This window comes from Copidosoma floridanum, unplaced genomic scaffold (genome assembly GCF_036245765.1).
Source record: "Copidosoma floridanum isolate Cflo_tuat_1 unplaced genomic scaffold, Cflo_Japanese_pri ptg000011l, whole genome shotgun sequence".
Taxonomy (NCBI): domain Eukaryota; kingdom Metazoa; phylum Arthropoda; class Insecta; order Hymenoptera; family Encyrtidae; genus Copidosoma; species Copidosoma floridanum.
This window is the reverse complement of record NW_028321888.1, coordinates 12,029,801-12,101,889: the sequence shown is the minus strand read 5'-3', so window position 1 is coordinate 12,101,889 and position 72,089 is coordinate 12,029,801. Positions and strand designations below refer to the sequence as shown.

The 72,089-nt window shown below is 33.9% G+C and overlaps 1 non-coding gene across 1 annotated transcript; it reads right to left on the bottom strand.

The window, feature by feature from the left end:
- Nucleotides 1-47,119: 47,119 nt before the first annotated feature.
- TRNAK-CUU (transfer RNA lysine (anticodon CUU)) lies at nucleotides 47,120-47,192 on the bottom strand. Its single transcript has one exon. It is a non-coding gene; the product is annotated as a tRNA-Lys (tRNA).
- Nucleotides 47,193-72,089: the final 24,897 nt, after the last annotated feature.

Here is a 72,089-nt window from a genome sequence, read left to right as displayed (position 1 = left end):
TGGTAGTCTCCAATCTAACGCACAGACTTTTTCAGATTATCATGAGGATTGTTATCGAAATACACGTTATAATATCCCCGTAAAAGTACCTTTTAACAAAACAAAAACGGTTAGGTAAGTTTAATGTGTTAAGTCAATATTTTGTAAGGAATCTCTGTTGTCTTTATACACTGGCAACAAATGGTATCCTTCCTAATAAATCCGTAGTCTTAAAAAGTTCTGAATCGAAAGTATAAGAACAGTCAAGTTTTTTTTTTCTTTTTTTTTTTTTTTTTTAATGACACTTGCAGTATTATACTGTCTAATACTCGTACTTAAACAAAATCAAACTATTTTATATTGATTTTCAAATATTATTGTACATAAACCTTTTATTTAATGGACTTAAACAATGTCCTAACATTCTTATATACTTTCGACATAGCAAGACATTAATGTATTTAATGTGAGGTTTGCATGAAAACCAGTCAAAAGTTAACATAACTTAGTACAATTTCGTTAAAGTAAGAGTACTCGACAGTATTATACTACGAATCTATGTTGTACCAAAAAAAAAATTTACCGTTTCTATGTTTAAATTTCAGAACTTTTCAAGGATACAGATTCATTACGAAGAAAATTATTTGTTGCCAGAGAATGAAGGCTTCAGAAATTCCTTACAAAGTATTAACTGAACACATCAAAATTACCTACCCTTTTTGTTTTATCAATAGGTACTTTTATGGGGATCTCATAACTTTTCAGAAAAATACTACCTTTTCAAAAAACTTAATAACAGAAGATATCGCTCATATTAGAAAGTACTGGATAAAAAAAGTCTGTACAACATAGCTACGGTGATTTATAACGGTCCTACTGAATTTCTACTTATTGTTGCTCGTATGAAGATATTTTGAATATATGAATGCGTGCAGAGATTAATGTATACAAATAGGTTATAAATTTACCAAACGAAATGAATATTCTTAAAAAATAAAGTTTCAAGAATTGTATCTATGATGCTTTTTTTTCTTTCTGTTATTAAACTATTTAATCGTACGATTATCTTCATCATATAATGTTTAGATATAACACGTAGTAATTAAATGCATCAAAAATCTCAAAAGTGTCATTTATTCAACTAGCTTTCATTCTTATGTCTTTTTTATGTATTGATGGAATCCAAACATTGCGATGGTACATTACGTCACTAGGGCACAAAGTACAAACCTGAGCGCCCAAAGAGCGCTGTTGTTGTATATTGGTACCCGAGTCGCGAATAATTTTTTTCTTACCGGAGGAGCCAAGTGCAATATTTTGCTCGTGGACACACTTTGCGCCCAATAAATTACTTTGGGCCCTCGGGCAGAAAAGTGCTTTGCGCCCAAAGAAAAGTTCTTTGCGGAAAAATATTGACAGGTCACACACCAACGTGTTAAATTTGAAGCCTTGAAATATATTTTTTACAAACATATCTCAGGCGTTGCATCCTAGGTGCCCTCGGTAATTCTGCTGGTGACATGAAGTTACAAAAACTTAAAGTTCTACGTTTGCTTTAAAAACTTTTTTGATCAAGAACTGTGTGGTTGGTAAAAAAAAAAATAGTAGTTTTCCTACGAGTTTGAAAAGTCTTTGTTTGCGAACCGAGAGGTTTTCGGCCCGAGCCGAAGGCGAGGGACGTAACGAGGTTCGTAAAGGAGACTTTTCGAACGAGTTCCGGAAAACTGCTTTTTCGCCCGAGGAAGTACCAGCCTCCCAAAACCACCCGAGGGTGGAAAAAAACATTTTCCTACCTTGAGCGTTTTGAGAGGCTGGTGTGCTCTCGGTAGGAAAAATGGTATTCGCCACATAAGCTCCATCCCTCCGGGGCAACCTTACGAACCCTCGGGCTTGCTTCGCAGGACCCTCGGGCCACAAAATAGCCCCAGAGGCGATGGCGCTTATCCGACGAAAACTACCATTATTTTTGTGATCTCGAATCATATGTGCATGTGACGTATAGTAAGTAAGTATGTACGCCTAGAAACCCCTGATTATTCTTTACGACCAAAAATGACGGAAGCTGTTTTAGATTATTCTCAGCTTTACTTCTTAATTGAGCTTGAAGTGTTTGAGGGAGGAGGGATTAGAAACATAAACAGTAGACTACATTTTCGTAGTAAAACTATGAATGTATATTCCAGCAATGTTAACCTTAAGGTATCTCATCATCCTTGTACTATCAGTTTGTGTGATATTAGTCTATCACACCTGAAAATATTGAGTATCAGGCTCAATAATAGATACGAATCCGCTTGCTTACGTACTCTTAAATTTTTGCGATTTCATTAGAAATAAGATTACTAAAACAACCTACTTCTAGTTTTTGAAGCATGTGGCTCGACTTTCAGCCTTAAAAAGCTGAAACTTTTGGTGAAATAATCGAAATCCTTCATAAGACCAATGCTAAAATTTCGAATTTTGAATGTATTTTTTTTTCGATTTTGATCGGCAACATGATCTAAAATTTGAACTGTACATCCGTTGAGTATTACTTTACTATGGATTTCAATTTGAGTGAAATGGCTAGACTTTCAAAAAGGTGATGAGCCACCTTAACTGTTTATTATTATTTTTTGTTATTTGTTATTATTTTTATCATATTTGGGTTTTCTGAAGCGTACGATCATCGTTTTTATCAATGGCGTGAGTTATAAACATACTTATTTTTATCTATTATTAAATTTATCTAGAAAAGACATTTTTGATGCTTGTATTTTGATTTCAAAACTTTGAAACACCATTAGCAAACTGTGATTAGCTTTTTAAATTATGTCTATGATGGACAATCGTAATTTGTATGCGCAATTTATTCAGATCCACAATTAAAAGGAAAGAACCGAGGCATTTCTTTATTAATTACACTTACGGACCTGTATCAGTTGCGTATCAGTCGTTCCGAAAGATCTAAACAGGTTTCATTTTGACCGTCCAAAATAGAAAAGTCCACAATAGCTCTGATTGACCCCTGTTTGTATTGCAAAGATTAATCACGCAACATAAAACTGTACCTAAGAGCCGTTCGCGTAGCTGCTACGTTAAGTGCCATAAATTTTGCAATTTTCTTTTAGAGTGGTATGGTAGGTTACAGAAATTATGATTCCAATTTAATGGTTATTTAGAAATTTGTCAAATACATTGAAATGATTTTTAATAATACAACCAATGAGTAAAAAAATTTCGGAAACCCGGAGCTTGTCTTAAAATAATAACTATTGTAGAATAATGGCTATGGCTTTTGTGGATTCATCTTAGAGTCATGTTTTTTATGTGCTATTTGAGAGAAATTCAACTATTTTTCAACAAAACATTGTAAAATTATATAATAAATATTTATGATTTTTCTCTCTACAGAAAAACGCGTGTCCTATAAAACGTAGAATAATAAAAATCTTTCATGACACACTTTTTTAAGATGTGGTTGGAAAACAATTTTTTTTTTTTTGCATTAAAGGTACTGAAAGTTTGAATTTTATGATAATACAGTGAAAAACCACGTATAGTCTAGTATATTTTACCAAAATTATTTTCATATACAATAATTATTTTTTATCATTACCTGTTCCAAAGCTTCCGCCGCAGTAGTTGGTAACTCGTCATAATTTTTTAAAAATGAGCTTATATTTTGAAGCATGTCGTTACTCAAACCCTAAAGAAATTGTTTTACATTACTTCTTGAATTTTCTTTCTACTCTTGAACAGGTGATTACAAAAGTTTAATTACCGGGAACAAGTTACTCAGTTTTGAGTTGTTACGAATTATTAGTTTGTACGTTCCATCCTTAAGGAAACCATGGATATCTTCAAAAGGTATTGTGGGTGAAAAAACTGTTGAAAAGCTGGTAAAACATCCCGAGTATACGGAGACGAAAATAAAAGAGGATAGTAATAGTGATAGTTGTGCTAATTTAAATGATGTGCAGTCTAGCTGTAAATCTGTAAATTTTATTAAAACAGAAAATATAGTCAACGAATTATTCATTACATTTTTTTTAACACAAAATTTATCATTAGATGATATATTATCATGGATATGAAGTTAAACCTTATAAAAGGTAGCAATTGAATAAAATACTTGAGGAAAAGTTTGTTAATTGCCGTTTCGTAAGCAGTGTTTTATAACTTTAATACTTTTTTTAGTTGTAACTGAGTAAAAAAATTATTCTTAATTTGTTTTAGTAAACCAAATTGAACTGTTTTACAGATAAAAATTTTTCTTATTTATTACTTAAAAAACGGAATGTAAGCGTGTAATTATTACTTTTTTTTTGGTTTGTTCGGTTTCTGAGTATTCATGTACATCAGTTGTCACATGTGCATCGTTTTTTGCTATGTACTAAACACTGTATACTATTCTTACATTATTACCCTTTATAAGCATAACTATGAAAAAAAGATAATCCCATAAACTAATTACCAGGATGTTCCTGATGAACCAGAATTCGCCAGACGTGCATATAACTGTCCAATAGCGACAATCTATAGTTATTTTCACGATTATGTACTATTGCCAGGATGGTGAAAAGCCATGGTACGACAAGGGCAAGAAAAATTAAGTAAGCCCAAATAGACTTGTTGAAAACCTGTTACAAAAAAAAAAACATAATAAATTACAAATAAAATATAACAACAATCCATAACGATTAATTACACTTTTTTTTACTTCAAAATATGCATTCCATGGAATTTCTGCATCGGGAATTTTATATACCAATACGTGTCTACGATCGATAGTTGTGACTGTTACATCAAAGGTTTCAAGAGTTTGATGAGACAGTTTTAAGCTATGAACAATATCAGAAGTTTCCCATGAACCATTATGTTTTTTTAAAACTATGTTCAAATATGATGCTGTCTCTTCAATGAGTACAGCATGTTCTTCATCCATTTTTGGCTTTTTTCCGGGCTACGAATAATTTTATAAAAGAAGCTTTTTAATTAGATTTAATTGGAATATTTTTAAGACAAAATAATGAGATACGCTCATTACCTTAAAAGTAACTGTAAGTGTAACCCCCGTAAGATTTTTTCTCCTTTGAAATAAGTTTTCCTCATTCATGACTTCTAATTTATTTCCCTCTCTCCACTCGAAGAATGATAGTATCTGCAATTCAGTCTTCGGTTCTACAGCGTACCATTCTCTTATAATTGGATCCTCACCACACTTTACCAGCACCTGACTTGCGTAGTTGATATTTAAATAATTCTCTTTTGGCCTATGACAGACATTCTGCGTATCCTCAGTCATAGCTGATGAGAACAATAAAAGCCACACGTGAGACGATAAGTCGTTCTCTTTTGCGAAGTCCACAAACTTTTCAAATTCATTATTGGTATTCAAAAGAACAGCAAATAATGTTTGTTGGTGGGCTTTTATTTTAGGGAATTCTTCTGGTAAATCTAATAAGTTTACTGCAACGGAGTAGTGTGAAATACGAGATAAATTCCTTGCCATTGCCATGACAGAGTTTTCATCTGTTGAATTTCAAGCGAGATTATTAATTGACAAAAATCACGATTTTTATAAATTCAGGCTATTAACTACTCACATTCGAAGCCATTGTAAATAATTGCTGTACTCTTGATACTGTAGAACTCTTCTAAGTCAATTATTAATTTAACGTGATTTTTTTCACTGCTTGTGGAATATTTTCCCAAAATAAATGAAAAAATGTATGAAATCAGAACCAAACAGGGAATCTTCATTTTTTCTGAGCTGAAGAAAAAACAGTTGAAAATTATTAGGACTTTATAATATAACTGCAAAGAGGATTATAATATATTCTTCATAATAGTCAGAGAAAACGAAAATAGTACTTACGAATAAATCTACTAAAATCACTTTTCGGTAGTCTGCCTTTAAAATGATTATAATGCGTTAAAAAATCTTCTGTTTGTTTTACAGCCTAAAACAAAAAAACAGCATAAATGAAAAAAAAAAAAAAAAAAATAGTTTTCCGCCCTCGGGTGGTTTTGGGAGGCTGGTACTTCCTCGGGCAAAAAAGCAGTTTTCCGAAACTCGTTCGAAAAGTCTCCTTTACGAACCTCGTTACGGACCTCGCCTTTGGCTCGGGCCGCAAACTTCTCGGTTCGCAAACAAAGACTTTTCAAACTCGTAGGAAAACTACTATTTCCTTTTTTAAAGAAAGTGAGGGCCAAAAGTACTTTCAGCGCCTTTTTTACGGGTACATTCCCGCCCGCAAATAAGAAAAATGAGTAAATTTTGTAATTGGTGCTGCACATTATAAATATGTAATATGTAACATCTTTCAAATGTCCTTCTTCGTTTATCTTTAAAACAAGACCTGATTATTGTATGAAATTGTATTACATACTTTAAATAAAATTTCTTACAAAAAAAATAAATATTTTAATGAGGGAGTACCTAGGGCCACATATCAGGCATCCAACTTTTAAGAGTCACGAGCAACTTGGAGTTTCAAAAAATTGGCTGCCTCAAATTATTTTTTCTAACTTTCATGTATAACTATATACATTTAATCATACATTTAGAAAGTAACTACCATTTTGTATAGTCCTATTGTATTTGGAGTTGGTCGTCTCGTAGGCCTTCTCGATCTTTCATCGATTTCGTATTCGTATTAATACGCCATACTGTACACTTATGCGGTTGCATGTTCCATGTACACTGTTTACATGTGTGTGTGTGTGTGTGTGTGTGTGTGTGTGTACAGTGTTTTTTGCTAGTTCTGATAAACTCATTATTTTAAACCAATATTTTATAGGTATATATTTTTTACCTTTTTTACAAAACTAGAATTTACGTATCATGACATTCATCAGTTGATGTTAGAGTATATATTCATACCAGTTGTGTCTATACTTCGTATATACTGATATACTTTACCCAAATAAATACTTTTTTAGCTGTATTCATTTTTTTCATTTTTTTAAACTTTATTAATTTTTTATTTTGTTATTATTAACTTTCTTTCAGCAAACAATGTATGCTTACATATTTGACATTAAATTGTAAGATATTTGTCCCAGGTATATATATATGTATATACATATATGTGTGTGTGTGTGGGTGTGTGTGTATGTAGGAATGTGTGGGTGGGTTAGTCTTTGGGTGCTCGCGTATGCTTTGGCATGTATATGCATGTGTGTATCTACAGTCATTATTGGTATAATTAATATCGGATAAGGCAAAATGGGGTATAGTGGGACAACGCTGAAATTGCAGGGTATAGTGGGACAGGAGGAGAAAATCATAACTGGTAAATTCATTTGTCAAAAAATATCCTTGAAAAAATTTCCTAATATTTCTTTTGTCTTTTAGCTAGGTAAGACTCCCAAAATTGATTGTGGTAAACGTTCAAGGGAGAGTAAGAAAAATATTTTATCAAGCTGTCTAAGCACTCGTTTGATGCATACGTCTTAAACGAGGTATTTCGCCCATTTTAGATGTGACACTTAAGTTGACTATTAAGATGATATACCGAAAATAAATTTTTTTTCGTACGTTCAAACTATTTATACGTTATAATATGACACTCAAGAACAAGTTTTATTAATTAGATCTTAAAAATAATTACTTCGTCATAAAATATGGCCTGTTCTAGTATACCCTTATTTTCTACAAACACCATGTAAAAGTGGGACGAGGCTTATCTTTGCTGTCCCACTACTGCATCCTTTTTTTTTTAAACTAAGTAGTAGTGGGTCAAGTACTTGACAAGACCAAATTCTATTTTTAACGACTGTGATTTCATGCTTTTTACTACAGTAATCGTGCGAGTGTCATCAGTCTAATCTTTAATAGTAAAATTAAACTCAAATATATTTGTAGGATTAGTAGTTAAGTGAATAAGAGCATTGTTACCTTGTAAATAGACATAATCTGAAACCTAACCTCAATGCAATCTGTGTTAATCCATCGTACCCAATGTAAAAAAATCAACTTTGCAGAAAATGATATACATTTTCAATAATTAATTTTCATCATACTAATACTGAAAACAAAACTGAACAAAATCAATACCTCTAAAAATTGTCAACATAAAAATACAGGTATTAGTTCACTCACATTATATTTTCATTTGGTATTTCAGCCTTTAAAACTTGCTTTTTATCTCCACAGAAGAATCAAATAATTCTCCTTTAAAAAATATATTTTCGGTAACCAATCTTAATTTTAAGATCAAGAAGGAAGCAGCTAAGGAAAACCTACCCGTGGCGGTTGTGAATAACTTGATACATTACAAAAAAAAAAAAAAAAAAAAAAAAAAACATTCAAAATGCAGTAGGTTTTAGTTAATAAATAAAAAAAAGAAGAAATAAAAACGCTAAAGAGTACGAAAAAAATTATACAAGAAGTTTCAAGAGAGTAAAAAAACTTTAAGGAACAAAAAAGAAATTAATTTGAAAATTAAAAATAAAAAAAAATTTTTTAAATAAAAATCTGGAATGCGAATAATGACTCAGTAATACAGGAAATAAAAAAATGTTTATTTAAACTAGACGACAATGAAAAAGCATTAAGTGCGCGTGAAGTTCATTGATTGCAGAGCAAAATAAAAAAAAAAGAAAAATTTTTAGACCTTAGGTACTAATATTTATTTTAAACTTGTGTTCACTATCAATTTCGTAGTTTGTATTATTAATAATTATATTATTTAGTTTATGTTGCATTAGACAATATTTTTTCCTTTATTATTAACGGATATAGTAAGTAGGGATTCTGTGATATCGTTGAAAAAAATATATATAAAAGAGAAATCCCGATTAATCTACTATTTTTAATATTAATTTACATTCAAAAGTGATAATTCACCTTTTATAAATAAAAAATTGTGTTCTTACATATGCAAATAACATTGTCATGTACTGTCCCACTGCTACCACTTACAGTGTCCTACTACTACGGTAATCCTCAAAGAACATGTCCCACTACTGCAGATAAAAAAAAAATTTAGGTAAATTAGCATTGGTGGAACTTTTAAATAAGAAATAAATGTTTTTTGCTCAAAAAAGTATCCCACTATACCCCATTTAACTTAATGTTTTGCTGCCACATATATGAGGCAGCTTCGATTTTGTCAAGGGTCTTAAAACCCCTCACGCTTAGTTTTTTTTAAACGGTCATTTAGTTTTTGGGAGGAGGGAGGGGGCTTTCCCCTGCACCCCACACAACTTAAGATGTGAACCTTTGTTTATTAAAAGTGAATTCTTACTTGTCAAAAAATTTTCTGCCTAACCGACAATGTCTTTAAATTTTCAGTACTTTGAAAAAAAGAAATTACACTTTAATTTAAATGAGTAATTCAAAATACATTTTTATAAATTAAATAGACGTTGAAAAAATATTTGTACATTTTTAATCCTGTAGTTACACTTTTATAAAATTAATCATTACTCACACAAATTACAATCTCACTTTGCACCCTTGAAGAGAAAAATAGGATATTTAACTCAATAACCCACCCTTGAGCGCACTTACTGCCCATCGAGCACTTTCGGCCCTTAGGTGTAAAGTACTTTTTAGCCCTGTGGACGGGAATATTCTTTCTGCCCTTGAGCCGAAAGTACTCAGTGGGTGAAAAATCCGCTGGGGCGGGAAGCGGTACTTTCCACCCTAGGGGCGTGATATACTATTTCGTACCTGCTAGTACATGCTATCAGGGTACGTATGGACTCCTTGTGCTTCATCTAGTTGAATGAGCACCAGGTGTGAATTTTATTTTTTCCACTGATGTCACAGTTTAAGTCCAGAAATAAAAATATTACGCTAAAAGTAAAAAAAATATTGTTTTGATAAAATACATTATTTTGCAGAGTAGATGGAAAAACATTTTTTCCGCCCTCGGGTGGTTTTGGGAGGCTGGTACTTACTTCCTCGGGCGAAAAAGCAGTTTTCCAGAACTCGTTCGAAAAGTCTCCTTTACGAACCTCGTTACGTCCCTCGCCTTCGGCTCGGGCCGCAAACCTCTCGGTTTGCAAACAGAGACTTTTCAAACTTGTAGGAAAACTACTATTACCGCTGATAAGAAATCAAGTGATTGTCATCATCAAGTTTCATGAAACGTATTTTGCATTTAGCTATTTTATAGCTATACCCCTGCAAAAATTTTGTATTTTCTGTGCTTGTACAACTTAACTTTATACAATGTTTATGTTCAGTGAAACACAACAGTGCACCTCAGCCGTAAAGTAAACTACAATCACTTGCGTGTCTTTAAGATACTTTTTCAGTTAATTTATTCTTAGAATCATATGGAATGAGAATATTTATTTTATGTTACCAACGCGAAACCTGGTCACAATTTTTTCAAACATTTTTTTTACGAAAAACTTTAGCTGCATTGTTTTTTTGAACTAAGTGAAAAAGTTTTATACTCTTGGGCACATTTGAAACAAAAAACTAATGGGTTGCATATAGCAAAACCCCAGTTTCTAGTAAAAAAATTCCTCATGTTGTGAAATCTGCGATTTTTGAAATTTTGAGAACCTTGGTAAAATATAAAAATAGCACATTTTTACAAGGCCCACCATGTAAGGTGATAACTTACATTAATATATTTATCCTTTTCTTTTCCTACAATATTCAAAGCAATGACGCGTAATTTTAGTCTTGAGAAAGAAACCGGATGACACTCGGTGTTTTAGTTTTAGTGGCCGTTTGGAAACTTTTTTTGTCATTGTGCCATAACTCCAAAATGGGAGGGATCGGAAATAGAGAGGGGTGTTAAAACGTGGAAAAATCGTTAAGTAACCGAATAAAAATGCAATAGCATTTTAGTACACCTACCAACTGATGTTTCAAAAAATCGTTATCTGAAATCTACGGGTGGTTGGAGCTTACCGATTCGAAGTTGGAACTTGATAAAAATTCTTTTTGTGTTTTTTTTTTTTTTTTTTTTAGATAACACAAAAAATACTGTCATTCGTTTCTGCTGGTCAGCTTATAAAAAATTTGAGCTTTAACAAAAATTTCAGCATGAGATTTGAACAAGAATGATAGCAACAGAGTGAAGTGTTTCGAAATATTCTGAATATTAACCCCATAAATAAAGGGCTGCATATAAAACTGAATTTTACGATTGCCCTCAAATATCTACTAATAGATGTAAACTGACAGTTCTAATCTAGCTTACCTATTTTCCTGTGATATTCAGCGTAATAGCGAGGTTGAAAGCGGTTCTGAAATAATACGGAAGGCGCTCAATTATGTCACGTCCTATAGGGGTTGAAAAAAGGGTTACCCCCTTTTTGTTTTGATAAAATATATTTTTTTGCAGAGTAGATGGAAAAACATTTCAACAAGGAGTCGATAGCGAGTGATAGGCTCGTACCTGATAGCTCACTGTCGTTACTTTACCAAAACCAAGCAAATATACTTGTGTCGCATAAGACTTGCTTTGTTTATCAATGTAAGAGATAAGTTCCTATGATATATTTTAAGATTAGTAAAGTTTGACACATTTAACTCTCATTTTGGAGCTCTTTTCTTTCATGTTTGCTTTTGGTACCTTTATATACATATGAATGTAGTAGAGACGACTTTTGGGCTCGTACCCTGAATTTCGTTTTTTGATCCATATGCTGCATACCTTTTTTTTACTTCTTTTTGCAGAAATCATGCAGGTCACTACCTTGTAATTAAGATAATCACCATCGAATCAACAAAAAGATAACAGTGAAAACAACTAGTCTCCGTGAAAAAGAATCGACTTGAAGAGCACAAGATAAGTACACCTTTCGTGGGTACCCAAAAACTTTTTCGAAATAGTTCACGTACGTGATGATAACGTCTGTAAATTTGACGAAATACTGTTATTCTTTCCTTAATTAAGCAAAAATGACAGTAATTTGGTACCCCAGATTTCCTGTTTTTACCACTACGCACGCTGGCGTCGACTCATCTATCCCCTCCCATCACTTGCACCTGGCCAATAGGCACGTTCTGCCCTACGGAGTAAATCAACGATTTCAGATTGGTGACCTTGTGAAAAAGTGTAACGAAAGTGGATTTTGCTTGATTCTCCCCCTTCACCCCGCCCCTCTTGACGTACTTCCGGTCCCCCTACACCACCCAACATTTAACATCATCATCGCACCACACTACACAACATAATCCCACCGCACCGCACCACATACTTTGAGTTTTACTTTTTTTTTCTTTTAAACAATTTCCGAAAAAAAAAAAAAAAAAAAAAACATTTTAAAAGTAGATCTGAACCTTCGTCCTCTTGCAAGCTATACAAGCCCTTTACCCACTCTGCTATGAGCAGACCCGACACTGTTGAAACCGATAACTTCATTTTATCTTACAGTTCGTGACTTATTTGCAACGTAAATTTTCATTTACTGTGGATTTATTTTTTTGGTTTTATTTTACATTAAATAAACAAGTTATTGAATGAAACATATTTTTTGGAACATGTTTTTTTCAAAAATTGGGAACATTTATTTATTTATGATAAATTTATTACTTTCAAAATAAATGAATTATTGTTTGTACAATTTTTGAACACTTTTCAGAACGTTTATAAATGAACAAAAACCATTTCCGTACTGTATAAATACAATAATTGATTTTTATAACGTTTTCTTCTTTCACAATTTTTCCTTCGTAATTGAGATCAAAATTCAGAGAGATGGGAGGAGGGCAAATATATGCTGCAACGTTGGAAATTATTTTTCTCATAAGGATGATTTGGCATACACGCTTTTACGAATACTTGGCCTTTCTTTTTGTGTTAATAAAAAGAAAAAAAAAAATTATAGATCTATTTGAAAATGAAACAATTTTATCTAATAATGATCTTTCATACAAACAAAAAAATGAGAGCTTTATATAAACCTTATAAGTCGAATTCAAAGTGATTTTTCCATAAGGTTACATGTTAGATTAAAAATTTTTTTAATTAAACATGTGAAAAAGGGTACAGTTAAAGGATCTGCTACTTTATATGGGTATTTCTTATTTTCTTCAGCAGTTTTTTGAAACCATCGGAAGATTGAATGAAAGAGTACAGTCTTGTACTAGCCAGATGCCATATTGTTTATATTGTATTGTGCCATGAAAGATTGTTTATAATTGTTCTGTTATTAGATATTTTAATATTTATTGAAACCACACCCAACTAACGTAGGTTTACTCATTCCAACGATAATAGCACTACCTAATATCGTTTCATACGAAGTATACTTATATTAATAATTATATTATTTGCCATATAATTTTATCGAAATATAACTTTTTACTTGAGTACCCAAGCATCCACTGTCCACTGGTTATAACCCTCACAGTAATCTCTTAAATCTTCCAGATTCTTAAATCTGAATTTTTAAATTTGTAGAATGATATGTATTTGTATTTTTGTGGCAATAAAAAATGTAGAGATTAAGTTCCAGGACTTTATTGTTCTCGTGATACAGTTGTGAGATAAGAGATAAATGTTTTTTTATTATGTATTTTTTGTGAGTTTTGAACCGTAAAAGATTTTAAAAATAGCTCTCTTCGTAGATGATTTGTAAGAAACTGCAAATCAACGGCCCTTTAAGGTCAAAAATTATTTTATTGCATATGGAGCGTACGGTACTTTTCAGCATAATTTTTTTATTTTTATTTTGACAGCTTTTTATTTGACCAAATGAACCATATGAATTCTGAACAAATATGTTTTTAATAAGAAAATTTTTGTTCCTTAGGCGAGAAACATCGGCCATGAAAGTCCGCGCAGTTTATTCAGCAAAAGTGACGTCCCTTAGAGGAATCCAAGTTTATTTTTATATTATACTGTCATTTTTAAAAACTGTGCCCAATAGGCTCTACATTGCTGTGTTATTTTTGTTATGTAATCAACCACTTACACAGCAATGGTGATCTTATTTTACGTAGCTTTTATATACACGCACATGAGTAAAGATCGAGTCTAGCTCAAACTCAGAAGCCTGTCACCAAGCTCCTGAGCTATGAGAATGACAACCTTAACCACCATGCTACCGTGGACGTAAAAAGTATATGCAAACTAAGTCCACAAACATCCAGCTTTTACTGAATGATAAAAATAAATAATTATTATTAATCACTCAACACACCACGTCAACATGAGCCATCAACCTTCCTCTACAAATTTCAATAGAGAAAATTTTAGTACATTTAGTAAAACTTTCTTATTGACTGTTAATATATTAAGCGTTTTATCGTGCTTACACGTACGAGTGTATGTCTATATGTGCTTACGATACGCTGAGGCACATAGGTATGTATACTCTAATGAGTGCACACGCTGAAACTCTCAAAATTTTAACTACTTCAAAAATGTTACCCATGAATTTATCGAAATTTTCTTTTTTGGGTATTATAAATGAAGGTTGACTGTTTGTAAAGACGTAATAAGCCTTTAAAGAATGTTTTTTTTCATTTTGCCAAGGTTCTAAAAATTTTAAAAAACACATTTTTCAAAACTTTAGGAACTTTTCGCTCGAAAACTATGAAGTTAAGGTATGTGTATATCCTGACTTGTTTTTTGTTCCAAATACTGCATAAATATTTTTTTGAGATTAGAAAAATAACTTTCATGAAACTGATTTTTTTTTTAATGGTTCAAACAAAGTTTGACCAGTTTGCGCTGGCAACATGAATGTTTTTATTCTGTAGGGTCTAAAAAACACATCTATCTAGGACGACACTGCCAATTTGCCTCCTCTAGCTGGGCTAGCAATTAACCACACAAACACCACTGACTTTTTTCGCCTTGGAACGTTATATACTATTCTACATGGTGTTACTTAATTTTTTTAATCTTTGTCTTGATTTTATCCGTATTTCTGTACGATAACAGAAAATTTGCTTTCAAGATTTGTTCTAGCAGGGCTCATTTTACATTATACCATAATCGATATTATTGACAATGATGAGGGGCTTCTTTTCTTCACATAAGTTGTCTTTATATCAGATTTCAAAAAATATTTGGTGATAGAAAAATTATTCCATAATAATTTACTGTTTAACTTACATCAGACTTCCACACGTTACTAAACAATTTGAGCAGAATTATTTATTTTTGCACCTATAAATGAGTGCTAATTATATTTAACGTACTGTTATAATGTATACTTGGTGCCTCTATTACAAAGCGCGGAGCAAATTAAAGGAAAAATAAATTACCGTAAAAAAAAAAGAAGAAAATCGTTTCGTGCCTTGATCGCTAGATGGAGTTCATTAGGGTGACGTGCTCATTTATTTAAAGAAATAACATCAATTAAGCTCCAACACTTTACTCGACGATTTGAGAAGAATTTATTATTCATTCCCGTGTGGATGTGCAAATTATACTGTACCTACACATGCATACGTACTTACTGAATGTCAAATAATTTTAACTTCCTACTCTATAATAGCATCATCAAGTGTGAATTTTATCATATGAGGCTCTTTGACAGTCAAGCTTGAATCAGATGGCGCCAGGGTACGTCGCAGCTGTCATGGCCGTCTCACTCACACAACATTACTTTTTTGTATTGTATGTATACAGGAAATTAAAGTGTAGTGGTAAAGCGCAATATTTGAAATTTTGAAATGAATAAGGAAGACAAGAAAGAATATTATGAGAGCTTAAAAGTTTCAGAATTGAAAAAGCTTTTAAAAAAGAAAAGAGCAAGAGTCAGTGAAAGAAAAGCAGAACTCGTGGACAGGTAAGCCATGACTTGGGAGCGGCAAAAATGTTGGTCTCCCAATTGCTTCGAGCCACTTTTTTTTATCACACTATCAGAAGGAAATTTAAATTTCACTTTCTTATCGCAGGATATTACACTGCACTTCATTTTTCCTACTATCTTTAAACGTAAATGCAAACAAAAATTGTCTGCAAACAACAGCAATCATTTACAAAGGTTACGTCTTCTGCTTTGCTCATCACACAGATAGGCTCACGGACACAATACACAACTGTAAATTTGACGGTGTGTAAGTGCGACGGTCATGACAGTCGCGACGTGCCCTGGCGCCATCTGATTCAAGCTTGACTGTAAAAGAGCCTCATAGGATTTAAACTTGTCATGGGCAAGGAGAAAGTGCGAATGCATGTGTAGATGCAATATAATTTGCACTTACACGTACACATATGCGTGCAAGTAACTAATTTTGTTCAAATCGTCGAGTAAAGTGTTGGAGATTAATCAGTGTTAATTCAATGAATGAATGAGCAAGTCGTTTTGGAAGATGAGATTACTTAATTTATTATTCGCTCTGGGAGTAAAGACAGCCAGCGCTCTCAGCAATTTTTTGCCAAGCTGGCTGGATAGCGGACGACTTCCACGATGCCAAATCTAGGAAAAAAATTAATTACGATCAATATGATTTCTTTATATGTAGTTAAGCAAGTGTTATTAAAAGATGATGTGAGTAATTTTCTTGACTACACAAAATATGTGAAGTGATTTTGTGTAAAAATGTAGCAGAATACCTTAAAACAATAACTAGTAATAGCCTTCGAATACTTATATAGTTAATATCAGAAGTATCAGTTCAAACAAACTCAAACCTGAGGTCTATATTGATGATTTTACAGTAAAACCGGATGTTATAATTTGTACAGAAAGATGTCTGACTACCTGTAATAGTAACTTCATAAATATAGACAATTACAAAGTGTATACAAACGACAGTTATATAATTAAAGCTGACGGTGTGATTATCTACGTAAATAGTAAGATCAAGCCTAATAGTAAAATACAAAGTATAAATAAGCTGAAAGCCTTGTCAATAACAGCCTCGAGCGGCCAATACAAAATAAAGGTGACTGGAGTGTATGAATGATCTAATTACGGTGATGCATAATTCATACGTTATCTGCATTCATTTCTTCAAAACGACATCATCGAAAAAATCATATAGTACTGGGAGATATGAATACTGATACAATAATCAAAAATACACTTACAAACGAATATCAGTTCAATGTATCAGAAAAAGGCTATGTTCCTGTAGTACTAGGTGTAACAAGGCCAAAAGAAAACTGTCACAGTTTGGGGTCTGGTATAGATTATATTTACATTAAATCTAGTCCCAATTACAATACATGTAAACTTACGAGTAGGATAACGGACCATTTCCCAATAATTGGCAATCTTGACTTAAAATTGGATAAAAAATATACTCAATCTAAAATTAACTGTATTGAATGAAATAAAACTGCAAATGATGTAAAATGGTCAGTTACTTATGATGATATTTTTATCACTTATGAAAGGTAAAAAAAAAATAAAAACAGAAAGCTTTGGATAAAAAATGAAATAATAAAACTATGTAAAACCAAGGATACTTTACATTTAGAATGGAAAAATAATATTAATAAATAATCAGACAAAGTTCAATGAATACAAAAATCATACCAAGAATTAAAAAAAATATTACGTAAGACTAAAATAGTTATCTACGTAACAACTGCGGGAAATCGTCCCGCACGAGTTGCGTACAAGTTTTTTCGCAATAAGTTTGCGGAAAATAGGTATTTTTCGCACACCATTGCGAAAATACATATAAAAGTAGTGCTTTAGTTGTAACCGTTTAGATCGGTTACACGCGCCCAAACTTCAATACGAATCCGAAAGATAGAGGAGCAGACGAATAAGAATAAGAGCGAGCGAGAGAGAGAGAGAGAACTATGATAAAATTAGGTGAAGAAGGAGAGTATCAGGAGATACAATATATGGTCGCCACGGGTAACAAAAGAAAAGGAGAACAATAAATGGAAAGGGAGACTTGATTACGAGAAAGGTAGAGGGGAGATGAGTCATTTTCTTGGAGATAGGCTCTGCAGGACAAGCAGGAGTCAGTGATTCTTGAACGATTTTGAGGCCAAGAACTCTGGGAGATCAGCGAGGTAGCTCACGATAATTCCGGTTTAGCCAATTCCACGAGATAGTGCAGCAAACCAGGGCGACGTTAGCATATCTCGTCCCCACCTTGACGTAGTGACGACTACGGACCTTTGGATGCTGTCGGCTATCACGAAGCTCCAAGGCAAATTATCCCAAGGATGATATATATATCCACCAGCCCCATGAATTTGCAAAAATTCAAACTAAAACGACATTGCAGTTGCGGTGATTGAGATCATCGTCGGAAGAGAAGAAGCCTCAACATCAAGCAATAATAAAATTCGAGGTATGCAGATTAGCGCTAGCAAAGTTCTCTCTCTCAAGCGTCGATAAATAAAATACACGCGATTATAAGCTAATTTCTTGTATCACGAAATTATTTTTGTTTTGTAACATTTAATAATAAATGCAGACCAGTGGGCGAAATTAGCCGACAATGTTGTTATTAATAATCGATCGGTCTATAATTAGATTTATTCCCTCAACATAATTCACCCGCAAGTTTAAATTTATATAAATTGTTTTGCTCACCTAGATGTTGGAGGTAAGATTATTATGTTGTGATTAAATCCTAATTTACAAAAACGATGATAAATTCATGTAAGAAATTAGTTGGATGTGATCTAAGCTGTCGGTTACATCTGACAATTTGCAAAGTCTTTTGATGGCCACCGTAGAAGCCAAGCATCCCGGGAGCCACGAAGGACAGTTGCATAGTATCCACTAATACAAAGAAATTCAAAATTAATATTAAAACAAATATTACAAAAAATATTGACTATACATCCAATAAATACGATAAAAATATTATTAAAAATTCAAATTTGAATGCCGATACTTTCAATGATCATTTTGCAAACATAGGAATTTTAACTTTAGAAAGCATCAAGAAACCAAAGATAAAACCTATTTTACTGAGCGACATACACTGTGATAAAACAGTGTATATAAATCTCTATGATAAGGATAAGATTCTAAAAATAATAATGTCTTTAAAGAATAAAATTGGGGAACAGACAAAATATACGCAGAAATAATTAAAAGACTAAGATATCACTTGGCTCTTCCATCCATACAATATCTCTGATCTCGAATTTCGCAATCATTTTTGAAAGAGTAATTTATAATAACATTAATAATTTTCTTACGAAGAACAAACTTATAATGAAAAATCAGTTTGGATTTCGAAAGGAAAAGGGTTGCATGGGTGCTCTAGTATTGCCTAATAACTATACGAATAAGTACCTTGATATATCAAAGAATACTGCAATAGTTTTTATCGGCGTTAGTAAAGCTTTTGATTGTGTAAATCATAACACACTCTTGAGCAAGCTAGAGCGTCCTCTAAATCTAGCTCGTGAATAAATAAATTAAAAAATACAAAATGAAATAAGTTCTAGTTGGTGTATAAACTCATACGCCTATAACGAAGTCTAGCAAAATAGCCTCAATGCTGCTACCAGAAGAAAACGTGATGTCACATTTTATGTATCTGACTGTCAAAACAACAGAAAAAGGTTAGCTTCTTTGACTTTTTGTATGGCATACAATATATTAGCGCTAAAATGACTTCACATATTTTTTGTAGTCAAGTTGATTGCTCACATCATCTTTTAATAATATTTGCTCAAACATCTAGAAATTGTATTAGTTGTAATAAATATTTTTCCTACATTTGGCATCGCGGAAGTCGTCCGCTAATTAGCCTGCGTTGCAATAAACCTAGACTAGAGCGCTGGCTGTCTTTACTCTTACAGCGAATAGGCCTACGATTGAAAATACATGCCCGTTTTTCAACCTAGGTACTTTATTAATCTTATTCCTTTTGATTCACTCCGTTAGTATGAATTTTAACAATTAGTTAAACTTGCTCGACATGGAGAAAGTGCGTATGTACGTGAAGGTGAAATGTATTTTGCGTACATAAACACACGCAAATAAATAATCATGCTCAAATCGTCAAGTAAAGAGTTAGAGCTTAATTAATATAATTTTTATGAATAAATGAGCTAGTATTTTCGGAAGATTATACTACTAATTATTGTGACATTCAACTTATGAAAAAATAAAAAACTGTATAACTGTTAGATTACTACTTATGTTTCTCAAAAATTGATGTTGTTAAGTATAGTTTAGATATTGATTTTAGTGAATAATTTGGTATTATATTATATTCTTTTTGATTTTGAATTAACAATCTTCAAGTGGGGCCAAATTATATATTTTATAAAATGAACATCTTTTTTTAAAATGAACAATTTAATATACTCGTATCCAGTTACACTGTCTTTATTTTATAATTGAAATTAAATTTAATGGATTTAATTCTGATAGAAACATTTTCTCATTCTAATATCAAAATTCATAAGTTATTTCAAAGTATAAATTAAAGCAACTTCTATGACTTTAGTATGAACATATTATCTAAACTTAAATTAAGCACTATTACAACATTTGAAATTTATTTCCTGAAGCCAGTATTAATGCATGTTTTTCCAGGTGTTAACGAAAAATATCGACAATTGTAATGTCAAAACTCATCTTAATCATATTTTTTGATGTTAGTGTCAATTTCGGTTAAATAATATCAGTGAGTAAATAAAGGTAATATTTTATTTGGAGATTAAATTAATGCTCTTATGAGTTAAAAAAATACGTTTTCTCAGTTTTAATTTCGAATTAGTCATATTCCTTGTGCTTTTTTGGAAAGAGCCACGATGATAATATGTAGAATTATTTTGTTCGATACTTTTTATTCACCACAGTCAGATTTTGACACGTAAATATCTTATGAAACTGTTACAACTGTTTGCGAATATAATTTTATAATTATGAGAAAAAGTAAAATAAACAAAAAAATTTATTTCATTACCCACGTAAGAGGTTCTACATCTACCTGGATAGTAAAAAGGTAAAGATGAACGCACGATGTTAAAGAAATTACATATTCACTTATTAATAAACAAAATCCTCTTAGGATTTAGTGAAGTTTAACTAACTCTTAACTATCACTACCATTAGTTAGGAGTTAGTTTTTTTTAGATAAAAAAATAACTTTTTTCATCCCAAGAAACGTTTCATTGAAACTTAACGCCAGCCTCTTCAGACTCAGTACGCAATTAACGTTAAGTTATTACGAATCGTTTCTTGAAATTCAAAATTTCTTTTTTTTGTTTTAAATTACTTCGGATTCAAAAATACCAGCTTTAACAGACCGTGTACACACTGTACTAAGTTAGTAATAGAGATTGAGTAAAAAACTTTGATTAATTATTAGAAGAGTTTGGGAATGGTATTTTTAAATTTATTTCAAAAAAGAAGAAATATATAATGGCACTTACTTGTTAGCTTGAAACTCCTGGTAAGATAAAAAACAGATGTAAGTTTCTCTAACTTAGTCGTACCCAGCTGAAATGAATCAATCGTAGATGAAAGATGGAAGTCAAAGTGTCTCAAATCAAACAGGATGCACTTCTCCAACAATCACCAGTAAATAAAATACAAGGTCTCTTTGTCAGTCCGGCGTTGTATTGTTGTACTTTACTAAACTGACCAGTTGGGGCTGACAAGTTGTCTAGCTGAAGCAACGCGGTAGAATGAGCCCACCTCATGTTGGGCTACCCTTTTAAGGCTCACAATTCTACTCCCTACCACGAAAATTTCGTGGTCATCGAGAGGGGGAGAGAATCGAATTCTATGAGCGCGCACACGTCTTTTTTTCTTTATAAAATTAAAACCAAATTATAGTCGAATTCGAAGGTACTGTTAGCAAGTTAATAAAAATAATAAACAATTTGAAAATAATATATTACGCAAGCTTCGTCTCATTGACTTAGCATCGTAGTACTGAAATTCTTCTGCACAAATCGCATTTTCTGTATGTATTTTATGCACTTATTTAAATGTCAACTATTACCTTCTTATCTTTAAGCATGATATATATCTAAAAATTAATTTAATTACGAGAATTTAAGTGCGTATCGTCTTGGTCTCGAAAAATATCGATTGCAAGTAATCTTGTATTGGTCTTAAAAAAATATTGAGTCAAAAAGTATCGTCTTGTCTTGACGATACTCTTGGTCTTGTCGAGAAAATATTGGTGTTGTTCTAAAAACAGAAAAACTGGTTTTAAAAAATACCTTTTTAAAGTTAATATTGCTCAGGTAGTTTTAATTTGCAAATTGTTTTAAATTTTTATTTACTTCATTTTATCTGTCTGTTGGGGGTGGAACATATGGATTTTTTTAAATTTATAAATTAAAAACGAAGTGGAACACTCTAAAGAATTTAAACACAAAGTGGGCAAGGTAGGCTCCTTCCACGTAACTTTTGTCGATGACTCGTATATTTCTATTTAATAATTGTACAGTTTTAGCTTATTTATAAAACAGTATCTTAATAATTAAAAACAAAATTTTCTACTTCCTTTAAAGCGGCTGTAAGAGTAAAAAAATTTGTTGATTACTTCAGCATTTTATTTTTATTTGATTATATCATAAGCTTACTCCATTCAATACATGTGCAAAATTCGTTACAAAAATTCTGCGCCCGATTCGGTAGGCCAATCAGGACAAAGCCCAACCTTTCAACTTCACATTACCTATACATTACTTATAGATACCTACTTAACTGTACCGACGGAACCTGCTCGAAACTCGAAACGCCGAGTCAATTGGGTTACGCTGCAGATATAAGTGAGACGTATCGTAACCTCTTTTTTTAAGTGCTTATGGTATTCAAATATTTCTAAAATGTCAAGTCAAAAATACGCAAGTGTTACTAATGATTCCTCGACCAGCACCCAAGGCCAAAACCCAAAAGTTGGTTATTCTTCATATTTTAAATATGAAAAAGCTGATGAAGAAAAACAAGGTATCTGTCTATTGTGCCAGGCAAAAAATGTGTGCAGAAACCTATTACAATGAAAAATAGTAATACGAGTGGCTTGAAAAAACATCTGCAATTGCATCATAAACAAGAGTTTGATACGATGTTTCCACCAAAAGCAACAAATGAGATCAACACTAGATGTGTCGGACAAAAAACGTTGGAATCATGTTTCACGGTGAGTAAAACTTATTTAAATGTAAAAACGATCTTATGCTGTGCATGTAAAAGAGGGGAAAATTCTATTCGCTTTCACTGAGGCTGATGCCCCATTGTACCCAGCGTATTGCCTTTGTTTATTTTATTTTTCGCGTCGCACATTGAAGCCTCAGTTATACCTATATGTCCTAGCGCTGCGTGCCGTGACGCGCATAAGTGTATCTATAAGTATATACTTATTCCTATACGAGCGCACGGAGGCTCAGTAGACTCGATCGTGGGTCGACACGCAGGCGGCCGCATGCGGAGGGCCGTGATTCCCGGCCGGTACGACTTTTTCGGGCAAGCACCACTGTTAGGCTGTGGACACATGGAGCAGGAACGCTGCAGCGTGAAGCGTGCGCCACTCGTTTGAACCCATGAGAGCGAGCGAGAGATGCGCGGAAATGCGACAACACGGACCTATCCTATCACTCGCTCTCGCAGGTTCAAGTGCCGCGCACGTCACGCTGAAGCGTTCCTGCTCCATGTGTCCGCAGCCTAAATTTATACATGTGCTTTGATTTCCCGCATTGTTCCTCGTGAGGGGGACGGGCGACTTTGGCGCAGCCAAATTGCTTAATCACCCGCTCTTTCTCTCCCTGTAATATAAGCAAGGCCTCCCATCCCCTATCGTTTCTCTATTCCAACTGCTCAGTGCCCAGAGCCCAGAGTATAGTTGCCCTTCTTAGGAACCGGACGTATATATAGCAGTATTATATAAAAAAAATAAAACTCTATCTACAGACGTGTGATTGTAGTCTTTAGGCCATGCTTTGACGCACAGATTTTTCGTCTTATGGGTTAAGTGTACTCGACGCGAAGTTTTAATTTTATTGGATTCTAATAGTTATTATTATGTTTTTGCTTATCTAAATGCAATTTAATGTTCACGTTGTGTAATTTGACCAAATACGAAATTTCGCTATCCTTAATTTTTTGCAATGAAATCGTTGTATTTTTATCTCGATTTTTATTTATAAAATAATAATTTTTTCAGAACAAGATCTCAGAAAATGAACAAGATCGCCTTACGACCTGTTGGATTGCTTACAAGAACCTACCGCTTAATTTTTTTGACGACGATGTGACACAACAGTATTTTCATGCAATTGAATCGAAGTTCACTCCCAAAAAAAATAGCCTAAGATCAAAAGTTATTTCGCAATTCGAACAGATGCAAGCAAATTTAAAAGAGTTGTTACTTAATAACTCTTCAAGGTTTTCTTTCACTATTGATGCTTGGACTGCATCGAATGGATCGTCGTATTATGCAATTACAATCCATTTTATCAACGATGAATGGCAGTTTATTTCAAATGCACTAGATATAATACCATCTCAAGGAAAACATTGTGGTTTTGACATTGCTAATATTTTTTTTAAATCCCTTCAAAGTTTTGATATTTTAAACAAAATTCAAGGTAATTACGTTGGATAACGCTTCTGCAAATACTTCATTTATTCGTGAACTTGGTATTTTAATGAAACACAATCAGCTTAATTTTGACACAGAAAATCAACATTTTAAATGTTTTGCCCATATTTTGAATCTTGGAGTACAAGATATTCTAAAATTATTGAATGTTAACTTTCATGATAATGATGATGTTGTAATTGATGGTTTCGAAAATAGTTTTGATAGCGAAAGCGACGAAAGATGTGAAGATGAGTTGGGTTCCGTAATTTATAAGATAAGAAAACTATTTATTAAAATCAGATATGGAGAGAGTCTCGAAAAAAAATTAAAAGCATGCTGTGATGCTACAAGTATTGATTTTATAAAACCTACGCTAGATGTAAGAACTAGGTGGAATAGCACCAGCGATATGCTTGAAGTTGCATGTAAATTGAAGCCCGCATTAATCATGCTATGTGATACTTATCTAAAATCCACTGAGTTAAATGTATTTTCATTAAATAGTAGTGAGTGGAGCATTATTGATCAGATTTTAAGATTTCTAAGACCTTTTAAACAGATCACAGAAGCAATATCCGGAGAAAAATTCGTAATCTTACCTAAAGCTGTTATAGCTTTAAATATGCTCTTAGATAAGATCGAGTGTGTTGTTAAAAATTTAGATGAAAAACAAGAAAAAAGCTCAGTAAATGAAAAATTATTATTAGCTTATCAAGCTGGACGAAACAAAATTATTAAACATTATCAAAAGTGCAATTGGATATATTGCGTTGCGCTAGTGCTGGATCATCGTCATAAAGAAATCACTTTCGATTATTCAAAATGGAGAAGTGGAATGAAAAAACAAACTATGCTTAAGTTTAAAAATATCTACAGAAATGATTATTATAATAAGTTTAATAACAAAAAAATAACGATGTATTAGATGACAGCTGTAATATTCCTGAGGATTGCATCAATCTTGATGCTCTATATCAAAAACCAAAGTATTCTAGTCAATGGGATGATGAAATAAATCATTATTTACATTCACCTAGGGCTGTCAGGGATACAGATATATTGCAATGGTGGAAAACTCAGAGTGGGGTATATCCTATTTTATCTCGAATGGCTAGGGATATTCTTAGCATTATGGCCACTTCAGTGCCTTCAGAAAGAGTTTTTTCGGAAGGATCAGCTGTAGTTACAAAAACTAGATGCAGCCTTAAGGACGACGCTATTAGAGCACTTATATGTATTAATAGGTGGATGCATTCTGATTCGAGACAAGCTATATGCAAAGTTAATTTTTAAAATATTTGCATTAATATTTGCATTTTGACTTTATATGTACTTTTTCGTTCTTCTTGATTATATTTATGTGATACCGATACAATGTACCTTGTAGTGTGGATAATAATTTATCTAGTCGCATAAATAAACATCGTACTATATTTGTTTGTTTTTTGTATTTTATGCCGATTATATATTTTCACTATTCAATATTATTTCCGTCTCCCAGACTTTTACGATTCATTTGATAAATGAAGATTTAAAAAATCTATTCAAGACCAAGACTCAAGATCTTGTACAGAAAGTCTCGTCAAGACAAGAAGTCTCGACATGTGAGGTATTGATCTTGTCTTGATATCGTCAACTTTAATCTTGTCTTGGTATCGTCTTGATTTTCAAGACAAGACAAGACGATATCAAGACTAATATCGAGTATTGTTAAAACCCTATCCCACTATTCATGAAAATTTCAATTGCAACGCAGGATTGAAGCACTTTAAAGCACGGCTATGTTTGGGTACATGAGTCAATTAGACTGATAAATTTAGAAAAAAGTACAGTTAATAAATCTTTTTACTTTTAAGTAACACAGTTCAATCATAGTATTGTACCAAAAAAATCTTTAACTTAAATACTCAGACATAAAAGACATAAAATTATAATATAAGTATTTGAAAAATATTAAAAATTACATGTACATAATTAAAGAAATAAAAAATGTTATGATTAGAAAAAAATTGTGGAAGTATCTAGAATTATTCGTAAAAAATTATTAAAAGATGCTTGAATAAAAAAAAAAATTACATTCTTTCAGAAAATGATTACTTACACCATTAAATAACCATCTACATTTTAAAGAATGTGCATAAGCTTTAATCGAAGATCCATTGTAACTATTTTTGAGAATTCATCTGTATTAGGATACGTTTATTATTTACATGAATATAATTACACATAAGTAAGGTTTAAGGCAAACTTTGAATACGGTAGTGACCTACTAGTCGTTCTATTTTTATTGATTAATTACATGTTTAAATAATCTTTCACGTTGACTTAACATGGACTTCTCATTCCAGTATATAAAATCAATATAGTACTTCAGCTTACTAATACAGTTGGACTTTTCATTTATCGATTCATTCTTTTTCGTCAAATAAAAACATTAAAATGTAGATAAGGAGAGTGAAGAAGATAAATATTGGAATTCTCATCGACACACTCTCTATTCTTCGGCAGACAAGGCCAAAAAAGAAGGTACCCACTCATTTATGAAACTTCTCACTTCCATGTTCTTGATTTTGAATGTTTTAATCTACATGAAATTTAGTAGAAACGTTAATATTGTATTCAGAAAAAAATTTTTTTTTTTTATTTTGTCACGCAGAAATACTGCGCATACTCTTCGTGACCTTCCATTTTTTTTCTACTTTTACCACGTTGCTCTTCTTTTAAAATATCCACATTTCTTTATTTGTACATGCATATGTTTTTCTTTTACGTTTAATTATTGTTGTCGTCTTTTATAAATTAACCAGTACTTTCTTCGCCCTTCAAGGCGTGGTATCGATCGAAAGTACACGTTTGCGTTTCTGTAATAAATTATGATCAATTTTTACATTATTTTACTGAGAGAAGAAAAGAGAATTACTGTGCTAAAATGATAGTCTCATGTCATTCCACCATCTAGGGACTTTTATTATTCTTAAAGACTTATAAAACAAAAATAGTGCAAAAAGTGGCTAGCATGTGCCTTTTAGAAACAAACAAAAACAATTCGTTTGTTGTCTTTCGAAGAAAACTTTCTCTTCCTATTTTTATCGTTTATTCTCTGTTGTAAGATTCAGAATCTCTTAATTTTCAATGTATTTAAATTTTTTTTTCCATTGAACATGGTAGTGAGTCTCCCTTTTTCTTGAAATAAAATACAAAATACTAGAAATATAATTTGTCCTTATCGTCACAAGTTGTACGCAGGATACAGCAAAAGTTAAGGAAAAAAAAGCTGGAACTGCTTTAAAAAATACCAACAATAGTCAAGCTTTCCTGGATGACTTTAAACTTTATGTATATATATACATACGTAAATCGCAGAAAATACAAAAAGTTATTTTAATGTTACATCTTCAGAAAAATAAAAGACAGCTAAAAGAATCGTAAATGATTTGGCGTGAATTTCTGATTAACTAGATATTTTTATAAAATACCTTATCAATTTTTCAATAGACGCACTTGTATTAGATTCAAAACCATAGAGTTTGTTGTATCATAAACTGCTTATTGGTATTCTCCATACAGGTGATACAGCAATACTTTTTTTCATCACATAAACCTTCACGTGCTTCAGAATTTTGTAACATCAACAAAAGCAGAACAAATTTATGAATCATCCTCATTATCATCATCACTATCGTGGCACGCCCATTGATCACCATAAAAGCCCCTCTATTGCAAAGCTAGACGAGGCCACGCATCCACTCGTAACAAATACGAGCCCCGTTTACACACACCCCCTAAACGTTATAGCCAATCCACTGGTGCTCAAACATTTTACTCCTCCTTCCCAGTCTACCGCGTGTTCCTTCTTTCCCCTCCGACTGTATATTTTAAGTATTCTAGACAAATTACCTTGTTTAGGAATGTTTAAAGGATTTTTTTTTCAGTTAATTTTGAATTTTAATTTATGTATGGTTCTGATTTTTCTAAATGAAAGAGCACGTACATCCCATCTTCTTTAATAAACTTACAGCAAGCATTAATTAACAAGATGAAAAGAAATTAGGTAATTAAATACTTTCTCTCTCAAAGTTTTATTATTTAATGAGTTAAAACGATAAAAAATTTATAAAAACTATTAAAATTTATCCTTTTTTATCTCGTCATCTATGTTCTGTTAAAATTAAAGAGTAATTCACAGTGCAATTAGTACAAAAATCGAAGCCACTGTTCTAGTTTTAACTATAGTCTTTTAGAGGAATGACAAATTAGGAAAATAGAAGTACAAAACAAATAGTGATAAATGTATCTAATACTGTTTGACATAATTATACTTATTAAAGTCATGCACATAAAAGAAAAAATGCAGTACGGTTTTAAGTAAAGGTTATAAGATATTCTAGCTGTCAAAAAATTTATTATGTTTTCCAGTGTATCTAGATAACATAAGAGTGTTTTAAAAATTTTTTAATTTTTTTCAAACATGAAAGTCGTCAGATAATTGCGAAACATATAAGTTCTCATTAAAAGTATATCATCAAATCAAATAATTTTAAATAAAAAATATCACTTACGAATTAATCGTCAGTTCTAAAAATAAATAGATTATAATGTGTCTAAGAAAAACAAAACATTGTAATGCGCCTCTTTCAAAAGTCCAAGAATCAATTGAGAACAAACTAATGTGACATTCCCGTTTATTTTATTTTTTCTTTGTAAATTTTAATATTGTCATAGAATATATAAAATATTATAATTAATTTGACCGTAGAGTAGTAGCAATTAAGTGTGATGGTTTTTTTTATAAGCCAAAATCGCACTGATGTATAAAAATATAATTATGTAAAAAAGTTTTTACTTGAGGATTGATAACAAAATTATTAACAGTCTTTTAAAATTTTAGAAATTACCTGTTTGTTATTAAATGATACTTTGAACATTGGATATTGATATACTTTTTCAATAACACATCGTGACAAGAGATTTAAAAGAGTTCGTTACAAGCAAAACCTATGTACTTGAGAATGTTTTGTGGAGGTATGTAAGGACGAAGTTTTTTTTAACTAACTTATAATTTTTAGCCTATGGACCCAAAGTCATTACAGAGACGCAAAGTGTGACCCGAAGGAGAAAAAACATCAGTTTCACTTTGCGCCCATGGTAAGAAAAAATTTTTTTAAACGAACATAAGGGTAATCTAAGTTCTTTTCACATTTCATGTTACAATGTCCGTCTAAAGGGAACAATTTGTCTTCCAACTCACACTTCTATTATTCAATTAGGCTACATTGTTTACAATAACTTGAAAAAGTTTTAATATAGGAAAATTAGTCTTAAAAATATTTAGTGTAGTGCTACATAGAAAAAATGCTAGTTCTTTTGCTATTGTTCTCATCACATCTATTTCATTTTATTATTAATTTTATTTATATAGTTACTAATAACAAAAAACGCAGTTATTGATCTCCACAAAATGTAATTTTTTGTCCATTTAATTTAACTGCAACCATAAATTCAGCTGTCCCAGGATGTAATATAGATGTGAAGAAATAAACAAAACGTTTTTTGCATACACTGAAAAGAAAGAAATTTATGTTAAAAAGATTAAATAGTGAACATGCAGTCAAGTTATAAGGCGTATTAATTTCCTGTAGATACTAGATTTTTTTTTGTATTGTCCTTATATTGTAAACAGGAAAAGTTATTTGAAAGTAATATAAATAACTAAAAGTAACGAAAATTTCATAAAATGATAAAATGAGTCTACTGATTGACAAAAATGTACTTGATAGTAAAAAATGTTTTTTTTTTTTTTTTTTTTTTCTTTTTTTTTTCTTTCATTACATTTCATTGCCATCAAGTGGCTCGACATTCTTGAAAAAAAATGAAAAAATAAACAAAACATTATTTTCTTCTATGTGCACACATGAAACAAAGAGACAAAAAAAAGCTCTATTTTCACCCATCCTTTTTTCTTTTTTTCTTCTCTATGATCAACGGATAGAGATATAAGAGTACTCACGTTTTTGATGGAACCCATGGCTGCGTTCACAGTAGTAGATTTAGTATAAAACTAGTGTCAGGGCTGAGCGTGTAACTTGAGCCATGTCGTAAATATAATTGGCATCGGGTCAAATATTGTATTTACGACGTTTCATAAAAAGCAAAATCTTAAATTTGAAGATTTAACGTCACATGTCCCATCGTTGCTGTGAAAAGGGTGTGTAGACGTGCAAAAAATACTTCGACACCGGCAAAAGGATTCGACTATGGGGCCATTCGGGTGTAATATTAAATATTTGTTCAAAAGTATCTTACCACTAGGCATGCATTATCTTAAAACTCGGGCTGAATTTAAACTTGATTTAATTGTTAAGACACGTAACAGAAAAAAAAAATGTTAAAGTGTGCGATCTATTTCCTACTAGTTTGAGGGCATTCGGTGTAGGTATGCGTCTTACCTTACGGGCTCCACTAGATTAGTAAATTGTAGCGCGCTTGCCAGGAATCGATATTAATGGCTTTTTGAGAGTTGATCGCGACCGGTGACCGGTCACAATACACTCAGAAACTCAGTAGTTCAATCGGGAAATCCGATAATCGTTGACTTCGACGAGATAAGTCAAAGTAACGTGGCGTCAACTTAACCTTTTATCCCATATTTAAAAAGTAAATAACGTAACAAGACCAATACACTTTCCGATTTATCGAATTCACCGATTGATCCCCTGTTGGGGGATCTGATCGCGATATTTCGATACAGCCTGATACTGTTCTATAAATCTCGAAAATAGCGCTCTAATTGGTTAGTTCCAGCGATATTCGATGGAATACTTAGTTCAGAATAACTGACCAATCAAAGAGCTGCATCGAGTGATATCGGGCTGTACCGAAGTATCGCGATCAAAAGCACAGGGACGTAAGAAAAGCATTGGTTGATACGTATGTATGTGGGGAAGTATGAGGCACTACCGGCAGCCCAACTTTATTAATTAATAATGACGAAACTTCTTGGAGTAAAGCTATGAAAAAAATGTCATTTCAAATGCACAGTATTATAATCATGTATACTAAACATTGCCGTGTCAAACTGGTATTTGAAAATTCTTGTACGGCCATTTTTTTCGATTGACAATTGTAACCGCTACTTGTACCAAATTACTGTTATTATTATGTTCGTAATTTAGTTTTTTAGAAGAATCAGCAAAAACCATTCAGGACAATTAATTCAAAATAATTTTTTTTATTAATTCCTTGTTAGTATTAGAGACATACAGGGTGACGGAGTGACCTAACCTCCGCCGCATGCACCGTTTTCCCACTATCTGTGAAAACGTAAGTGCATAGTGCTTGTGTATGCACGTGTATATAGATGTACTAAACAGTGCTATTCTTACGTCTTTGCATATCATGTATATGCCAATTTAAATTTGGAATCGTTATGTTGTGGTAGCCCCATAGATGCAGGGTAGAGCTGCAGGACAGAATTTTCTCTATAAGCTGCTATGCTTAGTCTATCCTGGAGCTATACAATAGTAAACGGTGTATCGTCATATTGCAAAATTCCTCTCTAAAATTTCTTTAGTTTTCTCAATTTTCTCAAACCTTTTTTATTCAAAGACTTTCAAGAGAAGTTAATTTGTGATATCGTGATATATCGTTTAAGTTGGTAGAGCCTCTTGTAACGAGTTTCGATGTATCAAAAAAAATAGTTTTTTGCGATATCCCATAGACCACGCATGCGGCTTAACATAAAAAAACTAAAATCGCAAGCACAGTCTTAGGGAATATCGCACAATTTTTTAGTTTTTTCGATATATCGAAACGTGTGACAAGGCTCCTTGAGTGGTTTTGGGTATCTTAAATATATGATTTTAGCTCTGGTCTCAACTTCAACACAAAAACCTGACGTCGCGTTAACATTTAGATATCTGTTTGGACGTGACGTCAAGATTCATGGTTGGTGCTGCGACCGCGGCAAAACCCAGATACTTAAGGGTGCGTTCGATTCACATCGAGCGATCGCGTATTGATCTCTCATCGGTTAGTTACTTCCAAGTACAGTATATCTACAAATAATACTGGTACTTGTACATGAATATACCAGACTATATCCGATCAGCAATCGACACGTGACTGATACGCAACCGACTGATGTAAATCGAGCGCAATCTTGGGTACCGCAGTACCACCGTTACTACTAGATAGACCTTTTGCACAGCAGGATAGACTTCACACGGCAGCTTATGGAGAAATTTTATCCTGCATCACTCTATTGAGCATCATGTGACTGGGTTCGTATTCCGTAACTTGTCCAGCTTACATTTACGCTCACTACAGTAGACTTTAGCTAGCGCAAGTGTCAGCAACTAGCTAGCTATTGCATGAAGTTACCCCCGGGGTGGTATTTTGTAACGTGTCTAGCTTACATTTGCCCTAGCTAGACTAGACAAACTAAACTTGACGTCATGTTACAATGCTAAAGTGAATGGTAACGTTCTATCAAAGCTAGCTAGTCTATAGTCTAGCGCTAGGCTAGCTGGTGCACGAAGTTACGGAATGCAGTCTTTGGACTTACGCTGGACGTATTAGGTTATGCCACACAAGCTTATCCCCCAGATGGCGCGATCGTGCCTACGAGAATGTGGCGTCTTCAAGTCTAAGCATATATACAATGTCTACATGTATTCGTTTGTATTGGGATCGGGTTATTGAGTTATTTGGAACTCAAAATCCTAATATTGGAGTTTCAAATGTTTACCACAATGTACATGGATAGAAGGAGGCGTGGCGCTGACGTCGGAGAGCCTACTCTCGCGGAGTCTCGCAGAATTTAAAATTCAGCACCTCACGTAAAACTACATTGGTAATTGGCGCTTGAGCTTAGCTTAAATCACAATATATATATATATATATATATATATATATATATATATATAAATATATATATATGCGCACCCTATATACATATCGTCTATTTGCGGTACACCGTACTTCCACGTGAGGTGATGCGTCGATGTCGCGCGATGCATTAACATGCGTTTTAAATGGGATTGCTTGACGTAACAATATGGATCGGCAAAATATATATCGATGTACCGGAAGTACCGATATTTTTTCACCAATATATCTACACGTTTTGCCGTTACATTTTTTCACCGATACATCGTAGATCGATAGATTTTTAACGGTATCGAAATGACATCACGAACAATATATTTTCGTCCATACAAACATTTAACTGTCAAGATTATTAAAAACAAGAAAAACGGTGGAAAAAATTACGCACTGCAAATATACACAGTGCGTTTTTTATCAGTTAATTATTTTCGTATGTGCTAATACTTGAAATTAAACCCAATTTCCGTGTGCATTTATATACACATCTATCGATGTATCGGAATATCGGTGTACTATTCCTATAACATCGATATGCTTCAGATATATCATTAATATATGGATATATTTTTTGAGTTTGCTCAATGTAACTCATTGTACACTACACTTACACTGCCATCTATGCAACTCAACTACTTTATGTCTTTAAACGAATTTCGATACTTTCGACTGTATATGTGATAGTCTCCCAGTGTCTGGACACCGTTGAGACTATCATTTTTGTCAATACACTGACACTACCATCTATGGATCTTAGGTGCTCCAACTATCTAAACAAATTTCGATACTATTGACTATATACGCGATACTCTTGCAGTGCCGACCCATCGTTGAGACTATTAATTTTGTCGAGTCACTGTTGCGTCGTGTCGCGATACTCTCGCAGTGTCGGGACACTATTGACACTATCGTTTTTGTCGCGTAGCTGTTGAGTCGTGTCGCGACAATTCAACGTCGGTACAGAAGAATTATCGGCATTCCTGCATTTGGTGATTTAGACAGCTAGGAGCGTCTTCGAGAATTTAGTAAACATTAACCTTTGTATTTAGTTATACATATATATAGGTGCTTAGTTTTTTTTTTTTTTTTTTTTTTTTTATATTTATCATCGCCCCTTAAGGGCTCAGACATGGCTATTTTGACACTATAAAGTGTATTTAGCCATACGTTGGGTTTAATAACAGTAGGGGGAAACGGTAGATAGATCGGTAAGTTTATTGAAGTACAAATCTTATCCAGAAAAAAACCTCATTCATTGATGAAATTTTTGTCCAGAGTGGGATTTGAACCCCGGCCATCAAGATCTGTAGGCAGACACGCTACCGACAGAGCCATCATGTAGCCCAAGGTACTGACGTTGAATTGTCGCGACACGACTCAACAGCTACGCGACAAAAACGATAGTGTCAATAGTGTCCCGACACTGCGAGAGTATCGCGACACGACGCAACAGTGACTCGACAAAATTAATAGTCTCAACGAAGGGTCGGCACTGCAAGAGTATCGCGTATATAGTCGATAGTATCGAAATTTGTTTAGATAGTTGGAGCACCCAAGATTTATAGATGGCAGTGTCAGTGTATTGACAAAAATGATAGTCTCAACGGGGTCCGGACACTGGGAGACTATCACATATACAGTCGAAAGTATCGAAATTCGTTTAAAGACATAGAGTAGTTGAGTTGCATAAATGGCAGTGTAAGTGTAGTGTAAAATGAGTTACTTTGAGCAAACTCAAAAAATATATCCATATATTAATGATATATCTGAAGCATATCGATGTTATCGGAATAGTACACCGATATTCCGATACATCGATAGATGTGTATATAAATGCACACGGAAATTGGGTTTAATTTCAAGTATTAGCACATACAAAAATAATTAACTGATAAAAAACGCACTGTGTATATTTGCAGTGCGTAATTTTTTCCACCGTTTTTCTTGTTTTTAATAATCTTGACAGTTAAATGTTTGTATGGACAAAAATATATTGTTCGTGATGTCATTTCGATACCGTTAAAAATCTATCGATCTACGATGTATCGGTGGAAAAATGTAACGGCAAAACGTGTAGATATATTGGTGAAAAAATATCGGTACTTCCGGTACATCGATATATATTTTGCCCATCCATATTGTCACGTCAAGCAATCCCATTTAAAACGCATGTTAATGCATCGCGCGACATCGACGCATCACCTCACGTGGAAGTACGGTGTACCGCAAATAGACGTGTATACATATAGGGTGCGCATGTATATATATATATATATATATATATATATATATATATATATATATATATATATATATATATATTGTGATTTAAGCTAAGCTCAAGCGCCAATTACCAATGTAGTTTTACGTGAGGTGCTGAATTTTGGAAGCTGCGAGACTCCGCGAGAGTAGGCTCTCCGACGTCAGCGCCACGCCTCCTTCTATCCATGTACATTGTGGTAAACATTTGAAACTCCAATATTAGGATTTTGAGTTCCAAATAACTCAATAACCCGATCCCAATACAAACGAATACATGTAGACATTGTATATATGCTTACACTTGAAGACGCCACATTCTCGTAGGCACGATCGCGCCATCTGGGGGATAAGCTTGTGTGGCATAACCTAATACGTCCAGTGTAAGTCCAATGACTGCATTCCGTAACTCCGTGCACCAGCTAGCTTAGCGCTAGACTATAGACTAGCTAGCTTTGATAGAACGTTACCATTCACTTTAGCATTGTAACATGATGTCAAGTTTAGTTTGTCTAGTCTAGCTAGGGCAAATGTAAGCTAGACATAACATAGGCAATGTAGAAATTGTTTCTAACTTTGGTGCAGATTCACCAGTAACTGAGCCATATGTGCCAGAAGATCCTGCGTGCAATAATGATTTTGATTAAAATAGTTTACCTTACATCATTATGTAAGTTTTCTTTTATACGAGTATTATTAGAGTAGAGTTATCTTCGCATGAATATGTATATCGTTCACCTGTGGAACATAAATTAGATTACTTAGAGTGAAAAATGAAGGTAAATAATAAGAAAAAGTATATTTTATTAAATAAAAAGTTATTATGACTCTTTTTACTTTAATCTGATTAAGTATTATTTGTGGTTGACTATTTATAGGTTAATAATACAAATTTTTGTAATAGTTGTGCGAAAGAGGAATCCACGTACTTGAAAATTTTATTAAGAGATTAGCTTTTGAGTATTTGCCATATTTATATATTTTGTTACTAAAGAAAAACTATTATGTATTTTATAACTTACTTATTTTTCATTGCGACAAAATAATTTAATGTAGGTAAAGTAAGTTATTGATTAACTCCTTACATTTAATTAATTTAATATTCACATAATTTTTTTTTTTTTCCTACAACAGTTGAACAGCCCAAAAAATGGAAAAGCTGTTCTGAAGGCTTGAAACAATAATGGAGCAGCAATATTACTTATGACAGTTCATGTGTAACAGTATATAGAGTATTTTATAAAGCATTTTCTTGTTATAATAGCAATTACATGATAAATAATTTTTTGTATACTGTTAAAATGATGCGATAAAAAGTAAAAAGTTACACCTTTGTAAAAAATAAAAACTTCAGAATAATAAAAGATTTGTTTTTTAAATTTTAGTTCCCCCATAACCTTAACCATACAGTTTTTATATGCTCATAGTTTTAATGACAATTTTCAATTTTTATTTTTCCATGCATTATTAGCTATTTTCTGTTATGATTATTGTTTATATTTTCGTGCATTACTAAGTACTTAACAGAAAAGATTAACATTTGTTAGAAGCATACTGTATAATTGCAAACGATGGATACATAGGAAATAATATACTTTGTAATGGTTAATTTTGAGTTTTTTAAAATATACGCGTATGAATTCGTAATCACTGATTAAATTAACCCGCTTTTACCTGCTACTTAATTGTGAAATAGGCTTGTTGCAGTGTATTTTTGGAAAAGATAGTACGCTTTGTATGTGCTTTCTATGTTTCCTATATTACGATATCTCTGTGTTATGCTGACACGCTAGAGGATAGGGCCCCAGACCTCTACGCTTCTATACCTTATTACCTTCTCATACGAGCACGCACACACACACACACGTTCCGGCTTCGGATGTATATCTATATACATTTATTCGTTTATATATATATATATATATATATATATATATATATATATATATATATATATATATATATATATATATTTCTATACACGCGCGTGCTTCCAATACGCGGCTATAGAAGTTTCACTTCAAAAAATTTTTATTGTAACGAACGTCGCCACCGAAGCCTCGGCGAACACCCTTCTTTCCCGCAAGAGGAGGCCCAGATTCAACTCCTGGCCAAAGTGGATAACTTTTTTCACTGCTTTGTAATTTTAACTGACAAAGTTTTTGACAAAGAGTACATAATAGAGATGTGCTCGTGTCAGTAATTATATAGTAAACCCGAAAATTATAAGCTGAGGTGTAAATTGAAGGGTGTGACGTGGTAGCTAAAGCTATCACGTCACTGTATACCTATATTTCGGGGCAAGTCATCGGCGGCTACCGAGTCCTAGAATAACATATATATTTTTTATATGTAAATCTATAACACATTACTTAATTTGTGTTCTCGGTGCCACGGAGTACGAGCCAGAGGAGAAAGAAGGACCGAATACCATAAAAGGGATTGAAAGTGTGTGAGGTATGATTGGGTGAGCATGTGTGTAAGATAGAGAAGGAGAGAGGCGAGGGCTCGTGACACGTCGGAGAGGTGTGAGCACCGAGCGGCCGCGTCAATTCCCTAGTTTTTGAAACCTCCAATAATTTACCGGTTTTTAGGCGTGTTGGAGATTTTTCGGATACATGGGAGGGGCGCGCGCATCTGTTGAAGTGTACTGCCATAACGCAGGCAGTATCGCGTGGAGCGGCATAGAGAGCAGATAGGAAAGAGAGAGTGAGTGGATATAGGAAAAAGTGACAGGTAGAGCTGAGAGTGAGGAAATTGATCCAAAAGGAGAGCATAGAAAGACTCCGAACAATACTGCCCGAGAGTTAACCGTGCCGCCGAGTCTACGCGACGATTGAGACGAACTCCAGGTAGCACCGGGTGACGGCGAGGACAGAGAGAAGGTCACTTCACGGAGGATGGTGCACTAGGTATGATTTCGAGGTAAAGGTTTGGAGACGATACGATTGAGTCAGGATAAAGGGGTGTAGGATCTATATAGGGAGAGGAAAGATTGAATTGAGCGGAAGGTATGCTTGAGGTTGTGTCCGTGTGTGTGTGTAGCCTAGGTGCCGGCCACCAACAGTCGAGCCAGGGAGGAGTTTGGCGAAGAGGACGACCGGAGGTGACAGCACGAAGATATCTACCTCGAGAATAGTGTGCCAAAATATATACATATGTAGAGAGAGAGAGAGAGAGAGAGAAAGAGAGAGAGAGAGGCGACGTTGTGGAGAGTGTGCATTGAGGCGAATAAATAGCGCGAGAGCGCTGTGAAAATTTATATTTGCGAGTGTTTATTGAGAAGTAGCGCCCCCATTTGCCCTCTTCTATTTTCCTTTTAGGAGTGTCTGGTGTTCCCGAGCCAGACACCTGTGGCAGACCTCCCGGAGGAGAGATATCCAGAGTGTAGGGACATGGTAAGAAATATAGTGAGAGTTTTGTGAGGGGATCCGGGACGGCTGTTTATCGGCTAGAAAAATCCTCGTCACAAGGGTAAAGGAAGATAAATTGGATAGTCATGCACTTGGTATACAGTGCACATACGTTTTGGAGTACCATATGGAATACACATGTACTAGACTTCTATTTTTAAACGGTTTTTTAAACGGTTTTATTTAGCTCACCCCGTTTGTTTTATTCTTGGGTCAAATTTAGTCATTCAAATTTCACCCTCTTTCTGTCAACCGATTAATCTGAAATTTTGTATACACTTTGGATTTTGGTGACAATACAATTATGTTCATTATCATTATAAATTCAAGATGGCCGCTACTACAAAATGGCGGATAATTTATGTTTTATTAATCCCATCAATATGGGTATTAAATGAAAGGGCTCAACAAGCAGAATACAATATACTATAAAAAATTGAAATCCAAGATGGCGGCTGCTACAAAATAGCGGATGACATAGGTTTTATCAATCCCATCAATATGGGTATCAACTGAAAGGGCTCAATAAGCAGAATACAATATACTACAAAAAATTGAAATCCAAGATGGCGGCCGCTACAAAATGGCGGATAACGTAGGTTTTATCAATCCCATCAATATGGGTATCAAATGAAAGGTCTCAACAAGTAGAATACAATTTATTATGCTAAATGAATACAATTTGCTATACTATTTAATGAAATTTAAGATGGCCGCCGCTACAAAATGGCTGATAACAATTTTTTATCAATCCCACCAATATGGGTATCAAATAAAAGGGCTTGACAAGAAGAATACAGTGCACTATACAACCTTTATATTTAAGATGGGCGCAGCCACTAAATGGCGTATAATAATAAGATTTAAATTTAGAAATTGAATCTGTAATTTAGGTATCTGATTAATTAAGCCTGAATCTACCACCCAAGTTAAGATTTTGTATCGTGTTGAGGACTTTGTGGCGTTAGGGTGGCTAAAAATGATACGTCGTTAGCAGTACACCACCCAAGTTGAGGTGAAAGGTTAAAACGCGCCGAGAACTGTATGGCATTCGGGTGGATAAAAATGATATGTCGTTAGCATTTTTCCCTCAAGACTCAGGCGCATCTTGTTGTACAAAGCCTTGCCCCTTTATTGGACCTCTGGGGGGGTCGACCGTTTAAATGTCTATTACTCGTGGGAACAAAATGGTAAAAAAAAATATAAAAAATGCAGGACAGCACTGTGGATCACGCAGCCGTATACTTAGGTGCGAAACTGTTTGAAGAAGGCTCTTAGTAGAGTAAAATCCTTGCAGAGACTACGTATAGAGGAGTTGGACTGCAGTAAACTAACGGGCAAGAAACCTTGCAATAATGAAGCACTAAATGAATTAAACAGAATGCGAAATGAAAACTAAAAACTAGAAAATAAAAATAGGTCAAAAAACTTTTTAAGTTAAACGGTTTATGTTAAACATACATTGCAATGGTTAAGAGAAATGTACTAAAAACCAAAAAATAATAAAATAGATACAGTCGTGGGAATTATAAACATATGCATAGACTAGACTAAAATGAAACCGTGGGGCACGTCAATTGTCTACAAATTATCGACTTAACGTGCGATAGAAGAATAGTTTAATTCGTCGTTAGGCAGTTGGCCCGCAGGCGGTGAGGAAATTACTATTTTCTTGCTCATGGAAATTCCAATAGTTATACACTCCATGTAAATAAAAGAGATGTTTCAACTAGTTTATCGTTGGACATTCACACTGCTGGCTGGCGAGGAATCGTTTCACTGCTCGTAGTTTGTCTTTAATCGACAAAACATATGATGAAAGTACTACTCACTCACCACTATGAAACCCTAAAACTCGCTTATAATCGAGCTTGCTAGCTTGTTTCCACATTCTAGCCCAACTTATCACACGTCCATCGTTGCCGGTTGAACAACTGCCTAATTATAGTGTAACATTACATTATAGTGTATAAGTGATGCGACAATGAGTGAAAAACAGATGGGTTCCATCAAAAACGTGGGTATTTTGATATCTACATCCGTTGATCGTAGAGAAGGAAAAAAGATAGGTTGAAATAGAACTTTTTTTGTCTTTTTTTTGCCCCATATGTTAATGTAACGAATGTAAACATAACTTTTTTCTTTTTTTTTTTTTTCAAAGAGAATGAAGAACCATTTGATGAAAATAAAATTTAATAAAAGTAAATAATAGTAGTTTTCATCAGATAAGTGCCGTCGTCTCTGGGGCTAGTTTGCGGCCCGAGAGACCTGCAAAGCAGGGCCTGAGTGACGTAAAGTAGCCACGGAGCTATGGCACTCATGTGGTGAATCCTATTTTTCCTACCGAGGGCACGTCCGACCTTCAAAAACGCCTGAGGTCGAAAAATAGTAGTTTTCCTACGAGTTTAAAAAGTCTCTGTTTGCGAACCGAGAGGTTTGCAGCCTGAGCCGAAGGCGAGGGACGTAACGAGGTTCGTGAAGGAGACTTTTCGAACAAGTTCCGGAAAACTGCTTTTTCGCTCGAGGAAGTACCAGCCTCCCAAAACCACGCGAGGACGGAAAAAACATTTTTCACTATTAAGTACATTCTTGCCAATCAGTTAACTCATTTCATCTTTTTATACACTTTTCGTTATTTTTAGTTGTTTACATCCATGACTTTCTTATTGACAACTTTTGAATACCAATGATTACTGTAAATTTGAGAAACAGACTGCAGTATATCAAATTTTTGACTACTTCCAAATAACTTTCCTTATTTACAGTATGAGGAAAATACTATAAAGAACTAGTATCTACAAAAAATTTGCGTATTAAATAGCTTTACAACTTGACTGCACGTACATAATTTTATCTTTTTTACAGAAATTTTTTATTCCTTTTGGTTGTATGCAAAAAACGATTTGTTAATTCCTTCATATCTACTTTACGTTCTAGGACGGCTGAGTTTACGGCTGCAGTTAAATGGACGAAAAATTGCACTTTATCAAGATCAACAACCTCGTTTTTTATTATTAGTAACAATATAAATAAAATTGATAGTAAAACGAAGCAAATGTGATCAAACAAGTATTAAATACTTAGAATACTTAAAAGATCTTGTTGAAGTGAAAACTTCTTATGGCGCGTTGGGCACTTTTGTGGGTGAGCATTTTCAGCCGTTCTCGCGACAGACGAGATTTTACACAGATATACTCTGCGTGTATTCTTATAATACATGTGTATACTATACGCGCTCTTTGCATAGGCATTCGTTCGTGCTCTCGCGACAGACGAGATTACATACCTATATGTATACTCAGAGTGTATAGGTATGCGAGAGCGCTGCATGCTATAGGCATCAGCGTTGGTCTCTTGGTCTGCGAATTATTCCACACTCACAGTTCATGTTTGATCGCACATAGCACTGCTGCCTGGATTTCACCGCAAATTACTTGGCGCGAGAATTCAAATTCAAAATCGTATGATTTTTTCAGCAGATAGTAGGCGCAGAAATTCAAATTCGAAGGAAATCTTTGTATGTATTGGCTAATTAATGCCTAAAAATATTGGATAATGTTGTATGATTATAGAGATCAAGAGGTTGTCTCTAAGAGAGAAAAAAGGTGTTTCGTCCCGAGAGCACGCCAGGACTCATCCGTAAGGCTGATGACGTGCCCCCTGCCTTAGACACAGAAGAGGTGTGGGCTTAGAGCGACTCGATCGCGCTTATATATGAATTGTGCGAGAATGTCGCTGCTTGACGGGAGCGAATATCAGGGGCTTGGCCACCTGGCGAGTAGAGCCTGAAGCGCGAGAGATGTGAGACGCCACATGATTACATACTTAAATAGTATACCAAGAATTCTTTCGAATTTGAATTTCTGCGTCTACTGTCTGTTGAAAAAATCATACGATTTTGAATTCAAATTCTCACGCGAAGTAGTTCTCGGTGGGATCCAGTCAGCGGTGCTATGTGCGATCAAGCATGAACCGTGAGCGTGGTATAATGCTTAGACCAACGCTGATACGCAGTCTTTGCATGGGCATTCGTTCGTGCCCTCGCGACAGACGAGATTGAGAGTTTTTTGTCTTTATTTTTTTATGTACAATTTCTAATGTCGCAAACGCACCTAAAAATGCTCACCCAAAAAAGTGCCCAACGTGCCATAAGTTCAAGTTTTCACTTCTGCCTGCACTCCCGGAGTGCTACTTGTTTTCTATTAGGTAAGTATTTAATTTTATTAACACTGTTCGTTCATCTTTGCCTTATTAGATTGCTTGATAGATTCAGAACTTCTAAGGTAGACAATCAAATTAAAAATTTTATTTATTTCACCTGTGCTTATTATTTTTAAATTATAGGGGCAAACAGTAATAACAGTTTATTAATCTGCTAGCTCAACTATTTTTTGTTCAAAGACCTGTTTCACGTTACCAACTGATAATTCGTTTTATTTAAATATTTACCTGTCAAAATCTGTTCGTAGTGAAAAAAAGAGTCAAACATAATAATTTTACATATCATCATCGTGGCTCTTTCCAAAAAGACATGAGGAAAGTACATGAAATTTCAAAGCACTTATTAACCCTTTAAAAAAGATATCACTTTTATCTACTCACTGACGTTATGAAATATAAATTCATACCAAAATAAGAAAATATGATTAACTTGAGTTTTCGCAATGAAATTTTTAATGCATTTTTTTATGTCAGGAAAAAATGTATCAAAAGTGGTTTTTGAAAAAAAAATTTCAAATGTTGTAGTAGTTCTTAAGTAACGTTTGGATAATACGTTTATAGTAAACTAATAGCAGTAGCTTTTATTTATGTCATAAAGTAAGTTATGAATTTTTATATCAAAATTAGAAAGTTTTACCGTAGTATCAGGAGTAAATTTGTTAAATTAACTTTTGATTATAGAATAAGGAATATTCAATTAAATACGAGTACATTAAATTTAAAAAAAAAAAATAGATGTTCATTATGTAAAATAGTTTGGCCTTACGTGAAGACAATGATCCATGATAAAGGAAAATTTGTTTTTCCTACTTTGGGCGTTTGTGAGAGACTGGCGTGCCCTCGGTAGAAAAAATAGGATCCGCCACACAATATCTTTGCAATGTGGCCACCTTGCGTTTCTCGAGCCGCAAAATAGCCCTAAAAACGATAGTACTTATCCAAGTAAAACTACTATTAAACTACAGCAAACAAAACCCTGCTGTTATTGTAAAGATTTAACGGGATTTTTTAATTTTATATAAACTCTAACACTTTACTCGACGATTTGAACAAAATTATTAGTTAGCTCGTATAATATAAGTGCCTCAGAATTATATTGTACCCACACATGAATACGCACTTTCTTCGGCTTCATGCCAATCAAGTCTAACCTTCTATTAAAATTTTGGTGCCTCTATTGTAGAGCAGAAGGCGAGGCTAAACTTGCTTGGCAGGAAAGACGTGTTAATGCATTCGTAGGTGCGGTATTACTTGTACATATACACGCAAATAAATAATTATGTTCTAATCGCCGAGTTAAGTGTAGGAGCTTGATTTATATTAATTCAATGAATAAATGAACAAATCATTTCGGGAAATTAGATTAATTGATTTATTAAATCGCTAGCTCGTTACATTGATGAATTTTAGCTAGTCATTGAGGGTGAAACCATTGAATTAACACTTATCAAGCCTAAATACTTTACTCAACAGTTTGAACAAAATCATTCAAGTTTGGCCCAGATTCGTAAATTTTTTTTTTTTCTTCGTGGAGGGAGGGGAAATGCCATGAGACACACCACAGTTATAGCGGTAGTGTGAGACTCAGTGGATTTTTTTTATTAGACCACTCATACCCACTAAAATTCCCCCGTGTCGCGAGGCTTTCGTTCCACCCCGGAACCGTGTTAGTATACGCACCACGTTCAGAAGTTGAGAAATGCTCTCGATATCTTATGTGACGTTCTTAGAACGAAGTTCTTTATGCTGCATACTCGGGGGGCTGGAATTTCAAAACCGACAGATTTGATGAAACGGAACTGGCTTACCGGAAGTCTCTTGATCTAAAGTTTCCTTTCTTACCCCGCCCCGCTCACCCCACCATATATCTGCCAACCGTGCTGCACTACATTCCTGCACACCTTTGCCCACCATTCCCCTTCACACTCCCAAGCAATTAATTTTTAAACGAATTGTAATTTTATTTTCCCACAATAATTCTTCTTTTTTCTAACTTAGAAATTTTTTCTTTTACAATTAAAAAAAAAAAAAAAAAAAAATTTTTAATAAAGAAATTTGAACCCTCAATCCGTCGTTGGGTCAGACAGCACAGCAGTGAAAGGGCATTGCCAAAGACACGCGAAAATTAAAAATTATAATATTAATAACACAAGTGCTTATCACCCGATGACCCGGGGTGCTTACTGGGCTCTCTATTAAATAATAAAGTATATGTTATTAACACAAGCACCTATCACCCGATGACCCAAGGTGCTTACTGGCCACTCTGTTAAATAATAAAATATTAATTAATAGCTCAAGCGCCTATCTCCCAATGACCCGAGGTGCTTACTGGCCACTCTGTTAAATAATAAAATATTAATAGCACAAGCGCCTATCACCCGATGACCCGAGGTGCTTACTGGGCTCCCTATTAAATAATAAAATATTTAGTATTAACACATATTATTATATATTATTAATAATATTAATTAATAGCACAACGGTCATCGTGTAATAGGCGTTTGTATTATTTATTAATATATATTGATTTAATAGAGTGGAAAGTGAGCACCCCGGGTCATTGGGTGACAGGCGCTTGTGTTAATATTTAATTTTTGAATTGAAAACTTCTTATGGCGCGTTGGGCACTTTTGTAGGTGAGCATTTTCAGCCGTTCTCGCGACAGACGAGATTTTACACAGATTTACTCCACGTGTATATGTATAATATATGTATACTATACGCGCTCTTTGCATGGGCATTCGTTCGTGCTCTGGCGACAGACGAGATTACATACCTATATGTATACTCAGAGTGTATAGGTATGCGAGAGCGCTGCATGCTATACGCAGCAGCGTTGGTCTGAGCATTATTCCACGCTCACAGTTCATGCTTGATCGCACATAGCGCCGCTGCCTGGATCTCACCGCAAACTACTTGGCGCGAGAATTCAAATTCAAAATCGTATGATTTTTTCAGCAGACAGTAGGCGCAGAAATTCAAATTTGAAAGAAATCTTTGTATTGTAACGGTGTCCCACCGTTAGGCCACGTTAGTAGGCAAGGGCTGGTAGAGAAAGGGGGAAAAAGAGTTCAAGGGACCTAAGTGGGAAAGTAGGGGTAAGGGAAAAGAGAGGAAAGCCAGAAAAGGAAGCGAGGAGAGACAGATTAGCTTGGGCGAGCGAGCGCGTGAGAAGCGTATAATTTTGGAGTACTACTCTTGTTATCGGTTTGTTTTTCTTTTTTCGCGATAAGTTTTGACACGCGAGAAGTGCTTTCTTTGGTGTCTTTGGGCGCGACGTCCAGAGAATACCAGGCGTGTGCTGGAGGCTGCTGAGAAAGCAGGCGACCTCGAGTTCCACAAGAGGCGGAAGGTTCCCCCAGCCAGAGGGTTAACGCGAGGCTAGCGTCAGCGACCTCGACCTCCAGACGCTACCAGTAGGGACGCCTACTGGCCCCAGCGTTGGCACGACAGCTTCTTCGAGACTGAGAGAGTCGTCACTACCTGCGACCGTGAGTACCGGTCCTTAGGCCACCGTTTTATTGTAAAGGGCAGCGGCCCTCGTTTAGCCTGCGTAAGTCTGCCCAGTCTGCGTTTTCGCGCCGCAAGCTCGTCGAGTAATCGCGCTCGACGAGCGAGATCTCACACGCACACACATCCACTACACACCCGCGAATACCTTTTTTTGTAATTATTGCATATTCCCTGAATATACATTTTAATTTAAAAAAAAATACCCGCGAGTGCTACTTCTTTTGGTGTGCCTCAATTTTCTCCTTTATTAATAATTGTAAACGATCGTCGCGAAAAGCGACGACAGACACCTTACAGCCGCGATACAATATTCCGCAGCGGTGTCTGAGCGCACGAGACCCGCAAAATATTTTACAGGGAGTATCACCGTTGGGTATCCGGGCAACACAGGCCCGGTCGAAGTGAAGAGACTCCGCCTCGTTGATCCGCATTGTGCACCCCGCAACATTGGCGCCCGACGTGGGGCACGAACCCACGACCCTGAGATTAAGAGTCTCATGCTCTACCGACTGAGCTAGCCAGGCCTGTTCGACGCTTCTCGACGTAGAGAAGGTCAAGCAGCAGCTTCAGCATGTTTTCGTCCAATTCCGGTTTTCTAACCTTTTTCTTGGTCAGCTCATCGACTTTTTCTGCCGAGTATTCATCCATCACGTCGAACCCCGCAATTTTTTGAGGATAAGCCAGCTTCTTTGGCAGCTCTTCAATTGCCCTTCGAAGGGCAGTTTGCTCGTTCCGGATAGCCGCTATTTCCTGTACGCTAGCGCTCAAAGGTTGGGCTTCGCGTATACCCGCAACCCTGGGCTGTTTCTTGGCCTCAGTAGCCTTAGCCTTGGGCTTGTATGCCGGTTCTGGCAAGTAGAAATGTTCCGGTGGGGGTGGCTCACGGAACGCACTCCTGAGTTCCAAGAGGCGTTCAGCCTCAGTGGCCCTTCGCAGCAGATCTGCCATGCTGTGAACCTCGTCTCGTCGGACTCGATCCTGTAACTCAGGACGCATATTCCTGTGGAATAGGTCCAACTGACGTTCTACCGGCCATGGAGGTTGAATTCGCCGCACGATATTCTTAATCTGCGTTAAGAAATTTCGTATGGGCTCACCAGCGGACTGGGTACGCATTTGCGCATCCGAAATCAGGCGGCGTTGCACTTCTTCGCCTGAGCCATACCACTCCTGTCCTGCGGCTACAAAATCAGCCCAGCTGATCCACTGGTCGCATTCGTTGCGAAACCACGTCGCTGCGATGCCAGTCATAAGCTCTGGCAGAGCTTGGAAAAGCTCTGCTTCCGTAAGCCCCGAAGTTGTGCGGCATTCCGTAATGCGCGTGAGGAAGGAGTCAAAGTTGTCATGACTTTCCCCCGTGAACTTTACGTTTCATCGACGGACAATTTGTCCTAAGTCACGGCATCCGGGGTCGGCGTATGACCTACCTAACCCCGACTGTCTTTCCGCCGAGGGCGGGAGACTCCCCCCCGACCAGGCTGAACGTGTGGGGTCAACCGGTGCAGCCGTATGTGGGGGTAGGTATGGGTACGTCGGGCGTGTTGACAAGCTCACCGTATATGTGTGGGGCCACGTCGTAAACGCTTGTGACTGCGTTGTACAAGCAGGTGGTGCTGTTGAGTACCCACTCCTTTGCGGATAGCTTACCGAAGACGTATATGCGCTAGTTGCTGCGCATAATGGGCATATCGCTTGTATCCAGCTGACTGTATTTGCTGGCCATACATGTCCCATTGTAATGGGTGGCGGTGGCGCCATGATGTGTGCCAACGCCGACGCATGCGACCAAGCGATGGGTCCATCGCCAAATGACGCGCGATGCTTGCGACCTCGACAACTAACGAGATGTTAGTTTTGTAAGCGCCTCCACCCAAACCAATCCTTGTTTTTTTCTTTCTCTCCTCTCTCCCAGTAATCGTCCCTAGAGCCTTCCTGAATGGCGCCTAGGAGGTAGAGTTGGATACCTCCGGTATCCAACGTCTAGTCGGGGGGTGTGACGGTGAGATACCGTCGAGCCATCATCGGTAGGCTAGGACCGATAGGGAAAGAAGGAAAAGGAAAAAACGGAGAGGACAGTTAGGAAAGGATGGAAAGGGAAGAAAAAGCCGAAAAGGGATCAGATTAGCTTGGGCCAGCGAACGCGCGTGAAGCGAGTTTTTGTTGGGGGTTGTGAGAAGCAATTTCCTCAAGGCGATTTCCCCCCGCGAGGAGCGAATTCTGTTTTGGAGGACGTGGGACGCGTCGGCCTTCGAACGCTGCCAGTAGGGACGCCTACTGACCTTAGCGTAGCCGCTCCACTTCTCCCGTGTAGGCTTGGCCTGCGAGAGGCATCGTCGGGGAGCGACCCCGTATCGCCGTAAGTACCTGCCAACAAGCAGTTTATTGTAAAGGGCAGCGGCCCTAGATTAGCCCGCGTTGTCTGCCCGGTTCGCGTTTTTGCGCCGCGAGCACGTCAAGCAAGCGCGCTCGACGTGCGAGAATTACACACACACCCGCGAGTAGTATCTTGTATTTCAGTTTATATTATTTAATTGAATATACTTCTTATTTTAAATTTACTCGTGAGTGCTTCCTTTCTGTGTGTGCCCGATCCCCCTTTGTGTCGTGTTAAAGTCGTCGCGAGAGGCGACGACGTTCAACGTCGCCACGATATTTGGCCCCTGCGGTGTCTTGGAGAGCGAGACCCGCGTATAAAGTTTATTGGAGGTGTCGCCGGGGGTACCCGGGCAACACAGGCCCGGTTGAGGTTGCCAGTTCCACCTCGCTACTCCACATCGGCTACACCCCGTAACAGTATGTATTGGCTAATTGATGCCTAAAAATATTGGATAATATTTTATGATTACATACATAAATAGTATACCAAGAATTTTTTCGAATTTGAATTTCCGCGCCTACTGTCTGTTGAAGAAATCATACGATTTTGAATTCGAATTCTTGCGCGGAGTAGTTTTCGGTGGGATCCAGTCAGCGGCGCTATGTGCGATCAAGCATGAACTGTAAACGTGGAATAATTCTCAGACCAACGCTGATACGCAGTCTTTGCACGGGCATTCGTTCGTGACCTCGCGACAGACGAGATTCAGAGTTTTTTATATTTATTTTATAAATGAATATTAAACGGAAAATTTATTTATTTAAATATTTCATTTGACTTGTGTTGCTGCTATGGTATTGTGTTAAAAAAATTAATAAATTTTGTATTTACTATTTACTAATATTTACTCATTTAAATAAAAGCACTTCCTTCGAATATAGTTTTTATATTATTATACTGCATGTCCATTCAAAAAGTGCCCACATTGCTTTGATAAACTTGATTTTTTATGTACAATTTCTCATGTCACGAGCTCACCTAAAAATGATCACCCAAAAAAGTGCCCAACGCGCCATAAGTTCAAGTTTTTACTTCTGCCTGCACTCCCGGAGTGCTACTTGTACTTGGTTTATTATATCGGGTTACCGCGACAGCCTATTGGCCCAGTTGCCGGGGCCACCCACTCACCACCTTATGTGTGGGGATGTATTTCCACACCCATTAAATCCTCTCTTTAATTGATACCATACAAATAATACCATGGGCACAGTGGAAGTATCTACGGTGTAACACACCTTGTCAGTTAAGCTGACACTCTCCGCACCGGAGGAAAGTGCATCGGGTCAACTCGCCACTGTAACCTGGGTCCGAAGCATCGGATCCAGGCTAATTTGCATCTCCGGAGAAGCCCCATGTTTCAGGGGCCACTCCTCGCCGGTAAGGCCGGCGATCCCTGCCTGGCATCGGGCCCGCTAATCCCTACCTATTAGGCCCTAACACTGTTCCGCAACCCAGGCACGAAGACCTGTGGAGCAAAGAAAAAACCCTGGAATTACTCTGAAGGAAAATTCCACGGAAAAACCCGCCCCAAAACAGCCGGGGTTATGTAGGAACTTTTCCCGATGAAAACAGTTTTTGAAAAAATCTGCACTCACCGGGAATCGAATCCACTTTCCCTTGAACAGCGTTGTATTAGTAGCAAGCACGCTTACCACTGAGCCAACGCCGCTCTGGCGCATGTGTTAATAATTAATACTTTATTATTTAATAGAAAGGCCAGTTAGCGCCCTGGGTCATCGGGTGATAGGCACATGTGTTAATAATTAATACTTTATTATTTAATGGAAAAGCCAGTTAGCGCCCCGAGTCATTTGGTGATAATCACTTGAGTTATTAATTTTACAATTTTTAATTTTCACGCGTCTTTGGCAATGCCCCTTCACTGCTGTGCTGTCTGCTTGACGGAACATTCTTCCTAGATCGTATAGCTATATATAAGATCCAGCGAAAAAGTTCCAATATTAAATCTGCCTAACCCAACGCTGCCTCGACCTCCTGCTTACGAGTCGGGTACCTTACCCACTCTGCCAGGAGCGCTCCCTACATTAGAAACTTGGTTTGTTGTCCTGATCGTGTTGTTTGTAATTATAATATTCCATTTTCATATGCATTCACTCATAACACATTCAATTAAAGATAAATTATGTATTTGTTGTCCAAATAATAAATATATAAAAACAAAAATTTAATCAGCATAAATATGGTTATGTAGATTAAATCGAATAGGTCTCGTTATTAAGCATTTTATGCATTTGATGCATAAAATACCGACCAATTTTTTTTAAACCTGATGTTTTGTTGGCATTAAAATAATTCTGATGAGTTATATATAAATTATTTGGTAAATAAATAAATTATTAAAATCAACAAATACAACAGACTTGCAGAACGTACCGTATGGTTTTTAAGGCTGCTTATTTCGAATTCGACAAAAAATTATGTTACAATGTCACATAATTCTATAAATATAGTAATTTATTAAGCCAATAATATGAAAAATAACTAAAAAATGAAATCACAAAAAAAATAAAAAAATGTAATACAATGAAAATAAGAAATAAAAATGAAAATAAAATAAAAATACGAAAAGTACAATTTTAAAAAATTAAAAAAAACCAAATGCTTAAAAAAAAAATATTAAAGAAAAAAAAATTATATGAAGTATGGAAAAAACAATGAAATGAAATTAAAAAAATCATGAAAAAATACAATGGAAACGAAAAAAAAAAATGAAATAATAAAAGGACTGAAAAAAAGACGATTAAATAGAAAAATAAAAAAAGAAACGTAATAAAGGAAATACAAATAATAAAGAAAAAAGGTTATGAAATGAAATAAGAAAAAAATGATATAAAATATAACATAAAATAAAACGAAAAATGAAAAAAATAAAAAATTGAAAGAAACAAATTAGGGGGTACAAATGGGTCATGGGACCCACGGTAAGAACAAAGTTCTTTAAAAATGTGATGAGTGAATAGAAACACAATTTCTTAGGTAACAAGGGGGTCGCAAGATCCATGGAAAGAATGAAGATTTAAATAAATAAGTACTGCATTAACGTAGTTCAAAAAAAAAAAACTTGAAAAATGATAAAAAAAAAAAAAAAAAAAAAAAAAGAAAATTAGTTCAGTACTCATAATGGTTGAACTTTCTACCAATTTTTACTTGGATGTTACGTGATTCAAGAAGTTTCCGAAAAACTTGATTTAGACAAATAAAAAGTTCGTCGAGAGTTTTCTGAATTCCTGGCTAATGAAGGGTTTTGAAATTCATCCTATATTCAAAAACCTCAGAAAAATTTACCAACATTAGAATGGTGAAAGAGCACATGCAACAAAACTTTTCTCAGCAACATTGCTGAAAGTGTGTTATCCCTTTCATCTACTATGGCTGCTACTGAGAGATCATTTTCAACACATGGGTGGATCCATAACTCTAAGAAAAACCACTTATCTAACAGTACAGCATTTAAAATAACATATATAGCACACAACTAATTAATTTTAAAACCTGACGTAATGCATTATTAACTTTCTTAACGATGATGGAAATACTCCAGAGAGCGAAGACAAGGATACAGATATTGAGTTCTTAGATGATGACTGATGACTCAATTGAAACACTTTCCAAATTTAAATACTTTCTCATTTTGTTCAGTCGAAAACTAAATATCTTTGAATCTCTTAAGCGACGATTATCGAAGCACTAAATTATATTTTAAATTCTTATGATGATGCATACATCATTAAATTAAGCTTTGCCCATTATATTTGAATAAAATTTTGTATAAAACAAGTATCATTGCACGCCTTGGAATCATTTAGGTAAAAAAATTTTTCTGACCAATAACCGGTCAGAAAATAAGCTGACGGTCATTTTAAATTAGACCTTCAACAAAATTTGACAGTCATTGGCAGTCAGCTGACCGTCAGGACAATACTGACATTAAGAAAATTTGTCTAACCAGTCAATCCACATCACTGCCTAAGTTACGTGAGTTCCTCGCAACATGCAAATTTGTTTTTAGGAGAAATTTTTGCATAAGATAATACAGAAAAATTAAACCCAAATGTTTTGTACAACGAATTTTAAATTATGACCTAGACTGAACAGAATGTTTGAATTTTCAGGGCACGGTCAGCTAATGTTCTCTCTGACAACTAGCAGAAGTTATATCGAATATCAAGGCTCATGAGAGCGAAAGTCATAGTATTTCATCTGTACATAGGCAGAAGTGATATAATACATCCTGAAGTGCAAACTTTTATCCTGTAAAAAACAAAGTGGCGATAACTCGCCAACAATGACGTCACACTTGATGCTCGTACAGGCACGTACGAACGTATTGGATCAGTGCAAGCGACGTTGGTTGGTTCTTAGACTTTAACGGAGTATTGAGGCACTAAATGAAATTCGATTAAAATTGCCAAATCTACTTAATTATATTAAAAATATGGATGATGAACGACAACCTGGTGAGGAGATATATAAAGATTTTGAAATTCCCACTCCATTTGAAATGCCTGATGCCGTTAAAGACGCAAGCAGTCCATCCGATACTTCCTGCAACACATTGAGTCAGCTTATATTTCTTAAAATTAATAATTCCAGTACTACAAACGATCTGAATGAAAAGGTATGATTTTTGATAAATGCAACTAACTTTTGTAATTGGTTGATTTATTTAAAATGTAGTGATACTCCATTTTTCTTAAGAACGACTTTGTGAAGCAGCTGGACTGCACGCAATTCACCTCAAGTGAAATTATTGTTAAGGTGAGTACTGATTAAATTTTCTCATTGTATTAGCACGAGGTTGTTCAACAATGAGTGAATAAGTGTCGCCCAAGTTTAACAATCAATTATGTCAAGTATATCTAAAAAATCGCTCAGTAAATAATCGTTAGGTTTTATAACCAAAAAACATTGCTTTTATTTTATAAATTTTAATACTTTTATAGGTTAATGGTCGAGACATTATAGTTGAGGCAGAACAGAAAGAACAGAACAAGAGTGAAAATGGTCCTTCAAGCTTGAACAAGACGTTTTATAATGTCTCTGACTCATACAATTTGGAAAAGGCCGAGGCATTGCTTGGTTTAGATAAAGTCTTAACTTTGTATGCTCCTCGAAAGAACAAAAAAGCAGTTGATGAAGAAAATCCTTAGAAAATCTATGAAAGTGTTTAATAAATCACTTATCAATGTAGAAAAGAAAGTTCAAAAAGAAAGTTAATGAAAAAATGTGAATAAATCATTTCATTTGCTAAGACTTAAAAAAAAAATTTTTTAATTATATAAAGTGTTCTTAGAAAATTCAATCGACATTAAATGTAAGTCACTTTCAGCTAATATAAATTATTCATTGATTTACAAGTGGTCATATGCTGTTAGTTTCAAATCCAAATAGATATGGTTAATGTTTTTCTAAAGATTAGATTAACTTCATCGTGTGGAAATTACTTAATTTATTGTATGTTAACCCGTGAAAATTATTCAAGTAGTTCTGATATTCTATATGCTTTAAATAATAATTGACATTAAAAAAATTTTTAAAAATAAACACTTTAAATATTAAAAGTGTATTTATCAACAAAAAAATCTGAAACCGTTATCATTAAATTTGAATGAATAGGTTATTACATCACCGAAAGAACAAGATTGCTAAATTTTTATAGTAAGGATCTATAAGGAGTATAAAAGCAAATTAAAATTTAGCTAAAGTGTGTTCATGGACATATTATAATCGGCTACGGAAATTGACCAGTACATCAAAACAATTGTTCAAACTTGGATAAGTAAAATTCCATTGATTTAGAATTTGAAGCAGGTGCAATCAGTTGTAAACCATAAGCACAGAACACAATCACATCTTAGAAATATTTCTCAAAATTATTCAAGAAAACACAACTTTTCGAACGAGCCATCGACATTATAAACTAAGTACATGAATATCAAGTCAATATTCATTCCATCAACTTCACTCAATGTCATAAATACTATTTATGCCATAAAAATTTTTTTTATTTTATTTATTATTGTTGCATTAGTACTTTTTTTCTTAAACTTCAGGGCAAAAATAATCAAAAATAAAATTAATTTGGCTCAAAACTCATCAACAGTTGTGACAACCTAATGTCAACTTTTTTATCATACTTCTCCAGATAAATAGGTAAAGATAATATATTAAGAATCAATGACATTCGAACGAAGAGCTTCATAAAAGTGTAGTTACGATGGTTTTTTCTTTATCTGGAGATGAATAGAGAGAGTAAGTATATTGATGAGAATCCTAATTCCTTATCTTCCTCTATTATTTATACCTGACTGCGTGTGTACCTTTAAAATGCATGTTTCAGATTATAAAGTCAAATTTCCGATCTTTTTTTGTATTTAATTATATATATTTAAGTATTATCGAAAAAAACAATTTTTTTTTTTTTTTTTTTTTTTTTTTTTTATAAGCTGAATAACGATTGTTTTGACAATGTAAATACGTAAGGGTTAATTATTGCATGATAATTCAAAGTGTCTTAGTACATTGGAGTACCACATTGAGTGCATACACTGGAGTTAAATGTTTTGTATAATTAGTAGATTGGAACGATTATTTATATAAGAGAGTAATAAATTAAATTTAAATAGAAAGACTAGTGGTACTGTTGTAATCAGCGCTTGACTTAAAACTATTTGCGTATAGGTGTGTGCACATGTTAATTATACATTGACATGTATTAATTCTTATAAATTATTCCTACCAATTTTTGACTTGGGCTAATGCACATTTTTTCGAAGAAATCGATATCGAAGCAATTGCCAACACCAGCATCTCATAAAAAAATCTATGCTTACTATCCAACTTATAAGTACGAAATACATACATTTTTTCATGATTGCTTGCAATTATAGGCTTACCTGTAGAGCTACGATCTCTTTAAAAAAATGTAGCTATTCTGTTTTGGCATCTTTTAAAAAAGTTTTTCGAATAATTTTACATCCTTGCAGTATTGTTTTCTAATCACAACATTTTTTATTCTCAAATTTCGTACATTTAATTTTTAATGTTTTTTTAACGCTAAAAATTATATGCCTTTAATGTCTAGATATTCACATTAAAGATTTTTAAACGATAGTAACGTGATTTAATTATGTTACTTGTAAGGAAGTGGTTGTTTAGCTTTACTTATCTTTAAATTTGTGAGTCTCATTAACTCCTACACTTACACATAGCTGTGCTGCATCTTACATCAAAGAACCTTTTTTGCGCAATTAGTAAGATAAGGATGTGGCTGAAAGTGAAAGGTTTTTATGTACAATTCGGTAATATATAATCAAAACAGTGTAAAGCTTGAATTTAATAATAATAATAATGTTAATTTACGTTGGTGTTCTGTTTTTTAAAATAAAGGGAGAAAGAATATTAAAATGTCTTATATTCATACGAAAAGTAAATTTTGATGGTCTCTGTTAATTTTGTATAACATGATATTTTTGAATTGTTTATTATCTTGGTTAATTGTAAATATTACTTCATCCTCTGCACATTTTTTTTGGTGTTCAATTAATAACAAAAAAAAGATGAAAAGGATAAACAGGATTCAGTGGTTCATGTGTGCGTGCTCACATAATTCGATTCTTTCCCCTCTGTTTCATGCTGCTTTTCCCCAAGTACGTGAAATATCCGTGGGTGCGATCACTGGCCGGACGTAGTCCATAATAGAGATGTGCTTGTATTGGTAATTATATATTAAACTTATATAGTATAAGCTGAGCTGGTAATCGGAAAGTAACGGAAGACAAATTGGACAGTCACGCACGTCGTTTACAGTGTACATACGTTTTAGAGTACCGTATGGAATACACGTGTAGTGGACACTTATTTTTCCTCTTGGATTAAATCTATATGTAATGTGACATTGGGACAATGGGTGAAATGCAGATAAGTTCCATCAAAAACGTGGGTATTCTTATATCTACATCAATTTATCGTAGAGAAGAAAAAAGGGTGGGTGGAAAAAGAACTTTTTTTTGTCTTTTTGCTCCATATGTTAATGTAACAAAAGTAAAAAAATAAAATTTTTTTTCCTATTTTTTGAAAGAGAATAAAGAACCATTTGATGAAAATGAAATTAAAAAACAATAAACAAAAAAAAAGTTGTTTTCGCCGGATAAGTGCCGTCGTCTCTAGGGCTAGACTGCGGCCCGAGAAACCTGCGATGCAAAGCCCGAGTGACGTAAGGTAGCCACGGAGCGATGGCATTTATGTGGCGAATCCTATTTTTTCTACCGAGGGGACACTAGACCCTCAAAAACGCCCGAGGTCGGAAAAAACCATTTTTTACTATCAACTACATTTTTGCCAATCAGTAAACTCATTTTATCTTTTAATACAGTTTTCGTTATTTTTAGTCATTTTAATCCATGACTTTTTTTATTGACAATTCTTAAATACCAATGATAACTGTAAATTTGAGAAACAGACTGCAATATCAAATTTTTAATTACTTTCAAATAACTTGTCTTATTTCCAGTATGAGGAAAATACAATGAAAATCCAGTATTTACAAGAAATTTGCGGATTAAATAGCTTTACAACTTGACTGCACGTACACAATTTAATCATTTTACAGGAATTCTTTATTTCTTTTAGGTATATGCAAAAAACGATTTGTTTTTTCCTTCACATCTACTTTACAACCTAGTACGGCTGAATCTACGGCTGCAGTTAAATGGACGAAAAATTGTATTTTATCGAGATCAACAACTTAGTTTTTTATTATTAGTTACAATTGGAACAAAATTAATAATAAAACGAAACAAACGTGATCAAACAAGTATTAAAAAAATTAGCATCTTTTCTATGTAACACTGCACTAAATATGTTCAAGACTAATTTTCCTGTACTAAAACTTTTTCAAGTTATTGTAAACAATGTAGCCTAATTAAATAATAACAAGTTTAAGTTAGAAAAAATTGTTCCCCTTAGACAGACATTATGACATCAAATGTAAATAAAACTTTGATTACCCTTGTGTTTGTTTTAAAAAACTTTTTCCCACCATCGACGCAAAGTGAAACTGATGGTTTTGACTTTCTGGGTTACACTTCGAGTCTCTGTAATGATTTTGGGTGTATAGGCGGAGAATTTTATTAAAAATCGGTGGTTTCCATTACAAACCGCCATTGCCCTGGAGATTACTTTGAGGCCCAAGGGATCGTAAGGTAGCACCGAATGTATGGCACTTGTGTGCTAAGCACTGTTTTTTCTACTGAGGGTATGCCATATGCAGAAAATATTCCATCTCTGTGGAGTTGCAATTCTAACGCAACAATACTATTAGCATTAAAAATCATACTATTTACCAATTGTTTAAATGATTAATTTTTCAGAGTAAGTGAAGAAGATAACAGGTTATACAAGGCAGAGAGGTGATACATCAATAGAAATACACACTTCTTTTTTCATCGAAAATTGTTACTTAAATTGAGAGAGGCGCATTAGTATCCGTAAATGATATTAAAACCCAAAGAAAGTGCATACTAGGTAACATTTTCGAAAGTTTACCCTGAAGTTTAAAAGAAAGAAATCGTTCTACGGAAGCCGAGACATCGCTGATTTTGAGCGCGCGATACTAGATTCCTCGTCAGCCACTTGCAAGCAGCTGCAGAAGAGGGGTTCCCCTAATCCTCGGCTGGGACAGTCACCACGCAAGTTACCCTTACTTTTGCATTGTGTTTTCTTCGAAAATCGGCAGCTTATGATTTTCAAATATTTTTTCCCAAGTATTAAAGAGTGACATATCTAATCTCTGACTGAAAAAAGAAGAAAAAAATCAGCTGGTGCAAAAAGAGGGTATGGAAAAGTCCATACGCTCAAAGATTAGCTGTATCATGCTGCTTTTCCCAAAATACACAAAACGCACATGCGTTGGATCAGTGGCCAGAAATAGTCACTCATAGAGACACGCTTGAGTCGGTAATTATATATTACATCCGAATAGTATACACTGAGCTGTAAATTAGAGGGTAAAGAAAGACAAAGTAGACAGTCATGCCCCTCGTATGCAGTATACATACGTAGTGGAGGACACCTACTTTTTTTCTTTAGATTAAATCTATAAGTAATGCGACAATGGGTGGAAAACAGATGGGTTTTATTGGAACGTAGGTATTCTTATCTGCATTCGTTGATCACGGGGCAGATGGAAAGACGAGTGGAAATATAACCTCCGTGTTTTTTGTCTCTTTGTTCCATATCTTAAAATGATCTCTAATAACGTTTTTTTTTTTTTTTTTTTTTTTTTTGTCAAGAACATGAAGACCCATTTAATGGATATAAAATTAAGAATAAGAAGACCATTTTCCATTGTAAACTAAATTTTTGCCAACCAGTAGACTCATTTCATACGATTTTGGTTATTTTTAGTTATTAAAATCCATGGTGGCTCGATCGTCCAGGTCGTGGATCGGCACATGCAGGACCGCGGTTTGATCCTAGGTGGGTGCAAACTTGTCGGGCAAGAACCTCTGTACCTTTTCACATGTGCTTTTTCGATCATGCAATGCTTCTTGTAGATATGATAAGTGACCTTCTCGCAGTAAAATTGCCTTATTTCCTCCACCCCTTGCCAGTAACAGGTAGCCTCCCATCTTTTTTCCCTTCCTTCTTTAAGTGCTAAGTACTCAGAGTAGTACATACATTTTAATGATTTCTATGTATGGTAAAAGTAACAGTTTATTAACTTTCTTTACGTTGGAGTCGTGCAGTAAATATGTTAAGGATTATTAACCTCATGTAAAATTTCTTAAAGTTTTTGTGTGATTATGAGTTTAACTAAAAAGAAGGGAGGAGACTAGGAGGGAGGAGTAAATTGCTTGAGCACCAGTGGATTGGCTGTAATGTTTAGGGGGTGTGTGTAAACGAGGCTCGTATTTGGTGCGAGTAAAAGCGTGGCCTCGTCTAACTTTGTAATTGATAGACTTTTATGGTGATCAATCGGCGTGTCATGATTACGATAATGATAATTAGGATGATTCATAAATTTGTTTTTCTTTTGCTGATGTTACACAATTCTGATATACGTCACGGCTTATGTGATAAAATAATGATGTCGCTGTATGGAAAATATCAACAAGCAGTTTGTGACAAAAAAACTTTTATGGTTTTGAATCTAATGCAAATGCATATAAGGTTTCACAAAGACTTTAGTAAAAAAAAAGATAAGGTATTTAACATAAATTTCCAATTGTTGATCTGAATTTTATGTCAAAGCACTTACGATTTTTTTAGCTGTATATTATTTTTTAAAAGATATAACATGCAAATGAGTTTTTGTATTTGCTGTTATTTAATTATGTATATAAGGAAATTCACAAAAAATATCCTGTTTTTTTTCCCCATTTTAATAAAAAAATTTTTGTGAGGCACACCCTTAAAACCAAATTCATTTTACTCCGAATGTTATATACTACAAGAAAAAAATTTCGAACACGGGTTTGGATGAGGGTGTCACTTTTTCCACGATTTACATGTTAAAATTGTATAAATTATATATGTGAAAGAATACATATTTTTGTTCACCCTAATTTAATGACATTCTTCTTAAGCTTATGCTTTTACTTTAATTAAACAACATGCATCGTATATTTTTAATGGATAAGTTTCTAATAATTTAATTTACTAAACAATCTGTACTAAAATTAAACCTTTTCAGGCACCGTTTCGAACCGTGTACCGAGAATTTCTAAAATTTCATTGCCCTTCTACCATTTTTATAGTTACCTGAAAAACCTTAGAATTTTCGTGGTAAAATTTAGTGTGATTTTATCGACTTGGCGTCAAAATTGTTACATTTTTAAATACTTACTACTCACAGTCAAATGTCGTTAGTAAAGTTTTTCAAAACACTTTGAGGGATTCATATCCTTAGAAACGGTTCCCTGGTATTATAAATTATACATATTGATATCAGTCTTATTTTTATTCCGTATACAACGTTACCTAATATCAGCAATATTACTTTTAGAATGAAATATTAATTATAGTACCAAGTGATGAATGTTACGAGATTTAAAGTGCAAATTCTATTAATCGCTTTCTCCGATGAAGCACCCCGAGTTGGGTCCCAACTGATAAATGTTTGTGTCAAGTTTTGTCCATGCGATTGAACGTAGGTACCAATGAGTCCCGAAGCTATTTTTTTTTTTTTTGTTTAGTTACAAAGTAGGTATAGGGTTTACTATAAAAGAAGCACTATTCTGTTACGTATAAAATTGACCAGTGAAATTCTATTATGACAACAAAAAACAATTGCCTTACACAATAAACGCTAAAATCTGTATACATGTATTCTACATATAAAATACAGCAATTTGGTTAGGAATTATCATTAGATTCTCATGTTAGTCGTAAATATAAAAATTTACAAGAATAGTATGTCGAATAACTAACGGTTGGGAGGCATTCCACTCAAACTTTAACTGTATGTTTTACACTTCAAAGCCAAACTCTTTCGCAGTAGCCCAATTTGCAAATTAAATCAACATGTAAACTAACACAAAGAAGGAAAGCCAGATGTGTGGCCCTTTCCTCTCTTTCTGACTCAGAGACCTCGAGAGAAAGAGAAGCAGGAAGATTGCGTACTGCGTCTTCTAACACAGGTAACTTATCCAGATCATAATGTGAAATTTGTTAGAGAAAATATTTTGATTTGGTTCTTTTGTATAATATTTTATGCAAAATTATCTCCTAAAACAAATGTGCATTTGCCAGGGCCAAAACTTAGTCCAAAATGTATATTAAATATCAAGGTACATGAGAGCAGAAGTCAAAGTATATCTGCACACGGGCAAAAGTAAATGATAGGTCCTTAAGTGCAAACTTCTATCCAGCAAAAAGCAAAGTTGCGGAAATTCCCCAACAATAGCGTCACACGCAATGCTCGTACAGGCACGTACGAACGTATTGGATCAGTGCAAGTGACGTTAGTTGGTTCTTAGACTTTAACGGAGTATTGAGGCACTTAATCGAATTCGATTAAAATTGCCAAATCCATACAACTATATTAAAAATTTTTCTGAAGACCGACGACATAGTCAAAAAATGTATAAAGATTATGAAATTCCGAACCCCCATACAATGCCTGATTCCGTTGATGACGAAAGCAGTCCATCTGATACTTCCTGCAACACATTTAGTCAACCTATATTTTTTCAAGTTAAAGATTTCAGTGCTGCAATGGATCTAGATGATACGGTATGATAAGAGCAGTTAATTTTTGTATTTGGTTGAGTTATTTAAAATGTTGTGATACTCCATTTTTTTTAAGAACGACTTTGTGAAGAAGCTGGACTGCACGCAATTCACCTCAAGTGAAATTACTGTTAAGGTAAGTACTGATTTTATTTTTATTTGATTTGCTCAAGTTAGCACAGAATAAGTGAATAAGTTTGTCAAAGTTTAATAATGAATTTTGTCAGGTATATCTTAAAAATCTTTCAATTAATAATCATTAGATTTTATAACCCAAAAACATTGCATTTCTTAAAAAAATTTTAATATTTTTATAGGTTAATGATCGAGACATTATAGTTGAGGCAGAACAGAAAGAACAACATGAGGGTGAAAATGGTCCTTCAAGCTTAAATAATACATTTTATAACGTCTCTGACTCATATGATTTGGAAAAGGTCGAGGCATTGCTTGGCTTAGATAAAGTCTTAACTTTATGCTCCTCGAAAGAACAAAAAAGCAGTTGATGAAGAAAGTCCTTGGAACATCCATGAAAGTGTTAAATAAATCACTTATGAATGTAGAAAAGGAAATTCAAAAAGAAAATTAATTAAAAATGTGAATAAATCATGTCATTTAATAAAAATTTAAAAAAACACATTTTTCAATTGTATAGAGTGTTCTTAGAAACTTCAATTGACATTAAATGTAAGTCACTTTCAACTGATATAAATTATTTATCGATTTATAAGTGATCATATGCTGTTGGTTTCAAATCCAAATAGATATGGTTAATGTTTTTCTAAAGATTAGATTAACTTCATCGTATGGAAATTACTTAATTTATTGTATGTTAACCCGTGGAAATTATTCAAGTAGTTCTGATATTCTATATGCTTTAAATGATAATTGACATTAAAAAAATTTGTTAAAATAAACACTTTAAACATAAAAAGTGTATTTATCAACAAGAAAAATTTGAAACCGTTATCATTAAATTTGAATTAATAGGTTATTACATCACCGAAAGAATAAAATTGCTAAATTTTTATAGTAAGGATCTATTAGCAGCAAATATTTATTGTTTAAAATTGTAGAAAATATATGTGTTAATTAATAAAATAAAAATTAGGAGTATAAGAATACGATTGACACAACAGTACAAACTTCAAGACAAATGAGAAATAACATGAATTTTACAACATGCATTGCCAATTATCGTATCACCATCATATATACATATATATATATATATATATATATATATATATATATACATATCTTTTTCCATCGAATGTCTTGTTTCTGATATAAAGAAATTATGATATAACGAGTTTATGCAGCGTAATCTTTACTTCACTTATATCTTTCTGTATGTTTTGTATTAATCAGTTCTTTAATCTTACTTAATGTACTTTGATTTACTGTACATAATTTATTAGAGTGTCAGTTCAAAAAAAACGCCGAGAAATCTTTCTTGAGATGGTTAATAAACCCACCTCACAACTTTTACTTTTGGAAGTCAGCTTGTACTTTTGGTTTGGTTGATGTATACTGTATAAAAATGACCTTTTTAGTTTGTTTGTGAAATATTTACGCTTTTAGGAATATAATTTTAAGAGAAGATCTGATAGAATTTGTATTTCATTTAACTTTTTTAGGCACTGTTTAGGGCTTACACACTAAAAAATTATTGTACTTATGTCAACATACGTTAGTTATGAATTAATGACTAAGTAAAAATAGTATTCATTTGAAGTTTGATGCAGAATAACTATCGTGTAGAGATAGCTTACAAAATTTTATGGTTTTTCAAATATTTTGATGTGTGCTAAAAATATGTCGTTCAATATTTGTTTCCAATATAAAAAATAATTGATTAAATTGTTTTTTGGTCAAAACGGTACATCATTTTATGTGTTGATTTAATTGCATTTCTCTGATGTAAAATATTTTAACGCAATTAAATTCTGACATTATAAGATTCGCATTCAAAAAATGTGTAGGTAAAGTCGAAGTGGTTGGTGGTCATTTTTTTGCATCTAGTTTCTTTCCTGGACATTTTTTACATTTTTTTTTCGAATTATAAAATTTATTATAACCAATTAAAACATGGATTTTTTAATTATTATATTTTTTTATATAAAATGTTCACTGTGCAAAATAATGTGTATTAATAAAAGCAAATTAAAATTTAGCTAAAGTGTGTTCATGGACATATTATAATCGGCTACGGAAATTGACCAGTACATCAAAACAATTGTTCAAACTTGGATAAGTAAAATTCCATTGATTTAGAATTTGAAGCAGGTGCAATCAGTTGTAAACCATAAGCACAGAACACAATCACATCTTAGAAATATTTCTCAAAATTATTCAAGAAAACACAACTTTTCGAACGAGCCATCGACATTATAAACTAAGTACATGAATATCAAGTCAATATTCATTCCATCAACTTCACTCAATGTCATAAATACTATTTATGCCATAAAAATTTTTTTTATTTTATTTATTATTGTTGCATTAGTACTTTTTTTCTTAAACTTCAGGGCAAAAATAATCAAAAATAAAATTAATTTGGCTCAAAACTCATCAACATGTTATAAGCCCATGTATTCACACTCAAGTACCTTCGCGAGTTTCTACCCAGTTTATGTAGTAATTTCCTACTAGAGCATCCAAAAGAAAATATGCAGCTTTTTTCTTAACCTAATGTTAACTTTTTTATTATACTATTGCAGATAAATAGGTAAAGATAATATATTAGGAATCAATGACATTCGAACGAGGAGCTTCATAAAAGTGTAGTTACGCATAGTTTTTTCTTTATCTGGAGATGAATAGAGAGAGTAAGTATATTGATGAGAATCCTAATTCCTTATCTTCCTCTATTATTTATACCTGACATATATTCAAGTATTATCAAAAGAAACAATTTTTTTTTTTTTTTTTTTTTTTTTTTTATAAGCTGAATAACGATTGTTTTGACAATGTAAAAACGTAAGGGTTAATTATTCTATGATAATCCAAAGTGTCTTAGTACATTGGAGTACCACATTGAATGGATACACTGGAGTTAAAAGTTTTGTATAATTAGTAGATCGGAACGATTATTTATATAAAAGAGTCATAAATTGAATTTAAATAGAAAGACTAGTGGTACTGTTGTAATCAGCGCTTGACTTGAAACTATTTGTGTATGGATGTTTGCACATGTTAATTATACTTTGACATATATTAATTCTTATAGATTATTCCTATCAATTTTTGACTTAGGTTAATGCACATTTTTTCAAAGAAATCGATATCGAAGCAATTGCCAACACCAGCATCTCAAAAAAAAGTCTATGCTTACTATCCAATTTATAGGTACGAAATACGTATATTTTTTCATGATTGCTTGCTATTATAGGCTTACCTATAGAGCTACGATCTCTTGGAAAAAAATGTAGCTATTTTGTTTTGGCATCTTTGAAAAAAGTTTTCTGAATAATTTTACATACTTGCATTATTGTTTTCTAATCACAACATTTTTTATTCTCAAATTTCGCACATTTAATTTTTAATGTTTTTTAAACGCTAAAAATTTTATGGCTTTAATGTCTAGATATTTAAATTAAAGATTTCAAGAGGATAGTAACATGATTTAATTATGTTTTTCATAAGGAAGTGGTTGTTTAGCTTTACCTATCTTTAAATTTGTGAGTCTAATTAACTCCTACACTCACACATAGCTGTGCTGCATCTTACATCAAAGAACCTTTTTTGCGCAAGTAGTAAGATAAGGATGTGGCTGAAAGTGAAAGTTTTTTATGTACAATTTGGTTCTATATAACTGAAACAGTGTTAAGCTTGAATTTAATAATAATGAAGTTAATTTACATTTGTGTTCTGTTTTTTGAAATAAAGGGGGAAAGAATATTAAAATGTCTTATATTCATACAAAAAGTAAGTTTTGATGGTCTCTGTTAATCTTGTATAATATGTTATTTTCGAATTGTTTATTATCTTGGTTAATTGTAAATATTACTCCATCCTCTGCACATTTTTTTTGGTGTTAAATTAATAACGAAAAAAAGGCGAAAAAGATAAACAGGATTCAGTCGTTCATGTGTGCGTGCTCACATAATTCGATTCTCTCTAAAGTTTTTTAAATTTTTACTCGATCCATATAACTGACTCACAGCAGTATATACGCAGTCTGCTAAAGCTGGCATTTTTAAATCAGAAGTAACTTAAAAAAAAGAGAAATCATGGATTCCAAGTGACGGTTCGTGAAAACTTAACGATAATCGTACTAAGTCTGATTAAAATAATGATAATTTATTTTATTCAAATATTTACTTTTTAAAATCTGGTTGTGGTAAAAAAAAGGATCGATCAAAGTCATTATACATATCATCATTGTAGCTATTTTTAAAAGGACATAAGAAATATGACTAATTTAAAATTATAATTGAGATATCTAATGTTTTTAACCTAAAGACTTTTCTGTTGTTTAAAGTTTATTTACACGCTGATGTTAATCAATGTAAATTGACAACGAGATCCAGAAATATGGTTAAGATCAGTTTTCATATTATAATTTTTTACGTATATTTTTCATACCTTGGAAAAAAAGAATCAACAGTGGTTTTTGAAAAAAAATTTCGAATGTTGTAGAAGTGCTTACTTAAAGTTTAGATAATATATTTATACTAAAGCCACAGGAGTAGCTGTTATTAGTACTTTGAAATAAGTTATGAATTTTGATACTAGAAAGAGAAAATATTTCTGTAGTTTCAGGATTGCATCTATTAAGCAGATATCAGAATATTACATTAAATTATATCTTTTATTTTTAAAAAAGATATTCGTTTAATAAAATAATTTGGCCTCACTGAAAAAAGTTAATACAAAATCTACAGAAATTTATTTTAAACTATATTAAAAACCCTGCTGCTATCATAAAGATTACCAGGGATTTCTTCTTTTTAATAAAATCCATTATCAATAAATAATATTATGTTAAAAATAAAAATTTTTCAGGTCTTACTCGTGTATAACCAGTTTTTAAATAATGTAAATATTAGTCATGTTTTCTTAACAAATTATTTTGGAATAAATATCTTGTTTTGAACCAACAAGTTTAACCTTTTACTGTAAAATTGAGGCACCAAGTGTAAATTTTAACAGAAGGTTAAACTTGCTTGGCAATATAATTTGCACACGTACACACACAAATAAATAGCTCTGCTCAAATCGTTGAGTAAAAAGTAGAAGCTAGATAGCTGTTAAATATTAAATGATTGTGAAATAATTTTTCAATCATTTACTATTTCTTGAAATTTAATATAATTACAACCTATGTCAAGAGGAGAAGCCCCTCATCATTCTTTATAATATCGTTCGGTGGATATTAAACACTTGCTACGTAGGACTGTGTGTGCCCAGCTCTTCTATCCCTTAGGGCCCACTATATAGGAGAGGCGCATGGACGCATAACGCATAGCTGTATGCCATCGTACGTAACATAACCGAGGCCCCAACGTTATCGTCCTTGACGACGATTATTTTTTCTTTCTTAATATGGTTGTATATGTATCGTGTTGTCTGTTTAGTGTGTATGAAATCTATTTGGAAGAAAAGAGGTGGTTTTATTGCTTCAGCCCAGTTTCTCCTACTGACTTCTTACGCTGTAAAGTTAGTGTATACATATATGTTCATATGTGCATTCTTCTCTGTTATAATTGTTGTATAAATTCCAGGATTTGCTTACATACTACTTGTGTTACATAATTACTTGTAAATAAATTTCTTTTTTTTTCTTTTACATATACAAGGACATCATAAAACAAGTTATTTGTCTTTATTACTAATTATACAGATCTGCAAAAAAAGCTTTTTTTTATCATTGCATGTGAATACCTGTATTTGAAACCATTTGGTGCGCTGAAACTGAATCCATCATTAAAATTACCCTATCACGTTAAGATTTTGAGTTATCCTAACCTCAATATTCAAAAATAACAATTTTTATGAGTTTTTGAGGTTATGCCGTATCTCGAATTTTATTTTTCGTTTCTTAGATAATACTATCGTACAGTACTTATAGCTTTCTCTTTACAATTTCCATCTTCACCAAACTGGATACGAGTATTTATCTTTGAGTTATAAAAGTTTCAACGCAAGTCCCTTTTCATATACTGACCTGTCAATTGGATAAAAGTTATGTTCAAAATTTAATAAGTCAAAATAAATATATAGTAGCTGCATATAGTTAAAATTACCCTAATTCAGCAATCTACTTGATTTTAAATAATTTTGGACGTCTGAAAATTATAATCTAAGCCTAATTTTACGTAATTTTGATCACTGAATAAGAATCGTTACATATTATTGATCAAGAACATTACTGATTTCTTCCAACCTTTTTTGGAATTCTGATTTTAGAATTGTGTGTCTGTTATATTCTATTAGCTTGGTAGGTTTTATTTTACAGGACAATACATGAAAAGGTACATGCGTTAAAATTTTCATAACTTAGAGATAAATAATCGGATTCAGAATATTAAAGATGAAAATTTTACAGGTAGAGTTATACTATACCATAGTATTATCCAATAGACGCAAAAAAATTAAAGATACGGTATAACGTCAAAAACACATCAAAAAGGCTATTGAATAACTTAAAATTCTGACGTGATAGGTAAAATTCTGACGACAGTTTTGGTTTCAGTGCGCCAAAATCATGCAGGTCTGTGTTATTCATACTTATTATTAATTTCAATTGCTTATTTAATATTGCTATAGCCTATAGTACAGAGGTAACAATATTATCTGTATAATAACTAATCTTGTTAAATGATTTCTTTCATTAGATACTTATATTTTGCATCCCTTTTACACATATTAGTACTTGACTTATATTTAATTCTTATTTTTCTAGTGAGAACTTTCCCGTGTACAAAATACTTGTACTAGTTTTCTTTTTGCATATCATTGTAACGTCATTATTTACTTTACTTACTTTAGTGGACTATAAAGAATGCGTTAGTTGCATAAGTGCTTAAATTATACTTAATGAGTTCTTTTTCTTTGCAAGATACCAATTGATGATTCCCTCATAGCTATTTTAAACACCTTTTATTTTCTTTTTATTTACGTGGGAGTGTTTGTATGTTTGGAAAGAAAATTCATTGGCAGTTTGTTGGAATTTTCAGTTAAAAATTTGTTACCTTTACTTTATCCCCCTCTATCGAGCAGCAACCAACCTTTGTTATTTATCAAATGAATAAATCTTTTGCCATCATTACTTATCACTACATCTTTACTACACCTTGCTCCACTCTAATCTTCCATTTTTTCTAAGCTACCATAATCCACATCACCTATTCTTATATTAAAATCCCCACCAATTGATAATCTGTCTTTATTTACCATATCTAAATTTTCTAGAATTTCTACAGTCCTTATAAGATCTTCTCTGTTATACATCAAAATAAAATTTATCTCTTCCCGTCCATCCTCTATCCTTTCAGTTCAGATCTGATTATACCCATCTCCATAACTTCAGTTTACTTACAATTTGCATTGTAAAAACGCTTTTTTAAGCTGATAATAAAATCTCCTTTTATCCTACTTGATTTGTTATGTCTTCCTGCGTGTGCTGACTCCCATACAAATTCTTAAGACAATTTTTCTTTGAAATTATTCCCTCCTTTTTGCTCCATCTAGGTTTCCGACAGGCTCTCGGAATCTGCATTTTCTATATATTCCCAGAAATCTCTATCTTTATTGCCGTACTCCTGCATGACCTCCTGATCTTCACCGATGCTCTCCCGCTGCTGCTGTTTCAATTGTCCCACCATCTGACGTCTCTTCGTCCGAATCTTCTTCATGCAAATTTTTCCACCTAGCTTCGTCCAACTTCCTCTCCAGCCTCTCTAGCATGATTGCTGACTGCATCTCCCTCTCCTTAGTATCAATCAACTATCTCTTTCTCCAAGCTTAGCATGTTTTGTTTTAACCTATGTATCTCTTCTATGTGGCTTTACCTCATTCTCTTGATTTCCTCCCTCTCTTGTCTGCATTTTCTTAATTCTTCTCTAAGCTCTACCTACATTACCTTTCCGCTCTTTCTGACATCTTTTTTTTGAAAGGTACCGTCCTAGAGTCGTCTTGACTAGACTGCTACCTACTTCTTCCTTTACTGCTTCTTCCTTCCTCAGTTTTCCTCTTCTTCTTTTGTCTTGTGTTCTGACTAGTTGGCTTCAGAACGGGTTTCAGCTGTACACAACCTTCTCATCCTTAAGGAGGTTCGGGAGTAATAATAAAATGCAGAGATTACAATAATATAGAGTTTTCTTGATAGTATAGAATAAGTAGAATTTATATGAATTTTTTAAATATTTGTTACAGGTCATTTTTAAAAGAATTATACAAACGAAAATCATGTGATTAACATAGGCTCTTGTGGAAAGTAACCTCTTTGTCTCGCTTAAATGGACAAAACTTTTTGAAAATTGCCAAGGTATTGAAAAAAATCTACCTACGAGCTGATTATTGTTTAATTATTCGGTGAGAAAAATTTAGAGGCATGTTATAGTGCATTTTAAACAATGCAAACGTTAAACGTAAGGAAAATATTGAGTTTGTGGGGTGCAAGAGGGGGTGCGCGATAAAGGGGGCCAAGCTGCGCGGGCAGAGGGGACTCCCCCTTCCTCGTCCCTTTGAATGATACTCCCAAACCTCCTTAAATACGTACATTTAACAGTTTGATTGGGTTCAGCTGTTTTGCTGTCATCTTCCCCTTATCTATCTTTGGCGCCATCTTCTTCATGACAACTATACACCTCTCACGTGCAGCTGTACCAATGTAACCTCGAAAAGGCACTACACTTTTCCAGCCTCATATGCGCCTTCTTTTATCCACTTCCACACTTATTACTTGCTTAGGGCGTTCTTTGCCTACTTCTTTATCTAAAAATATTAAATCTTATATCAGGTTTTTTTTCGAAGTACGGTAGTGTTTTGAAGTCTCATGATCAGTAATGACCGTAAATTTTTGTCGAAATACATGTGGTCTTAACTGCTTTTCAGTAAATACTATAAGTAGCTAACAGTTCTCTAGTATTTAGGATAGCGTAACTCGCTGCCTTTTAAGCACCTTGACGTAGACTCGCAAGGACGATCTTTTCCTATATCTCCTTAGCTAAGGATTGCGCTTATCGCGTTGTCCGATGCGTCGGTTGTTACAATAAAGGAATCATATAAATCTGGAGCTGCAAGTACAAGTTCTTTACATAATGCGTCAATAAGTTTATTAAAAGCGAGCTCCTGCTGTTCCTCCAATTTGAACTCTGTTTTTGTTTTCAAGAATTTGAAGAGCTGATTTTTTTAAAGTTGGAATTTTTTCGGTTTAATCGTTAAATTGGCTTCTGTCAGATGGTTCAAGAGTCGTATGAACGCTTTCCACGCTTTTAAGTGTTGGTGCAAATACCATTATTGTTCTCGTTATTTTTATTTTGTTTTTCATTGTTATTGTCGATCTATTTGGTTTTTATATTTTTTAGTAAGCTAACAATCAAATTAAGCACACTGAACGTAAAGGAGAGTAAGTGTGCTAGGCCACGCCACGGTGATCACAGGGATCGTCCGCGGGCGCTACTCTTTCCCTCGAATCAGCAGTTGATGCGCAATTCGAAGAGTTCGGAAATCACGGGGTGAAGTGAGCTTTGCTCATTCACGGACGGAGGCCTCAATTTGTTTGTTAGTTCGAATGTTGTGGTTAATAGTTGCTATGACAACTTTTACTTTATAAATAGAT